The sequence below is a fragment of the Balaenoptera ricei genome, chromosome 8, assembly GCF_028023285.1.
Source record: "Balaenoptera ricei isolate mBalRic1 chromosome 8, mBalRic1.hap2, whole genome shotgun sequence".
Lineage (NCBI taxonomy): Eukaryota > Metazoa > Chordata > Mammalia > Artiodactyla > Balaenopteridae > Balaenoptera > Balaenoptera ricei.
This window is the reverse complement of record NC_082646.1, coordinates 103255212-103327300: the sequence shown is the minus strand read 5'-3', so window position 1 is coordinate 103327300 and position 72089 is coordinate 103255212. Positions and strand designations below refer to the sequence as shown.

The following is a 72089-nucleotide window of genomic DNA, read 5'->3' as shown; positions in this document are numbered from 1 at the left end:
GAGATTAGATGAGGTGTTATCAGTAGAAAGATGAGAAAATGTCAAACTCAGATATACCTTGAACGTAGGGCCAACAGGATTGGCTGACAAACTGGATTCAAGATTGTCAAAGAAAGAAGAACCTAAGCCAGTTCTAAGGTTTGAGGCCTGGCAATGTGGAAGGATGGGGTTCCCATCAACTGACATGAGGAGGACAGGATGGAGATGGTTTGAGGAGGAAGATTAGGGGTTGAGTTTTGAACTTTTTAGGACTCTAAGCAATTAGGTGTGCCAGTCTGATGTTCAGCAGAGAGATGTAGGCTGGAAGTGTTTATTTCAGGGTTGTGGGCATAGAGATGCCAATCACAGCCATGAGAATGGATGACATCACCAGAGGAGTGAAGAGAGTAGGTGACAAAGAACGGAGCTCTGGGGTGCCCCTACATTAAAGTGTTGGAGAGAAGAAAAGGATCTAGGAAAGGAGATTGAGAAGGAGGAAAGAAGAAGACAGGAGGAAAAGCGGCCAATCAAGTTGTCCTGGAATCCAAGTGAAGAAATTATTGGAAGGAGGAGCTAGAGACCAGTGCTGCTAATGGGTCAATTAGATGGAGACTGAGACTTGAGCTCTGTGTTACCAACGTGGAAGTGTTCAATGATCTTAAAGGGAGCAGTTACAGAAGTGTGATGGGGAAGAAAATGAAGCCTTATCGCAGTGGGTTTAGTTGAAACTGGGTAGATAGGAAATGGAGACAGAGTGTAGAGCATTCCTTTAAGGAGTTTAGCTACAGGAGGGAAAATGAATTGTGACTGTAGCTTGCAGCAGAAAATAAGGTCAGGATTGTTTTTTTCTTAGCAATTATTGGATGCTTATGGGCTGATTAAAAAGATCTACTAGGAAGAGAATTGGAGTGATGCACTTGCATGGAGGAAAAGAAACAGAATCTAGTATTCCAGAAGGGGTGCTGGTTTGAAGAAAATCATAGAGGAATCACCTATGGTAAGAGGTTAGAATGAAAAAAATATATCGGTACAGATCTGGTCCGTGAAGTAGTTATACTGGGGGTCTGAAATATCTCCTCCAAAGGCTTGAGTTTCTCGGAATAGGAAGCAAGGGAATCAACAGAGACTAGAGATGAGAAAAAAGGCATTGGCATTTGAGGATAGAGTATAAATGTGAATGGGCTAGAAAAGTAGTGTAAATGGGCAGGTGGTTGAGTGGGAACACATAATAGAGACTTACTAAGTGTTTAATGAGCAGTAAAAATATAGACTATTTAGCTTTCAGCTGTGAAACTAATGGTGGGAGAGTGTCCCCTCAAAATAATTAGAATTAGTTAAAATTAAGAACACACAAATATCAAAAAGCCTTTTTCTAAGTTTCAGATTCATCAAATAGTCGTAGTAATCATCCCAGTAATCATATTCACAATCTATATGATTTTCTGACGATCTACCACCTGAATGCCTTAAGAAAAGAAAATTAATTTTCTTGCACATTAAATGGCACTCAGGGTCTCGGCTGGATTCACCAACCTCAACTCTCTTACTGTTAATGGATGATTTATTTCTACTCCTATGACCATGAAAAAAGAAGAAGAACTTCCGCTTACCAGTGTTTTTATGGGTTTTTTTCCCAACTATGACAGATAAGATTCCTGAAACAATAAACTACTTGAAAATAGGAAGTAAAGCAGATAAAGGAATATTAAGTCTCAACCATCTTTTCTTGATCTTTCCTTGGTTAGCAGATATCTAGTGGTACTTGTACAAAACTTCCTTTTCAAATTCACATTCTAGAACACAAAATTATACTTGATTTTGCTCATTGTTTTATACAAATAAAATTTTAAATGAGTTTAAATTTTGAATAAATGTATAAGATTTTCATTTTGTTTTCTTCCTGGCCTTTTACAGGTTTATACGAGTGTGCATACTTTATCATATAATAAGTACACATATTCAATGTAATATAATTATCTTTATGCTTATGTTTATATTAAATGTAAATAATATTTATTTACATACATATACATATTTAATATCATTCTCATATTCTCACCCAAGCTCCAGATATGGGTTTGATTTATTGGACTAGGTGTTCTAAAAGACCTTTTATACATCTAAGTATCTCTAGGGACATATCCACTAATTTTTTTTTGCAAGTTATTTAAAACTTCTTTTTTTTTTAAATTTAATTTAATTTTATTTATTTTTTTAAACAGCAGGTTCTTATTAGTCATCAATTTTATACACATCAGTGTATACATGTCAATCCCAATCACCCAATTCATCACACCACCACCACCACCACCCCTGCCACTTTTCCCCCTTGGTGTCCATACATTAGTTCTCTACATCTGTGTCTCACTTTCTTCCCTGCAAACTGGTTCATCTGTACCATTTTTCTAGGTTCCACATATATGTGTTAATATACGATATTTGTTTTTCTCTTTCTGACTTACTTCACTCTGTATGACAGTCTCTAGATCCATCCACGTCTCAACAAATGACCCAATTTCGTTCCTTTTTATGGCTGAGTAATATTCCATTGTATATATGTACTACATCTTCTTTATACATTCGTCTGTTGATGGGCATGTAGGGTGCTTTCATGACCTGGCTATTGTAAATAGTGCTGCAATGAACATTGGGGTGCATGTGTCTTTTTGAATTACAGTTTTCTCTGGGTATATGCCCAGTAGTGGGATTGCTGGGTCATATGGTAATTCTATTTTTAGTTTTTTAAGGAACCTCCATATTGTTTTCCATAGTGGCTGTATCAGTTGACATTCCCACCAACAGTGCAAGAGGGTTCCCTTTTCTCCACACCCTCTCCAGCATTTGTTGTTTGTAGATTTTCTGATGACACCTATTCTAACTGCTGTAAGGTGGTACCTCATTGTAGTTTTGATTTGCATTTCTCTAATAATTAGTGATGTTGAGCAGCTTTTCATGGGCTTCTTGGCCATCTGTATGTCTTCTTTGGAGAAATGTCTATTTAGGTCTTCTGCCCATTTTTGGATTGGGGTGTTTGTTTCTTTAATATTGAGCTAAATGAGCTGTTTATATATTTTGGAGATTAATCCTTTGTCCGTTGATCCGTTTGCAAATATTTTCTCCCATTCTGAGGGCTGTCTTTTCGTCTTGTTTATGGTTTCCTTTGCTGTGCAAAAGCTTTGAAGTTTCATTAGGTCCCATTTGTTTATTTTTGTTTTTATTTCCATTACTCTAGGAGGTGGATCAAAAAAGATCTTGCTGTGATTTATGGCAAAGAGTGTTCTTCCTATGTTTTCCTCTAAGAGTTTTATAGTGTCCGGTCTTATATTTAGGTCTCTAATCCATCTTGAGTTTATTTTTGTGTATGGTGTTAGGGAGTGTTCTAATTTCATTCTTTGACATGTAGCTGTCCAGTTTTCCCAGCACCACTTATTGAAGAGACTGTCTTTTCTCCATTGTATATCCTTGGCTTCTTTGTCATAGATTAGTTGACCATATGTGCGTGGGTTTATCTCTGGGCTTTCTATCTTGTTCAATTGATCTATGTTTCTGTTTTTGTGCCAGTACCGTATTGTCTTGATTACTGTAGCTTTGTAGTATAGTCTGAAGTAAGGGAGTCTGATTCCTCCAGCTCCGTTTTTTTCCCTCAAGACTGCTTTGGCTATTCAGGGTTTTTTGTGTCTCCATACAAATTTTAAGATTTTTTGTTCTAGTTCCGTAAAAAATGCTATTGGTAATTTGATAGGGATTGCATTGAATCTGTAGATTGCTTTAGGTAGTATAGTCATGTTCACAATATTGATTCTTCCAATCCAAGAACATGGTGTATCTCTCCATCTGGTGGCATCATCTTTAATTTCTTTCAGCAGTGTCTTACAGTTTTCTGTATGTAGGTCTTTTGTCTCCCTAGGTAGGTTTATTCCTAGGTATTTTATTCTTTTTGTTGCAGTGGTAAATGGGAGTGTTTCCTTAATTTCTCTTTCAGATTTTTCATCATTAGTATATAGGAATGCAAGAGATTTCCGTGCATTAATTTTGCATCCTACAACTTTACCAAATTCATTGATTAGCTCTACTAGTTTTCTGGTGACATCTTTAGGATTCTCTATGTATAGTATCATGTCATCTGCAAACAGTGACAGTTTTACTTCTTCTTTTCTGATTTGGATTCCTTTTATTTCTTTTTCTTCTCTGATTGCCGTGGCTAGGACTTCCAAAACTATGTTGAATAATAGTGGTGAGAGTGGACATCCTTGTCTTGTTCCTGATCTTAGAGGAAATGCTTTCAGTTTTTCCCCATTGAGAATGATGTTTGCTGTGGGTTTGTCGTATATGGCCTTTATTATGTTGAGGTAGGTTCCCTCTATGCCCACTTTCTGGAGAGTTTTTATCAGAAATGGGTGTTGAATTTTGTCAAAAGCCTTTTCTGCATCTATTGAGATGATCATATGGTTTTTATTCTTCTATTTGTTAATATGGTGTATCACATTGATTGATTTGCATATATTGAAGAATCCTTGCATCCCCGGGATAAATCCCACTTGATCATAGTGTATGATCCTTTTAATGTGTTGTTGGATTCTGCTTGCTAGTATTTTGTTGAGGATTTTTGCATCTATATTCATCACTGATATTGGTCTGTAATTTTGTTTTTTGTAGTATCTTTGTCTGGTTTTGGTATCAGGGTGATTGTGGCCTCATAGAATGAGTTTGGGAGTGTTCCTTCCTCTGCAAGTTTTTGGAAGAGTTTGAGAAGGATGGGTGTTAGCTCTTCTCTAAATGTTTGATAGAATTCACCTGTGAAGCCATCTGGTCCTGGACTTTTGTTTGTTGGAAGATTTTTAATCACAGTTTCAATTTCATTACTTGTGATTGGTCTGTTCATATTTTCTGTTTCTTCCTGGTTCAGTCTTGGAAGGTTATACCTTTCTAAGAATTTGTCCATTTCTTCCAGGTTGTCCATTTAATTGGCATAGAGTTGCTTGTGGTAGTCTCTTAGGACGCTTTGTATTTCTACGGTGTCTGTTGTAACTACTACTTTTTCATTTCTAATTTTATCGATTTGGGTCCTCTCCGTCTTTTTCTTGATGAGTCTGGCTAATGGTTTTTCAATTTTGTTTATCTTCTCAAAGAACCAGCTTTTAGTTTTATTGATCTTTGCTATTGTTTTCTTTGTTTCTATTTCATTTATTTCTGCCCTGATGTTTATGATTTCTTTTCTTCTGCTAACTTTGGGTTTTGTTTGTTCTTCTTTCGCTAGTTCCTTTAGGTGTAAGGTTAGATTGTTTATTTGAGATTTTTCTTATTTCTTGAGGTAGGCTTGTATAGCTATAAGCTTCCCTCTTAGAACTGCTTTTGCTGCATCCCATAGGTTTTGGATCATCGTGTTTTCATTGTCATTTGTCTCTAGGTATTTTTTGATTTCCTGTTTGATTTCTTCAGTGATCTCTTGGTTATTTAGTAACTTATTGTTTAGCCTCTGTGTGTTTGTGTTTTTTATGTCTTTTTCCCTGTAATTGATTTCTAATCTCATAGCACTGTGGTCAGAAAAGATGCTTGATATGATTTCAATTTTCTTAAATTTATTGAGGCTTGATTTGTGACCCAAGATGTGATCTATCCTGAAGAATGTTCCGTGCACACTTGAGAAGAAAGTGTAATCTGCTGTTTTTGGATGGAATGTCCTATAAATATCAATTAAATCTGTCTGGTCTATTGTGTCATTTAAAGCTTCTGTTTCATTATTTATTTTCATTTAGGGTGATCTGTCCATTGGTGTAAGTGAGGTGTTAAAGTCCCCCACTATTATTGTGTTACTGTCGATTTCCTCTTTTATAGCTGTTAGCAGTTGCCTTATGTATTGAGGTGCTTCTATGTTAGGTGCATATATATTTATAATTGTTATATCTTCTTCTTGGATTGATCCCTTGATCATTATGTAGTGTCCTCCTTGTCTCTTGTAACATTCTTTATTGTAAAGTCTATTTTATCTGTTAGGAATATAGCTACTCCAGCTTTCTTTTGATTTCCATTTGCATGGAATATCTTTTTCCATCCCCTCGCTTTCAGTCTGTATGTGTCCCTAGGTCTGAAGTGGGTCTCTTGTGGACAGCATATACATGGGTCTTGTTTTTGTATCCATTCAGCGAGCCTGTGTCTTTTGTCTGGAGCATTTAATCCATTGACATTTAAGGTAATTATCGATATGTATGTTCCTATGACTGTTTTCTTAATTGTTTTGGGTTTGTTTTTGTAGGTCCCTTTCTTTTCTTGTGTTTCCCACTTAGAGAAGTTCCTTTAGCATTTGTTGTAGAGCTGGTTTGGTGGTGCTGAATTCTCTTAGCTTTTGCTTGTCTGTAAAGCTTTTGATTTCTCCATCGAATCTGAATGAGATCCTTGCTGGGTTAGAGTAATCTTGGTTGTAGGTTCTTCCCTTTCAGCACTTTAAGTATATCATGCCACTCCCTTCTGGCTTGTAGAGTTTCTGCTGAGAAGTCAGCTGTTAACCTTATGGGAGTTCCCTTATATGTTATTTGTCGTTTTTCCCTTGCTGCTTTCAATAATTTTTCTTTGTCTTTAATTTTTGCCAATTTGATTACTATGTGTCTCGGCGTGCTTCTCCTTGGGTTTATACTGTATGGGACTTGCTGCGCTTCCTGGACTTGGGTGGCTATTTCCTTTCCCATGTTAAGGAAATTTTCGACTATAATCTCTTCAAATATTTTCTCAGGACCTTTCTCTCTCTCTTCTCCTTCTGGGACCCCTATAATGCGGATGTTGTTGCGTTTTATGTTGTCCCAGAGATCTCTTAGGCTGTCTTCCTTTTTTTTCATTCTTTTTCTTTATTCTGTTCTGCAGCCGTGGATTCCACCATTCTGTCTTCCAGGTCACTTATCCGTTCTTCTGCCTCAGTTATTCTGCTATTGATTCCTTCTAGTGTAGTTTTCATTTCAGTTATTGTATTATTCATCTCTGTTTGTTTGTTCTTTAATTCTTCTAGGTCTTTGTTCAACATTTCTTGCATCTTCTCGATCTTTGCCTCCATTCGTTTTCCGAGGTCCTGCATCACCTTCACTATCATTATTCTGAATTCTTTTTCTGGAAGGTTGCCTATCTCCACTTCATTTAGTTGTTTTTCTGGGGTTTTATCTTCTTCCTTCATCTGGTACATAGCCCTCTGTCTTTTCATCTTGTCTATCTTTCTGTGAATGTGGATTTTGTTCCACAGGCTGCAGGATTGTAGTTCTTCTTGCTTCTGCTGTCTGCCCTCTGGTGGATGCAGCTATCTAAGAGGTTTGTGCAAGTTTCCTGATGGGAGGGACTGGTGGTGGGTAGAGTTGACTGTTGCTCTGGTGGGCAGAGCTCAGTAAAACTTTAATCCACTTGACTGCTTATGGGTGGGGCTGGGTTCCCTCCCTGTTGGTTGTTTGGCCCGAGGCAACCCAACACTGGAGCCTACCTGGGCTCTTTGGTGGGGCTAATGGCAGACTCTGGGAGGGCTCACGCCAAGGAGTACTTCCCAGAACTTCTGTTGCCAGTGTCCTTGTCCCACGGTGAGCCACAGCCACCCCCTGCCTCTGCAGGAGACCCTCCAACTCTAGCAGGTAGGTCTGGTTCAGTCTCCCCTGGGGTCACTGCTCCTTCCCCTGGGTTCCAATGCACACACTACTTTGTGTGTGCCCTCCAAGAGTGGAGTCTCTCTTTCCCCCAGGCCTGTCAAAGTCCTGCAATCAAATCCCAGTAGCCTTCAAAGTCTGATTCTCTATGAATTCCTCCTCTCGTTGCTGGACCCCCAGGTTGGGAAGCCTGACGTGGGGCTCAGAACCTTCACTCCAGTGGGTGGACTTCTGTGGTATAAATGTTCTCCAGTCTGTGAGTCACCCACCCAGCAGTTATGGGATTTGATTTTACTGTGATTGCGCCCCTCCTACTGTCTCATTGTGGCTTCTCCTTTCTCTTTGGATGTGGGGTATCTTTTTTGGTGAGTTCCAGTGTCCTCCTATCGATGATTGTCCAGCAGCTAGTTGTGATTCTGGTGTTCTCGCAAGAGGGAGTGGGAGCACGTCCTTCTTGTCCACCATCTTGGTTCAGTATCCATACCCACTAATTTTTAAATTATTATTTTGACCTGCTATTAGTTCCATGACTCAATTTTGATAAATGGAATTCTCTACATGTTCATGGCTCTCTCAAAACTTCATTCTATTTTTTAATTCATAAGTCTCGTAATCGTTTACCAAGCCACTCCTAAAATTTGAGGGAAAAGTTGCCAAAATACATTTCTAACAGTGGTATATAAGAAATTATCTACGGTCAGTGAAATTTGAATACTCACAGATATAGCGCTCCATATCTGATAGCCTATATAAACGATCAAGAAAAATATGTAATTGGATGGATGGGGCAAGTTTTGTAAGGAACCCATAAAAACACCCAGAGACAGAATTATTGCTCCATTCAGGATCTGGATAGCCTGTAAGAAGCGAAAAAAGAGGAAGCATAAATGGTCAGATACTAGTGTACATTGAGAAGAGACCATTTTATTTATTCATTTATTTTTCTTTGCCTTTATGGTTTTATTACAGGATATTGAATATAGTTCCCTGTGTTATACAGTGGGACCTTGTTGTTTATCCATTCTATATATAATAGTTTGCATCTGCTAATCCCAAACTCCCAACCCAACCCTCCCCTACTCCCGTCCCCTTTGGCAACCACAAATCTGTTCTCTCTGTCTGTGAGTCTGTTCCTCTTTCGTAGATAAGATCATTCGTGTCATGTTTTAGATTCTACATATAAGCGATATCATATGGTATTTGGAGAAGAGATCATTTTAATTTTCCTCAGAAAGGAGATATCAGTGCTTGAAATGGTCAGAAAAATGAAGCCTAAATTAACTGGGCAAAAGCCTACTCCGGGAGGTTTCTGTTCCCTGCGATTCCCACCGATTCCAGTGGCAACATTTCATCCTCCCCTTTCCCCCCTACTTCTGCTCATTCTCACAAACTCCTTTCAGAAAGTGGCAGAAGAGTGAAGGAGATATGGCTGATAACGTAGACTGGGTGGAACTGTCTTCCCAGCATACTTTGGGGCCATAATATGATGAAGACCATTCTCCAGTGTTGATAGGATGTCTCCCACCATGAGATTATGCCTCTGCATTTCTACTCCTCAGGTCTAAAATATTCCCCGGTCTTTTCTTAAAGGAACAACATTATTGATTCAGTGATGAGTAACTCAGAAATTCCCCCTTATGGGCATAAACAAGGTTTTCCACATGATATTTATTTTCTTCCATCTTAAGCCAATTTTTTAACTGAGGCTGACTTACCCCAAGGGCTTGTAGTTCCTCTTGGTAATTTTATGATCAATTAATGGGCCAGTAGGCAGAATTATTCACCACCTCTGGTTCCACCTGGCTTCCTGGGACACTACCTGCTGAGGCTGCCTCCAGCTCTGCACTATCAACTTCTTGGGAGGCCATGTGGGGTTGTTGATGGCTGTCATAGAAAAGAAATCCAAGATTTTGATGTTTTCCCTTTTACTACTAACTAATAATGTTTTTTGAGTGCAACAGAAGGGTTCCATTTTGTCTATACATCAAAATGACTCTCCACCAATGGGGCAGAGGTGCAGAGTTTTTACATTGTTCAATTCCATTTTATCTTGGAGTAGCAGGCATCATCAGATCATTATAATAGGCCGGGGCATGGCGCTTAACTTTGGAACAGTAAAAAGCCATTCCTTTTTCATTTTTACATGCATGGATATATTATGTAGTCCCTGCCTCTCTTCAATCCTGGACATCCACATATATGGTTTCACTGAGCAGTGATCTCTTATGTGATGAAGATAGCTTTAGTCACATTCTAGTAATAATAATAGGTATCATTTATTGAATACTCACTCACTGCTATGTGCCAAGCACTGTCTAGTTTCTGTGACTGTATTAACATATTTAATCCCTCCAACAACTTTATGTCACAATATTATTATTATTATTATTTTTTAAAGAAATTCACGTTCTTTTATTTATTTATTTATGACTGTGTCGAGTCTTCGTTTCTGTGTGAGGGCTTTCTCTATTTGCGGCAAGTGGGGACCACTCTTCATCGCGGTGCGCGGGCCTCTCACCATCGCGGCCTCTCTTGTTGCGGAGCACAGGCTCCAGACGCGCAGGCTCAGTAATTGTGGCTCACGGGCCCAGTTGCTCCGTGGCATGTGGGATCTTCCCAGACCAGGGCTCGAACCCGTGTCCCCTGCATTGGCAGGCAGATTCTCAACCACTGCGCCACCAGGGAAGCCCTATGTCACAATATTATTATTCCCATTTTAAAACTGAGAAAATTGAGGCATGGACAGCTTCAGCAACTTTCCCAAACTTATACAGCTCATGAGTTCAGATTCTACTTGAGACATCTTCTTTAAGGTCCAAAATTTTTTAAGTCATTATATTATATAGTACTATATGGAAGATACCTTTCTGGATAGCAATACAGCACAATGGAAAAAGTTTAAGAACCATGGAGGAGCCAGTTGCAAATCCAAATCTGACCAGTTACTAGTTGTATGACCTAATAGTGGGGCTCTCAGTTTTCACATCTGTAAAATGGAAATAATTTTAATTTCATATTAACATTGCAAAGTCCAGGCTCAAAAATTATCCCTTGGGAAATAGGTATATATTTTAGATAGAATATCTAATATGCTAAAATGTATGTAATGTGGGGAACGTTGCTCCTTCATCATCAGAGAATTACTTGGTTCTATCTCCAGCTTCTTTCCTCACCAGTCCCTAGCTCAAAGCTCAGTCCAGCCTTTTCTTTCTTTCAATCCTCCCAAACTCTCAAAAGTCTTGAACCTTCATCAGTACTATTCCCATCTCCCTGAAACACATTTCCCCTCAAGCTCCACCTGAATAATTTCTGCTCTTCTTCCAGCCTGAATCTCAGCCCACATGTCATACTTTGATAAAGGAAGACTTTTTTGGTCCTGGCCAAGCCTGGATGAAGCACCCCTTTTAGATACTCTCAGAATTTTCCCTTGTCATACGCTTATCAGTCTGAGCCTCAATTGACTGGATACTTAACTGTATCTCTCTGTCTTCTCAGCGTTGAAATTACCAGTCTGTCATGTGGTGGGCACTCAGTTAGTACAGGTCAAATAAATAAATAAACTTTTGGTCCAGCCTGATGTAGTCACGTCTTATGGATGATAATACAAAATATGTTTGCAAGGATTGGAACCCCTTATACACAGAAACTCCAGAGCAGTTCTGGAGGGAGAAAATCTATTCTAAGCACTGTTTTTTTTTTAATTGAAGTATAGTTGATTTACAATGTTATGTTAGTTTCATGTGAATAGCAAAGTGAGTCAGTTATATACACATATATAACTATTTTTTTCAGATTCTTTTCCCTTATAGGTTATTACAAAATATTCAGTAGAGTTCCCTGCGCTATACAATAGGTCCTTGTTGGTTATCTATTTATTCTAACCACATTATATAGTCTGACTTTCTAAAATAACCATAAATATCAGGGAGAATTTTCAGCCTCCAGGTAAAATCAACTGTGTTCTATAATTTGGTCAATTTAGCTTTCTTTTTTTTTTTTTTTAAATGAGAGAAGTGTGGGTTTCCTAAGAACCCCTCAGCCAAGTTCACCCATCTAGCTTTTAGTGTGTTTCAGACATTGTTCTAAGTGTGTTACTCATGTTCACCAATTTACCTCTCACAATATCCATATGAAAGGGACTACTGTTATGATCCTTTCCATTTTACAGACAAGGAAGCTGAACATCAGAGGAGTTAAGTACCTTGCCCAAGGCCACACAGCCAGAAATTTGAGGAGCTAGGGATCAGAAACTGTAATCTGGCTCAAGTATCATTTCTGTCCCTCTGAGCTTGTGCAGAAATTCACTCACCAAATCCCACATGTCAAGTATATGAAGACCATCCCTCATTACTAGAGCTGGCGGCCAAATTTTGGTGCAGCCATTTGGATTTAATATATCTAAGGGGTGTGTGTCTGTGTGTATGTGTATCCATGCCCACATTCTCCAAAGCAATAACTACATAATTATGTCTAGCATTTTTTTTACCATGGCATCAGAGTAACAATCAAATTCTAAGGGGAAGCCATCCTCATAGCTAAATGTTCCAAATCTCTAGTCGGCAACCAAACAAAAAAGTCTGCAGACATTCTCAGTGGCCCACTGGGTGACACCTTTGACAGACAATAAGGAAAGGGGGCTTTCTGTGGAGAGGGAATCTCTAGGATTTATCTTGGAGGCTTCAGGCATTCGCCAAATTCTTTCCTCTCAAACCCATTTCTTTGCAAGCAGGAGCCACTCAGTAAGGATCACTTATGGTGTCTTTTCTGGAAGACAGCAGCCTCTTTTGGCTCAGGCTTGATGTATCTTCGCCTTAGAGGAGTCAGTGAAAATGTTTTCTTGGTGGCCTGCAGAGTGTGCTAATCACATCTGGGTCTGCGGCCTCTCGATTTCACTGTGCGCTCCCGAAGGGTGAGTGTTGATTAGGAAACTGGTGTCAGGACTAACTGTCTTCTGGCTTTGAGATGTTGCTTAATACATTGTTAGGACAAGAAATACAAGCAGAAATATGGGGAGATGGGTGGGAAAGGGTTGAGGAATGGAGGTAGTTATTTGCACGGTAAGAAGAGACAAAGTCGGATTATAAGAGTAGTGTCTGGAGGAGGGAGGGTGGTTACGTTCATTATCACATTCAATTCACACAGTATTAGAAAGGCTAATTAATTCGCCAACAACATAAAGATGATGCAAATTGTAGTTTAAATGCATTTAATGATTACTATGTACCAGTCACCATTCTAAATGCTTCCCATGTATTCACTCCTTTCTTTCTCATAATACCTAGCTCTTCTAGGTATAACCATTCACCCAATTTTATATAGAAAAGTATGGCATAGAAATGTTAACCAGCTTTCCCGACATCACACGGTAACGAGTCAAGCTGTATGCAAAACTGAGGTTCTGGGTCAGGTAAAGTCAGAGTCAGGCCTGTTCCCCCAGTGGGACTTTAATTACGCCTCCTTTCGCTTTCAGAAGTGTCGCTGTTTAGAAGATAAATGGTACAGTCATCCTAAATAAATAAGGTCCTGAAATAGGTGACGGAAAAATCAGAGGAAAGAGGCAGGGAGTAAGGAGAGAGATAACAGGTGAAGATTCAAACCGCAATCCTTAGAGAGGTCCCAGGCAGGACCTGAGGGGGAGGCCTAGAACTGGGGCACAGTCCCTGATCCGCATGTCAGGTTGGGAAAGTCTACGAGAAAAAGAAGAATGTTCACAGCAAACTAGGCAAAGTCCTAGTTCTACAAACTGGAGCATAAATGGGGACTTGGTCACAGGAAAGAGAAAGAGGGCCAGATGCCATAACCGAGAGACAGCTTGGGAAGGGGGATTGTGAACTCTGGGACACCGAATATAAAGTGAGCAGGGGCCCAGCAACCAGGAAAACATAACGTACAGGAGCTCTGCGAACAGGGCTAGGAACGGAGCCTGGAAGCAGGGGCTCTGAAGGAACTATCTGGGAGTGAAGGAAGGGACTGAATACAGAGAAGACCAAATGGAAATCATAAAGAAATAGCTAAAACGATGGCAGGAAAACTATGACCCTCCCTGCCTCATGTTAGCCAGAGCCATTACAAATAGAATATTGAAGAAGAAAGTAAGGGCAAAAAGTGCTGAAAGGGAAGGAAAGGAAGAAATATGAGGAAGTAAACCCCCCAAAAGCAGTTCCTTTCAACATACTTGTTTAAATTTAGGGCTGTAGAAAGAAAGAGCTTAGAAAGGAAGTTGCTTAAATAAGACTTCAGTTATCTCATTTGTAAATTTCAGATCCGAGTACCCACCTCAGGGAACAGTATCAAGATTAAAGACAGAATGCACCTTGAGGTCTTAGCAACTAAGGTCTTCACATGAACTCAAAATAAATAAACGAAAATGAGAAGCTTCTTCAATTCTTTAGAGAGAGAATGATTATGAGAAAGTGCTTCCAAAAGATGATTCGTAGGGATTTCTTCCACTTGTGTGCAATATCCCCTAATTACAAGAGGAAATGTTTTCAAGGAGGCGGGCTAGCTTTTGGCGCTGAAATATCATAATAAATAATCAAGTTCAAAATTCAAGTTGCTGATTTCCAAAAGGAAAAAATAAATCTTTATGTGAGTGGAGTCAACGTTCTAGCTGTTCATTCACAAGGGACCCATCAGACTATTTGAAAACTGATGTATTTCTCAAGACTTACTTGTCTTAATCCAGTTACTAAATAGCAATGCTTGCATTGTTGGTTTTATCCCTATACCCACGCACGCTGATGTATACACATACTTACTAAAATTATGCTCTTCTGGAGGTAATACCTTTATATGTCTTAATAAGTATATAAACTCTAGTTGAGAAAAACCATCAGTTAACCATATAAAGTTTCTGACTTTGGAATATGTTAAATGTGTTTGATTCATTGCTTATTAGCTTATAACTTTGCAAGTTTTTCAGTCACTGCTTTGAAACCATGCCCTGCTGGAAATGACACTATTCAGTATAATTGTAAGACAATAAAAAGTTATGATAGATAAGGACTGTTGTAATTAGAGGCGGGAAACAGTGAGCCATCAAATAAAAAGAAACCAACGATCAGAAATTAGCCTTGATTGTTTCCTGTTTTGACCTCATGTTGTTTTTGGATAAAGGGGAAAATACACTTGGTAGAGGTATAGTCTTAGAATTTGAAGAAAGACATTGCATTTTTAGAGTGCCTCAGGAAACTAGGAGAATTTATCATGATATTTGTTAGAAGAAAGAGAAATAGCCTAGATAAGAAAATGTTAGTGCAGTGGTTCTCAACTTTCAACTGCCCAGTGAAATTTTCTGGGGAGTTTATAAGGCATTAAATCAGTATCACTGGAGTAGACCATCCCACATGGACACTTTTTAAAATGGTCCCAAGGTTATTCTAATGTGAAGCCAGATTGGGGTACCACCGGGTAAATTTGAAAGATCATTAAAATCAGATGGTTAGAAGATGAGATAGGAAAGAAAAAATTAATTTCTCCAAAAAAGATTGTCCCTTCTACCAAGGTGGCTCACATACTTTATTTTAGGAGAAAAAAATGAATCTTAGCTTGGAGTTAAGTAGATTTCACTCATTGACAGCTATTTTTGTAGAACTTCATACTGATAAGTGTGTTCTCTGTGATGCAAGATGGACATTAAGTGAAGAATTACAGTTTATTCTCTCTCTCTCTTATCTATTGCTTTTTGTCTGCATTCTCCTCCGCATCAAAGGCAGCAATTATAATAAGCTTAATGTATATTATTTTATTTGTGTCCTTATGAAACGCATATTTCTGTTTTACATACATACATTTTTTTTTTTTTTCTGGGTATATGCCCAGTAGTGGGATTGCTGGGTCATATGGTAGTTCTTTTCTTTTTTTTTTTTTCTTTTGACATCTTTATTGAAGTATAATTGCTCTACAATGGTGTGTTAGTTTCTGCTTTATAACAAAGTGAATCATACATTTTTAATGTACATAAATGCCACTGTGTTATAGATTTCATTTATCTCCTTTTTCTACTGAGCTCTGCCATGACTCTACAGGCATATTTATTTTACGTGTTTACTCTGCTGCCTTCAGCTGCTGCATCATCCTGCTTAGTGCACATTGACCACTTTTCACCTGACCAGCAATCTAGAGATGAACACCTAAATGAATCCCAACTCTCACCACTCTAATGATTTAAAGATTCTTCTCATATCCATCTTCCCTAAACCTGTGTGAAAATTTTTTTGAGATATACAATTAAAACTATGGTTGCTACACCATAGGATATGCACATAATTAATTTTGTTGATGACTGTTACCTTGTATGCTCTAGAATGCCTGCACATACAATGTACAGTAAGTCCCCTACATAAGAACGAGTTCTGTTCCGAGAGCGCATTCGTAAGTCCAATTTGCTCGTTAAGTCCAACAAAGTTAGCCTAGGCACCCAACTAACACAATCAGCTATATAGTGTACTGTAATAGGTTTATAATACTTTTCACACAAATAATACATAAAAAACAAACACAAAAAATAGAGAAAACAGACGGAGGGCAAGCTGCAATTTCACTCACGCCTGACGTTGAGGGCACAGGTTCTGGTTCCTTGCTGGATTCAGTTCTATCTACCCTCTTGAAAAAACCATCCAGTGATGTCTGGGTAGTAGCTCTTTTTTTCTCGTCTTAGATGACACGGTAGCACTGGATTGCCTTCTGAACCGCTGCTGCAGCCTTCGCATACCATTCTATGTTCTGGTCCTGTGCCTCAAAAACTAACAGTGCCTCCTCAAAGAAAGAAAGTCCCCTTGCCATTTCCTGCATCGTGAATCTCTTCCCTTCTTCAGTTATTTTTTCTTCCTCTTGTTTCTCCTCATCCTTTCTCTGGGCCTCCAATTCCATCAAGTCTTCATTCGTAAGCTCCTCGTGTTGCACAGCAAGTTCCATCGTTACTGCTTGGCACTTCTTAGCAGTACCAGCTACATCACTGCTGCTTTTACACTTGCTTCCGGACATCCTGGGCTTGAAATAAAGATACTGTACTACTGTACTCTATACAGTATTGTACAGTAAAGTACACAAAAGCACAGCTACTTGTAGAGGATGCACTCATGTGACAATGTACGCCAGACATGTGAACTAACTCACGTGATTGAACATGCGAACGCACATTTGCATCTTTGAAAGTTCATAACTTGAGGGTTCGTATGTAGGGGACTTACTGTATGCAGTTTCCTGTCGTCCTTTCCAATGCGGGAGAGACTAGAATTAAAACAGTTCCATATTTTAAAGGAACTTGAGTTCCTTTTCCTGCATATGCAAAACCATATAATGTGCGCTTCTACCACCTGTACAGTCCCAGGATCAACGAAGGAAATCTCCCAAGAGGGACTCGGGTGGTGTTCTCAGCCCACCATGGTATTAGACTTCCAGTTTGCAAGTAGCCGTAGATTCCTCAGGAAAAACAGCATTTAGTTTGCAGGGAGCCATAGGTGATACACTCTATAGCGATCCCACCCTGATCAGTCTGCCCCAATTTATGGACCAGGTGGACCTTCTGAGCATCTTCCAGTTGCTTCTTGGTAACTCATTCTCTGAGACTAAATGGGTCGCTTTTTTTTGTCTCCTTCTCAGAGTCAGCCTGCAGATTTCCACTAGGGAGTTTTCTGAGCCCTTTGGTGGGCTACGCTCAAGATCCTACCTGGGTCTGTCCCTGGAGTGTGGTTGAGCCCCTCACATGGAAGTTGCCTAGGTGCCTCAATCCAAATGTTCTTAGATCCTTGATACTTTTTCCCCTCCTCATTTTTCCATCTTCTTTCCATCTTTCCACAAAAATCCCTATTGGCCTCTCAATACATTTAAGAGCATACGCTTCATAGAACAATTCTAATATTCTGATAGAACAATACATCTCAGCCTAAAAGTCTAACTGATGTACTATTAAATGTATCTCCATGCAGTTAGATTCCTATGGGCTGTAGATCATTGTGTCTTGTAGCCAGGCTAGCATATATATATATTTTTTTTAAATGAGGATCTTGAATCAGATGCGTATGTTTGATTTATTTATTTATTTATTTATTTTGGCTGTGTTGGGTCTTCGTTTCCGTGCGAGGGCTTTCTCTAGTTGTGGCAAGCGGGGGCCACTCTTCATCGCGATGCGCGGGCCTCCCACTATCGCGGCCTCTCTTGTTGCGGAGCACAGGCTCCAGACGCGCAGGCTCAGTAGCTGTGGCTCACCAGGCTAGCATATTTTTTATGTCAGGTTCATAGAAATATAATTTACATGCAATAGATTTTCTCCTTTTTCAAGTGTACAGTCCTGTGAGTTTTGACTAATGTATAAAGAAATGTAAACAGAACCATAATCAAGCTAAGAGCCACTACCAATTCTTGGAATGTTGAACTTTTCTTTTCTTTTTTTTTTTTTTTTGCTTTATAATTGAACTCTAACTCCATGATGTCACTAAAACTTACTTCCTTCTGAAGAAAAAAAATTCCTACTCTCACCTGCCTCCCTCTCCACTTCTCAAGGAAAACAGAAATGTGTTTTCGAGAAGAAAATAAATCAGCATTTAAGCATATGACTTAATACTAACTCTTTGATGAGTTTTAATTATACCAAGACAGGCTTTGCCTCTAGCAAAACTGCAAACAATGTGTTGATCACTTGTGTGATTATATTGGGTTTTGTAAGTGTTCTTGGTGTTTCTTCCTCAGTCACTTATGTATAATGAAACAGACAATGAACATATACACAAAATCTGATACTTCTATGGAGAGTCTGGCCAGGCTACCAGCTACAAACTTACAAACACAAAATATTTAACAACAGAGACATTCTTGCAATTTTATTCATTGTTTATTTCCAATAAGGACTGGAAATGATTTAAGTGACACCTTAACCAAAATAATTATGTTGAAGCTCTGAAATCTTTGCATATTTGATTTTTAACCCTACCAGCTCTCATCATTTATTGCCCAACTCACAGGAGCCAACAATACATTTTATACGAAGGTTTCATAAAATATCTGTAGATTGAAATTTTGAGCTCCTACTGCCTGGGAGGTTGTTAAGACTCATGGCTGACTTTACCTGAGTGAGAAATAAACTTTTGTCCTTTTAAGCCACTGATATTTGAGGCAGTATTATTGTAGCAGAACCTAATCAACACTGTTTGATGCAGGTGAAGAAACAAGTTTATGCTGCTTTATACAACTGGCACAGTGAGACTCAAATCTGAGCTCATTTACTCCTAGATTCCAGCTGTTCCAACACAGTCAAGTTACCCTAAACTATTATTCAAGAACAAGCCACGGACCATCATTTCCTCAACTTAAAAAAAAAAGCAAACAAGTTTCCGTGAGCAAATAGGAAAAGAAAACAGCAGTGTGTGGAAGGGAGAGGAACAAAGGGCATACTCATATATTTTTGAATTAATTATAAAACTGAAGACTTAATTTAAATTCTTATATATTTTCCATACATTTGAATAAGAGAGTGAAAAACATTAAATTGAATTCAGTCAAAAAGTAGATCCCAAAAAAAAAAAAAAAAAGTAGATCCCTTAGTCATATTCCACCCCTTGCTTTCATTTTCTCAAATGCTATTTAAGGTGGTCTTTGATTAATTATCTAGTTACCGTGACATCTCAGCTTATCATGGGCAATGTCCTAGCCTCAATCTTCTCAATTTTAGTAAAATTGTTATTATCCACACAATTGCCTGAGCCAGACACCAAGTTGTCATGCTTGATCGTGATTTATTTCTTACCCTACTTTAAATCCATTTGGAAATTCTTTCTTCCATCTCCAAAGCATATAGAAAATTGGTCTACATATTTTCTGTCTTCTCTACCACAAGCTCAGGCCATGATAACATCATCACTTGCCTTAATGCCGAATTAAATTCTTACAATGCCTCCTAATTACTGCTCTCATCCATGTTCGTAGGGTAATGAGTGATTTTTAAATATAAATCAAATCATGTCACTCCCTGCTTACAACGCCTGCAATAGCTTCTCATTTCACTGAGATAAAAACTATATGTTCCTACTGGTGGCCTTAAGAGGTTCCCCGTAATGATATAAGTTTTTGTGGACATGGACATTCTCGTTCTTCTTTTGGTAAATGATTAAGTAATAAATTCGTTAAAAGATAATGCATAAAGCCCAGTCACAAATGATGGATACTTTCTTTTAGTTTTTGTGAAGGTAAAGTTAGAAGTTGTATAATTAAAAGTTAACAAAATTTAAGAGTAATTAATTTATATGTTTAACCACTGATGTGTTTTCCTCTTAAATATATAATATTCCCTGTTGTACTCTCTGAGGAAGAAAGGGAAACTAAACTGAACTCTGATTGAACCCCATGAAATTGACATTTTTATCCATCAAAATAAGCACTTCCAAATGTTTTAAAGTAATAAATACAAATAATACAGAGAAAAGATAAATAACTGAATTCATGATATTTAAGGAAGATGAGAGAGTTTGTGAAATGAACTCCTGGGACTTGACTTGTTCTAGCTTCTATTATTAAATGTTCATATGAATTTAAGACAAACGGCTTCCCCTTTCTAAGCCTTCCTGACATTGCCTACATAATGAAGTGGCAGGATGAGAGGGCTAAGGGCCACCCTGCACACTCCTCATATTTTAGCACAAGAATATTGAAGAAACTTGTTACCTCACGCCCAATAATTTCCTTTGCCTTGAGCAATCACTCATCCTACTCTATACCCTCCCAAATCTGTTGGCATAAAGTAATTTTAGTTCCAGATTCAGAAAAAAGCACTCTCTGTCCATAGCTAAACTTCTTAAGTTTTATTGAGGGCTGTGGAACTGCTTTAATGGCAATTGTTTTCTAGAAACTAAAGTTCAGCAACTTAAAGTGATGAAGGCAGTAGAGTGTAGTGGTTAATGGCAGACAGATCTGGATCCAGATCACCCAGTTTTGTCTTTATTTTTTTCCAGCTTTTTTAGAGGTATAATTGACAAATACAAATTATATATATTTAAGGTATACAATGTGATGTTTTGATATACTTATCCATTGGGAAATGATTACCATTATCAAGCTAATTATATCTATCATCTCACATAGTTAACATTTTGTGTGTGTATGTGTTGAGAATATATAAGATCTACTCTCTTAGCAAATTTCAAGTGTACATTATTATTTATTATAGTCACCATGCTGTACATTAGGTCTCCAGGCTTTACTTATAACTGAAAATCACACTTTGACCAACATCTCTCCATTTCTTCCACTCCCCCCCCCAACCCTGACCACCACCCTTCTACTCTGTTTCCATGAGTTCAACTATTTTAGAGTCCATATCTAAGTGAGATCATGCCGCACTTTTGTGACTCTGTCTGGCTTTTTTCACTTAGCATATTGTGCTTCAGGTTCATCCATGTCGTCACAAATGGCAGGATTTCCTTCTTTTTATGGCTGAATAATATTCCACTTTCTAAAGATGTAGATATATAGATCTATCACATCTTTATCCATTCATCCACTGATGGACAGTTAGGTTGTTTCCATATCTTGACTCTTGTGAATAATGCTGCAATAAACTTGGAAGTGCAGATATGTCTTTGATATCCTGTTTTCATTTCCTTTGGATATATATCTGGAAGTGGGATTGTTGGCTCATATGGTAATTCTATTTTTAATTATTTGAGGAACATTCATACTGTTTTCCATAGTGGCTGAAGCAATTTACATTCCTTCCAATATTGTACTAGGGTTCCCTTTTCTCCACAGCCTACTCAACACTTGTCTTCTTGAGGATAGCCATTCTAACAGGTGTAAGGTTATATCTCATTATGATTTTGATTTGCATTTCCCTGATGATTAGCGATGTTGAACACCTTTTCATGAACCTGTTGGCCATTTGTATGTCTTCTTTTGAGAAAAGTCTGTTCAGATTCTTTGCCCATTTTTATATCTGGTTATTTGGGTTTTTTTGCCATTGAGTTGCAGGAGTTCCTTAGATCTTTTGGATGTTAATCCCTTATCAGATGTATGGTTTTTGCAAATACAGTCTCGCATTCTGTAGTTTGCCTTTTCATTTTGTTGTTTCCTTTACTGTGCAGAAGCTTTTTAGTTTGATATAGTCTCACTTGTTTACTTTTACTTTTGTTGCTTGTACATACAGTGCTATAAGCAAAAAATCATTGCCAAAACCAATGTCATGGAGCTTTCTGCCTGTTTTCTTCTAGAGTTTTAAAGTTTCAGGTCTTCTGTTTAAGTCTTTAATCCATTTGGAGTTGATTTTTGTATATAGTGTAAGGTAAAAATCCAATTTCTTTCTTTTTTTTTTTTTTTTGTATGTGGGAATCCAGTTTTCCCAGCATCATTTACTGAAGAGACAATTCTTTCCCCATTGTATATTTTTGGCATCTTTATTGAATATTAGTTAAAGGTATATATGTGGGTTTATACCTGGACTCTCCATTCTGTTCCATTGTTCTATGTATCCATTTTTATTCTAGTACCATAATGTGTTGATTACTTTAGCTTTGTAATAAAATTTGAAATCAGGACGTGTGATGCCTCCAGCTTTGTTTTTCTTTCTCAAGATTAGCTTAGGCTCTGCAGTCTTTTGTTGTTCCATACAAATTTTGGATTTTTTTTTAGGATTGTTTTTTCTTCTTTCTGTGAAAAATACCATTGGAATTTTGATAGGGATTGCATTGAATCTATAGATCACTTTAGGGGTAGGGACATTTTGACAATTCCAATACATGAACATGAGATATTGCTTCATTTATTTGTATCTTCTTCAATTTCTTTCAGCAATGTCCTATACTTTTCAGTATACAGATCTTTTCCCTCCTTGGTTAAATTTATTCCTAAGTATTTTATTTTGCTGCTATTGTAAATGCGATTTTCTTAATTTCTTTTTCAGATAGTTCATTTTTAGTGTACAGAAACAACTAGTTTTTGTGTGTTGATTTTGTATTCTGCAACTCTACTGAATTTGTTTATTAGTTCTAACAGTTCTTTGATGGAATCTTTAGGGTTTTATGTATGTTACGTCATGTCATCTGCAAACAGAGACAATTTTACTTCTTCCTTTCTGATGGATGCCTTTTGTTTTTCTTGCCTAATTGCTCTGGCTAGGACTCTCAGTATTATATTGGATAGAAGTGGTTAGATCTGACAAAATTCAACAATCTTTCAAGATAAAAACTCAACAATTAGGTATAGAAGGAATGCACCTTAACACAAGCGACAAGCCCACAGTGAACATCATACACAACGGTTGAAAAGCTGAAAGCTTTCTCTCTAAGATTAGGAACTGATCACTAATAGAGGCCAGTGTGCAATGCAGGCAAATTATTTAATCTATGTTTGTTTTCTTCTCTGTGAAATTGGAATAGTAATACATAAGTCTTTTGGTTATTAGGATTAAATAAATTGTTGCAACATGCTTGAAACATTGCCTGACACACATTAAGCCTTACATAACGATTACCTCTTAGTTGTATATACATATATACCAAAGATAGATACCCGTTATGACAATTTAAATTCATGTAGACGTAAGCAGCATTTTATTGGCAATAAGATAGCAGCACTTTAAATTTAAAAAAAACTAAACAGGGCTTCCCTGGTGGCTCAGTGGTTGAGAATCTGCCTGCCAATGCAGGGGACATGGGTTCGAGCCCTGGTCTGGGAGGATCCCACATGCCGCGGAGCAACTGGGGCCGTGAGCCACAACTACTGAGCCTGCGCATCTGGAGCCTGTGCTCCCCAACAAGAGAGGCTGCGACAGTGAGAGGCCCGCGCACCGCGATGAAGAGTGGCCCCCGCTTGCCGCAACTAGAGAAAGCCCTCGCACAGAAATGAAGACCCAACACAGCCAAATAAATAAATAAATAAATAAAATAAATTTTAAAAACTTGCTATCACTACACGTTAAAAAAAAAAAAAACCACTACGTTGGCAAAATTTATTTCCAAAAGGATATAGCATCCAAAATGTACATTCGATAAGCAATTGACACACAGGGAACTTTACTCAATACTCTGTAATGACCTATATGGGAAAAGAATCTAGAAAAGAGTGGATATATGTATATGTATAACTGATTCACTTTGCTGTACAGCAGAAAGTAACAAAACATTGTAAATCAACTCTACTCCAATAAAAAGTAAATAAAAATTTAAAAATAAAAAAAATTTAAAAATTTAAAAGTTTTTATTGAATAACAGATGGCACACTTCAATTTTCATAATTGATATAAGAACTCTCCCCCAAATCAGGGTGCTCTTTGGTGTATTACATGGGTAGACTCCCTGTTTAGGGGAAAGAGGATAGCATAATAGCTGGTGATAAATGACCATCCAGTAAATTGCTCCAAAGTGGCAGGATGATTCCATGTCGACCTCTTCAGTCAATTATTTCAAGTGTGGAAGAATAATATCAGAGATAAAGGAAAACCTGACCTCTAATTCCAGTTAAGGAAGTGGTTACTTAGATTCTAGACTATAAATCTGATTTCCTTCTTTAATAAGCAAATATGAAGTATATTCAATTACTTTTAAGACTCAACTTTACTAATTAATTAGGAAAGCCCACACAAGTTAAACTATCTTCATATAAAAGGACTTTGGGGCTTCCCTGGTGGCGCAGTGGTTGAAGGTCTGCCTGCCAATGCGGGGGACACGGGTTCGAGCCCTGGTCTGGGAGGATCCCACGTGGCGCGGAGCAGCTGGGCCCGTGAGCCGCGATTGCTGAGCCTGCGCGTCTGGAGCCTGTGCCCCGCAACAAGAGAGGCCGCGATAGTGGGAGGCCCGCGCACTGCGATGAAGAGTGGCCAAGACTTGCCGCAGCTGGAGAGGGCCCTCGCGCAGGAACGAAGACCCAACACAGCCTTAGATAAATAAATAAATAAATTTTAAAAATAATAATAATAATACCAAATAGGAAATTTTAGTTTACAACAGATAGCAGCTGTAAGTTGTTGTGTTTAAGATACAAACCAAAAAACAAAACAAAACAAAAAAAAAAAAAAGGACTTTGGCTTCCCTGGGAGTTAGTATGTTAAATTTTAGTCTCTGGCACATTTTCATACCTATCTCTATTTTTTTATTCTTCAAAAAAATGTATTTAGAAAATATTTATTGGAGGTTTATATCAATTAAATCCTGTTGTCATTGAAGACCTATTTCTGAATCTACTCTACAGAACTAAAAATAAAATTTAATGGGTAATAGGATTATCTGATAGTCAACATTAAATTAATAAGACATATCCCTAATAAATAAAAGTATCTAAAAATTCACCTTCACTGAATCAGGAACTTCACTGAATTAGGGGTTTTAAGGATCAGATACCTAAGGAAAGGTTTATAGCAATTATTTTTGTATAAAAGCATTGTTTTTCCAACAAAATTCATGAGCCCAATTTCCAAGTTTCAATTTCTCCTTAAGTATGGAGTCAGTTTGACTAGAATTTAATAATCCTAACTCTTCTGGTGTTGTCTCAAAATCAGCAATAAAGGGACTGGGATCCAATTTTATTTCATTATCTGTAGAAACTGGTGTAAGCCACACTGATTTCCTAAAGAGAAGAGAAACAAAAAGCAGATAGGGTTGGCATACTTGGTACCAGGTCTTTCTGAATCTAAATTTGGGGCCAAGCTATTTTTTTTTTTTTTTTACCACTGTTTAACATCATGATCATTTTCAATATGGTTATTTAGGGGTACCTGCACCCTCTGGATAATAGATGATTTGTAATACTTGTCTTAGTAGAGTACCAAAGCACCCAGTAAAACAGACTTAGACAAATGGATCCTAAGAACAGTAAAAGTTGTCAAAAGCTTAATGTGACCCAGTATACTGGTGACAGAGGTGTGTTGTGTGTGTGTGTTGTGTGTGTGTGTGTACAGCAGTAAAGCTCATGCACCAAAAACCTAATCATATACCTTTGTTGGCCTAGTCTTCATTTTTAAGAAAGATAACTGCAAACAATATAATAATTTTACAATCAAAATAGAAATGCCTTAGTCATCACTATTAATCTGGTAGCCTATGGAGAAGCAATAGCCCGAGGGGATTAGGTTAGAACTTTTTACATTACTCTAAGCACTGGCCAATATATAGGAATGAAAGTGTACGTGTGAGTGAGTGAGTGAGTGAGTATGTGTGTGTATGTGTGTGTGTGTGTGTATCTCTGTATGTGTATGTGTTTGTGTGTGTGTATGAGTGTGTGTGTGAGTGTGTGAGTATGTCTGTATGTGTGTGTGTGTGTGTGTGTACACAGAATCAACTGTTAATTTCTATTCAGGTGTCAGCTACTCCCCAGAATATCACTGAATCTCTCAGCCTTGGTCTTTCCTTAAAATAAGTTAAAGGGAAGATCAAGAGTATTCAACAATGTGGTTGTACTTAATGCCACTGAATTATTCCCTTAAAAATGGTAAATTTTATCTTATGTATATTTTACGACAATTAAAAATACCAATTCTCCCTCACCCCCCAAAAAGGGACTCTGATGATGTTAAAAGATATTGCACATTTGCTCTGAGCTCAAAATTCTTTTTTCATGTCAGCTATTTCCATATATTAAACAAGGATAAAATTTTTCCTTGTGGTTTTCAGGTGGTTTCTCAGATTTTTCACTCAGATTTATAACACTCAGGGTAAATATTTCAGTGGCATGGTAAAAGTGTATTGGGATATACTATTCCACTTGGTCTTAAAGTTCATGTGGAGTCCTTTTGGGATTCAGCCTCTCGGTTCCACAGAACTGCAAACAAACTGCATTTAATGATAGGCTGATAAGCCTTTCCTTTCATGTATGTCCATGAGTTAGTATTAAAATGAAGAATTGGTTTTCTCTTAACTTTTTAGTCATTTACTCTCCTAACATGGAACTGAACCATAAAATATGTTAGAAGAAGAGTATTACGAAGGAGAAAACACTGAAAGATAATATCATGTTTGATTCTTCCACTTACTAAGGTGACTGAGGATTTGCTTTAAAGTTCAGTTACTGTAAAATAACCTAGTTACACAAGATTATATAATGTTTTTATTCTAAAATGAATATTTTAAAATTTAAAATTTAAAATAAAAAAGTACTCAAAATATTTTTAAATGCTAATTTGGTGTTCATTTGGACATATGCTTATGAGCGAGTCATGTTATAGTCTCTAAAATCTACGCTTCTGCAGAAGCACATGGTAAGTAAAGGTGAAACTAACATATTCAAAAGGAGTATGGTCTATTGGACTCACCTAGGGGCAGAACATTCCAAAGGGATTTTCTGATGGTCACAATGTATATTCCTAGGGTTAAAGTACACCTCTGTTTGAAAAAGGAGAGTATCCTCCGAAACAACCTAGGAGAGCAAAAAGGTTAAGTATAAGATATTTCTAGTAACAAAGGGGCCCATGTACACATTTGAATAGGAAGTAGAAAACGTTCAAGGTCTCAGAAATGGCTACTGTCAGTTTCAGGTACATACGAAGGTCTGACAACCCACTGGGACACAAGAGGAGTATTACCTGTAAGAGTGAACTTAAAGTACCCGGAAAAAAATCTTAACAGTACATAGGAGCAAACTGAAACTGTTACTCAGAGCTATCTTTATGATGCATTAACAAAAGGTTTTCAATAGTTCTTCTGAGAAAGATGATTTGGAGATCAAATAACAGAGTGGTTTAAAACATAAGCTTTGGAGGGGAATCCTCCTGTTTTGGCATCTAAACTACCACCAACTGGCTGTGCGTCCCTGGGCAAATTATTAAAGCACCTTCTGAAGTTCTAGCTCCCTCATTTCTAAATTAAAGACAACATCTAATTCATAGGTGACAGTTTTAAATAGGCATTGACCCCAAATACTTTTATAGTATGACTATAAATTGTTTAAATTTGGGAATCTATGAAAAGATAACACCCCAAGATAACAACACAGGTTTAAGATTTGTGCCTGGCAAAATAACTGACAGAGACTTTATTCCAGTAAAAATCTAGTCCCCATAGAGACACACATCCTCAAAGAGCATGGGTAAATTCAAATGATCTATTGTTGAATATGAAATACTTTCCCAGAATTGGTGACCTCTCACATTAGGAACATTGAATGGAATTTAAAACTATCTCCTGAGATTTAGTGAAATACAATAGAAGCCTAAAGACAACTTCAAATCAGTTCACTAACCAGTCTGGAAATCCGTGCTTTAAGTCTTATGCACAAAGAGGACTCAATATTCAGTGACCAAGTACGGAACTGTATTGCCGTCTATCCATAAATTACTCTAACTAGAAGCAAAATTTGTTCTTAAACAACAACAAAAAACAGGACAATAATTTTAGCACCAGGCATAAAATTGTGAAAAAAATATCTAGGTGTGTTTTTTGTTTTTGTTTTTTTTAAACAGATAATCATTATTCTTACCTTTGTCCTGATCCCACAGTCATGCACAGGGTATATAAAATCATAGGCATATGTTTGTATCCGAGTCACAGGGCAACCCGATCCCAGGTATAATTCATCAGCAAATATATACAAATTGCTGCTGTATGCACATGGGCTTACAGAGACCATCAACCAGTCCATAGAACAACTTATTTTCACTGCAGAAAGAATCATATGAGAAAATGTCAGATGTGTATTTATCTTAAGGGGGAGCGCAAAGAACATCCAGCTATGCCCTTTGTGATAAATAAAAGATGTTCCTTTCTCTGGCAAAGGTTATCATAGCTTAAAGAACAGCATGTAGAGGGTTTTCATATTACCACTACTTTCCAAAATATCTGCATAATTATAGCCTCAAATAAGTAAATTTCAGTTATTTCACAGGGAAAAAATTCAATACACAAGAACAGCATTATCTTTTAGCCCCCTTAAAGAAATTAGATTCCAAAGAGGATGATACAGTTAGGACTACACATAAGGAACAGAAGTAAACTGCAGTACATTAGAAGAGGAGTGATGTATTCTCTGTAATACTTTTCAAAGAGGGAAAAGGAGGAAGGTTGGTATGGTAGAATCCACATCTAGAGCAACCAGAACCAGAAACAATCATAGCCACAAGAGGAAATAGTCTGAAGAGAGAAAATCTACTGTCTGGGATGGAAGTTTTATGAAAATTTTAATGTGAAACCCATTCTATCCTCTACGTTGAGATCTTCAGTAAGTCATAATAATCACTATTTCTAATTGAGTCATTTTCCCTTTGGAAATGAAGTAAAAGTGTACTGGATTCTGACTTAGTGTGCTAGACAATCATTAACCAGAGGTTCTTAGGGGATGACCAGAGTTAAATTTCATAGGTCCTTCTATTGTTCAGAAGGAAAGTAAAGATTTATTAGCTTTAGTATTTAAAGATGCATGATAAGTAGTCGGGGGGCAGGGCGGGGGGGTAGAACCTAATAAACTAGATGGTAAAACTTCCAAATAGGAGAAGAACAAAATAGAATGAAGGACAAAAATAAGCAAATTTCAAACAACATAGAAGGAGGCAAAAAAGGAAAAGATAAAAAGACAAAACAACAAAAAACAAACCAAAAAAGACAAAAGCAGTAAGATGGTTGCAATAAATTACAAAGTAAAGGACTTCCCTGGTTACGCAGTGGTTAAGAATCTGCTGCCAATGAAGGGGACACGGGTTCGAGTCCTAGTCCGGGAGGATCCCACATGCGGCAGAGCAACTAAGCCCGTGCGCCACAGCTACTGAGCCAGCGCTCTAGAGCCAGCGAGCCACAACTACTGAAGCCCGCGTGCCTAGAGCCCGTGCTCCGCAACAAGAGACGCGACAGCAATGAGAAGCCCGTGCACCGCAACGAAAAGTAGCCCCCGCTCCCCGCAGCTAGAGAGGGCCCGCGCACAGCAATGAAGACCCAACGCAGCCAAAAATAAATAAAATTTAAATAAATAAATTACAAGTATACTAGCAACAATAATGTAAATGAACAAATGTTCAAATGTAAATGAAACATATTGTTAAAAAAAAAATGAATGAACAAAATACTCCAGGCCAAATCACCAACAGAATGACGAAATAAATTGTAATGCATTTATATAATCAAATTCCATAGAACATGGAAAATAAATTATAGTTACACCTATAAACATATAAATCTAAAAACAATTGTGAGAAAGAAGCAAGTCACAATGCACACCTTATATATCTATTGACACAAATGAGAAATAAACACTTAAAAGTGTTTTTTTCCAAGCAAACAGACTATTCTTAGATATCCAGTATATATCCTATATTTATTAAGGTATTGGAATCATAACCTGAAACATGACTCGACCTCATCTGATACAGCCTCCTCGTGTTTTACAAAAGCTAGAGTAACAGGGTTTAAATCTTATCTTATTTTGACATTAATATAAGCAACTGTAATACAACCTATCATCAAAGCTAGAATAAATACTTCGAACATGGATTTTATTTCTTAGTTTTCTTTATATTCCCAGTAAAACAGAACACAGATACATATATATATTTGAATCACAGCCCTTGCCGATAGTAGTACCTGCACGCAGGACTTCTAGATGAACAGAAATTGCAGAATTTCTATTTTAAGAAAGGAAGGGCAGGAAAGTGAAAGCCTGACTGGTAAGCCCACCTTTAGGAAGACAGAGTTCTTGCTGCTGGCCGGAGGGGTTTGAATTCTGCAGACACACCTTTATTAGCTTAACAGAAGCTGGTAGACTGCAATACAATATATTCATGAGTCAGTGAAGGCCACCAAAAGCGAAGATTTACAGTCAGCTTGAATATAAGTTCTGCCAATTAGACTGATTGTACTTGGAGCCTCAGACCAAGATGTAAACCGGGCTGAAATGGTTAAGTTCACTCCAGGGGGCAATTCTACCTGGTAACTGGAACTTAAGCTACAATGGGTTGGGGTGACGTTTAAGACAAATTTCCTAGACTCTCGTTGGTCTCCTTAGTTACTACATATGTTCTGAATATAGCCACAACCAAAGCATTTGCACATCAATTCTCTTTGGAACCTAACAAAACCCAGAAAGTAAACGAAGGTAGTATCCTCTTGTTCCACAAATAAGTAATTCAGTCACTGCCGAAGTCTGATCAATGCCTCCAGTCCCCCACCAGCATGTCTTTAAAGGCAGAAGGAAAAAATGAAACAGCAAAGCAGCAATAGGAGTTTGACTCAGGTATGATAACTAGCTATTATCTCCTACAGGAAGAATATAAGGTGATGAGTAAATTGGTAAGGGGTTCCAAGTCTAAAGCCTTACTTAACAGCTGCATTTAGAGGATATCTGGTGAATGAGTATGTGGTCAGAAAAATTATTAGGAGGCAAGATTTTCTTCCTAATGCAATTTAGATGACTTGTCACTGATGCCAATCTTGATAATACATTATGTGCCAAACATTATAATTGGAGTTTATATATCATCTAAAAATTAATTATTGGTACATGTGCTGTAAGACACAAATCATAATCATAATTGACCTCGACCGCATACTCTTCACAGATTTACTTAGTAAACTCTTCCTCTATGGTAACTATAGAAATGCTAAGAATCAGGTAATTTTTCCACAGCAAGAACTCATTAAATTCTTTCCCTGTAGATGAATCTTAGTTTAGGAATTGACAACAGTTGGTCATTGGAAGAAATAAACAAGTGTCTTTAAAAATGACCATCTGATATATGTAGCTGAAAAAAACAAAGACACGAATATGAAAAGCTACATGCACCTCAATGTTCACGGTAGCATTATTTACAATTGCCAAGATATGGAAGCAACCTAAGCATCCATCAGCAGATGAATGGATATAGAAGATGTGGTATAGATATATATACAATAGAACACCACTCAGCCAGAAAAAAGAATGAAATCTTGCCATTTGCAGCAACATGGATGGACCTCGAGGGCACTATGCTAAGTGAGATAAGTCAGACAGAGAAAGACAAACACTGTGTGATGTCACTTACGTGGAAGCTAAAAAATACAATGAACTAGTGAGTATAACAAAAAAGAAGCAGACCCACAGATATAGAGAACAAGTTAGTGGTTACTGGTGGGGAGGGGGCATATAGGGGTGAGCAAGTGGAAGGTACAAACTATTGGGTGTAAGATAGGCTACAAGGATGTATTGTACAATATGGGGAATATAGCCAACATTTTGTAATAACTATAAATGGAGTGTAACCTTTTAAAATTATTTTTTAAAAAACTTAAAAAAAATGACCATCTGCCATCAATATTTTAGTATCTCATACTTCTCACAAATAAGCCTAACATGACTCTGAGTAAGCTAGTCATGTGTCAGAGGGGCTAATTGTCATTTACTATCTTCTTTTCTATGTGGCAGTGCTCATTTACATAGCCATTGCAAAGTAATAAAATAAGATCACACAACGAAAATAGCTAGTCATCCAAATCTTGATGAGGAAAGTTCCCAAACCAGTCATAGAGACCTAGTAGGCCTTGGAGGACATCCAGGATTCTCTTAAACACTTTGGAAAATCTGAATCTTCCCAGCATGAAGAAATATTTCTACGATTAATGAGCGAGATACCTCTAGCACCATTTGAGCCTGGAAGTTCTTGGTTTTTAAGGATAAATCATCAAGAAAGTAAGAAAATATAGGGAGATGTTTAAGAAAAAAGTAGGCTTTGGAGAAGGCAGGTGTTCTACATCAGTGATTGTAACCTCCAAATCACCTCTCTCCACGTGTTCGAAATATTGTTCTAACATCAGCTAGAGAAGATTACCAGGGAAATCCTTCCTAAATGAAAAAAGGTTCCAACAATTGGATTAAGATAGATTCAAAAGGGTAAGTGGATATGGACATATAGGAAGTCCATGCTTCTGGCTTCACTACTTATTTTTCATACTAGTTTTAGGGTCAAGTTTGAGTTTGACATTCTGAGCTTGTGTCTCAAGTAGCTGAGAAATTGTTTGAGCAAAAGCCTGAGGAACATGCATAGCTGTGCATACACTGAGGTAGGATCTTCCTTGCACCCAAGCATCACGTACCATAGCCAGGCCTGAACACCCTACTCACCCCTCCCAGATAACTGGAATTCTTCTCCGACTCATAGGTCACTGCTCTTTCTCCACATGTGTGGAACTAAATGATTGAAATTACTGAAATTCCAATAATTTACTGCCACAGGGTGAGCTGCAGTAACCTAGGCATTCTGAAAGAGTCATCTTAGGTAAAATGGAAAGATCAGAAACTAAATGTGGTCCTTGTTCAGAAAGGGCTTATAGGCCAAATGGGAAAGAAATTCACTTATCATTTCCCCAAAAAAGACCCCACTTCAAGCAGAAGGAAACAGGAATATCCAAGTGACTTTTTAAAAAACTTAGAGAACACAAAAAGTAATATTGAAATGCTGCCTTAGAGTAGTTGAAATTTAGTCTGGCCTTGAAGCTGGGAAGCATCTGGATAACACAAAATATGGAGAATACTCCAGGTATAATAGAAAAGATATTTGAATCAATTTATAGACAGACCAGACACTGATGTAGCTTTATCCTATTGGCTTTGCAGAACTGCTGATGCATTTAACACGAGTGAAGGTCAGATAGAATTTTAAAAAGAACAAAAGAGCAGTATCATCATCAAGGGGAAATACGAAGGGTCTGGAAGCAGGAAGGTCAGTAAAGATACAATCAAATACCGTACAATACCACCAAGTACTGGTAATTGGCAGTGAGTTCAAAAGGGCAGCCTAAAACATAGAGCCGAGGACTATTTCCGAAGAATCTCTGCAAATGAGGATTCAGATAGAAGATCATAACACAGAAGAAAGAAACATCTCAGACATTTAGGCAGAAAGTTAAAATGTGTCCTCAATATAAAGACTCAAGTCCAGTTGGCCTGAAAGTATTTCTCTTCTAGCAAATGGTAAGATCAGATCTCTATAGGGAGTAGAGCGCCTGCTTGGAGAGATGGAAAGCAGTCATTCTGAGTAACCCTCCAAGGAAGCATTCTCTAATTCATTTACCGTTGATGTTCTCAGCGCAGGGCCAAATCAAGGCAGCAAGGAGAATCAAGATTTCTAAAGCCATTGAGACCTCCATGTGAGCAGACCCCCAGCACAGGACTTCTTGGGAAATAGGAAGTGGTAACAGCTTAAGTGATTTTATATGGCATCCCATGCTCAGCTGCCTTCATTTTGCTACTTAGTTAGATCACCCATGGGGTGGTTTCCACAGTGTCAACCAACTAAAAGCTGAGACTCTCCTGATTACCCAAACCCTGATGCTCAAAGAGGCCCATCAGGTGAAAAGTGCTAATTGGTAACTGTGTGTGCCTGAGGCCTGTTAAAATCATCTGAGAAGCTGGCAAGGCACCCACTTCCAAAAAAACCTAAAGCATAGAACACTGTTCTCACTAGGTAATTTTCAGGTGTCATCTAATATGCTGAATAACCTAAATCATACATATTTGAAATCAAAAGACTATTATTTCTTAATTTCTATGGGTTTGGCTGTGGAAGAATCAGCAGCAGAGATGATAAAGTGACTTTAATCCCTGAGACAGAGACCTAAAGAAAAACCGTCTTTCTTGACCTCAAGAAAATCCACAAATTCATCTCTGTTAATTCTTCCATAAATTGTTCTAGTTCATCTAGTCGGGTCAAGCCTTAAAATTATTTCCTTATAACACAAGATATACACACACACAATATCATAAGGGTAAATATATATATATATATATATATATATATATATATATATATATATATATATATTTGTCCTCGTGTTTTATATACATATGTATATATAATTTTATATATAATAAACATAAATTCATTTTAATAGTTGGAATAAAAGTTCCAGCTAAAGGTTTTTCTTGTATTTTCTAAAATGTCAATCATGACATTTTTAGTTTTAAGGTGAACTTGGAAATCAAGGCTCACAGTAAATAAACTACAAAGAATCTGAGTTGAAGGCCTGTCATTGTTTTTAGTGACATCTGAATTATATTTTCAATGTTACAATCTGCTTTCAAATAAGCACGTGCACAGGGCTTCCCTACATGTCACAAAAAGGACTTTCGTTTCCAACATCACGTCCTCTAACGGAGAGTGAAACCCCAGAGCGGGGACTCACACAGTTCCTGCATCTGGAAGGCCTGGAGAACCCAGTCACCAATTACAAAGACAAAAGAGAGCTGAAGAAAGACAAAGATAAGTCCCCATTATTATTTTGTCTTTCATTTTCTTTTTTTTAAAAAACTTTCTCCTGATGCTATTAACATTTCTTTCATCTAAAATTCATAAACTTTACATTTATCTTCCAAATCATTCCAATATAGGCATCTAATATTTTTTTCCTAAAGGCACCTGTGTCTACTAGTTAAGAGCTTAATTAGAATCATAGACTAATTTCTCCACTCTCAGTTTATGTAAATTTGGGAAAGTTAAACAAGTTAAGGCTCACGTTCATACTCTGTAAAAAGGAGATAATGATACTACCTACCTTATAAGTTTGTTTTGAATATTAAAAGAGATAAAGGTAAACAGTCTAGCCAAAATTAATAATGTACAAAAAAAACATATAACACATGACTATTTTCCTCAAACTTGAGCACAGTTAATTCCAGGGTTTTATACAATGTTCCTGGGACTACTCAAAGCCACAGAATGAACAAAGTCCATTTTTCTGAAATTCCAATTTTAATTCCAAATTTTGTTGTGAAAGGATAATGGAATTTCAATATAACTTTAATGTAAAATGGATAGAGATAAGGGAGAGATAATATATAAATCTTATTTTTAAGCAATTTCTAACTTAGAGAAATGTTGCAAATATACATAACTTATTTTTTCCTGAACATTTTTGGGAGTAATTTGCTAATATGATACTCCCTCATTCCTAAATATTTTAGAGTATATTTCCTGCAAATACGGACATTCTCCCACTGCAATGATTCTCAATATGTTGTCCTTGGATGCTGTGGGCCCACAGGATCAAAACTCTTTTCATAATAATGCTAAGACATAATATGCCCTTTTCACCATGTTGACCTTTGCACAGACGTATAAAAACAATGGGGGTCAACACCACTGCCTAAGCAAGAAAGGCAGTGCCACCAAGCTGTGTTAGTCATCATTGTATTCTTCACCACCACACACTCACAATAGAAGCCAGTTTCACTTAAGGATCAAAGCAGTAAAAATTATTCATTTTATTAAATGTTGATTGACTCTTGAGTATATGTCTTTTTAATATTCTGCATGATAAAATGGAAAGTATGAATGAAGCGCTTCTGCTGTGTATCAAAGCGTGGAGATTATGCAATTTATTGTTTGATTTGTGAGCTGAACACAACCTTTTTTCATAGAACATCATACTTACCTGCAAGAACGACTGTCAGACAAACATTGACTATTTGCACTTGGGTTTTTGACAGATATTTTTAGAAACAGAATGAAATATTGGCTGGCACTTCAAAGAAAACAACTGACAGTTTTTGTATCCAATAATAAAATTCAAGTTTACAAGCAAAATTTAGAATTTTAGAAAACTTGCATTCCCCACATTCAGAGTGCAACTGTGATTTTTTTTTTGTATTGCATAATGAAACATGTTAACATTTGGAAGTTCTGCATAACTGAGTGAACCAATATTTTCCAAATAACCAATGCATACTGTGATACAAGCATGCATGTGTAAACATTTCATTCAAAATACAAGAGAGATCAATGGATTTTAATATAACTGAGTATGAAATGTTCATTGATATATTTTCTGTTTCCACACTGCAACTAACCTTGAAGAACTACCTTTTGTAGAGAATTAGTGGTATCAAACAATAGCCACAATTATCTGAAGAGTATTAAAATACTCCTCCCTTTTCCAAATACATATTTGTGTGAGGCAAAGTTTTTTCCACATACTTTAACCAAAGTAACATATCACAAAGTCTTAATGTAGAAGGACATATGAGAATCTAGTGGTCTTCTATTAAACTGGACTGGAGACTTGCAAACATGTAAAACAATGTTACTCTTCCATTATTTTGGAAAATAATTATTTTTTATAAAATGCTTATTATGTGAACACATGACAGGTTTATTGCAGCTATTTAAATTATTTAATAAAGATTTTTAAATTTTACTTTAATTTTTAATATGGTAATTTGCATAGAGTAAACCCACATAAACAAATTTCTTTGGAATTCTCAATATCTTAAAGACTATTTGGTGTCAGAGGTCCTGACACCAAAAGTTTGAGTATCATCAAAATCAAAAACTTAATATTAACATATTACTGGCCCTAATCTTCACACCTCTTTCAAATTTCCCCAATTGTCTCATTAATGGCCTTTATAGCAAAAAATAATAATAAAATAAAATCCAGTTCAGACTCACATGTTGTGGTGCATGTAGCTGTCATATCTCTTTATTCTCCAACATTTCTTCAATCTTTCCTTGACTTTTCATGACCTCGTCATTTGTATGTTGTACATTGCACTCAATTTGTGTTTGATATTTCTTCAACATTAGGTTTGCAGGATTATCACAGCAGTGGTGTCCGGTTCTTATGGCATCCTATCAAGTGGTGCTCAACTTCAATTTTTCCCATTACTGATGATGCAAATTTGGTCGCTTGATTAAGGTACTGTCTTCCAGGCTTCTTCACTGTAAAGTTCCTCTTTCTCACTTTGTAATTGATTTATATTTTATGGGGAGATACTCTGAAACTGTAAATATCCTGTTCCTCATTAATCTTTCAACTTACTTGCTTATATTAGTATACACTTGTGATTTCCTATTTTATTATGTAGATTATAACTCTTTACTATCATTATTTATATTTATGCTCAAATTATTTCAGATTTGACCAGGAGGAGCCCCTTGAAATAGTTCCTATATAATTTTGACATTTCTGCAGCATTCTTTGAGCACTTTCCCAATTTTTGGCACCAAAAGTTGTTCCCGGTTTAACTTGTACTTCTCCTGCCCCAGCCCTGGTGTTGGCTGTTACTCCATGGAGCCCTGGTTTAAGTAGAACATGGTATTTAGGAACTGAGATGTGGGTCTAGATGTGATCATTGTTATGGAGGGTCACTATTCCCATGGCCTGTCTGTGGATAAAACTACAAAAACAGACGTATGTTTATATGCATGCTTAGGGAGACACCTGCTCAGGTGGGGATGATTGGCGTCTCTGGCGTTTGAAGCCAACGCTCACAACACTCGAGCTCCACGCAGTAGCAACAGGAGGTGGCTATGAAGTTATCACACTAGGGGAAATCATCTTTGGGGATCTTATGAAGAACTTCTTATGCCGTGTGGCTGACAGGGTCTTGGTGCTCCGGCCGGGTGTCAGGCCTGAGCCTCTGGGGTGGGAGAGGCGAGTTCAGGACATTGGACCACCAGAGACTTCCCGGCTCCACGTAATATCAATCGGCGAGAGTTCTCCCAGAGATCTCCATCTCAACGCTAAGACCCAGCTCCACCCAAAGGCCAACAGACTCCAGCGCTGGTTGCCCAGTGCCAAACAACTAGCAAGATAGGAACATAGCCCCACCCATTAGCAGAGAGGCTGCCTAAAATCATACTAAATTCACAGACACCCCAAAACACGCCACCGGACGCAGCCCTGCCCACCAGAAAGACAAGATCCAGCCTCATCCACCAGAACACAGGCACTAGTCCCCTCCACCAGGAAGCCTACACAGCCCACTGAACCAACCTCACCCACTGGGGGCAGACACCAAAAACAACAGGAACTACGAACCTGCAGCCTGCGAAAAGGAGACCCCAAACACAGTAAGTTAAACAAAATAAGAAGACAGAGAAATATGCAGCAGATGAAGGAGCAAGGTATGTGCATGCTTAGATTTACATAATTTCTATATCTGTTTCTATAACTTGAAAACCGTGAGTTCAAATTCAAATGTCCAATTTGAATTCAAACCTATATGGTTCATTTCAGGTTTTTTTCTATATTTTTTTCTATATTTTTAATTCCCTTCTCTAATAGTGAGAAGTTTGGCTTCCATTATCTTTAATAAATGAGCTTTTCAGAATGTTTGAATGTGTGTAGATAGATAGATAGATAGATAGATAGATAGATAGATAGATGCATTTGTAGAATTCACACCAAACTGTTGAGAGAGTTTTATCTAGGGGAGAAAAAAAGAGGGATTTGAAGGTAAAGAGTAATTTTTTACCATATGTTATCACTTACATGTGGAACCTAAAACATGACACAAATGAACTCCTTTACGAAACAGAAATGGACTTGCAGACACAGAAAACAAAGTCACATAGCAAGTGGGCTGGGAATACTAACAAGCTTGGCACATCAATTCATGGCAACATCATGTAATTCCAAAGCTCACCTTGAAGTTTGCTTTGCATTTTGTCATTCCTTTTATTTTGTTTTAATTAAAAACTTTTTTAAATTGAAGTATAGTTGATTTTCAATGTTGTGTTAGCTTATTCCCAGCCCAGTTGCTATATAAACAATGTTACCTCCTGTCTTGTGATTCTGGTATTATTAATTGAAAATGGGTGGGCTGTCTTGAATGGATTATAATAAAGGAAAAAATGACCTATAAAAAAAAAAGAAAACAAACTTATGGGTACCAAAGGGGAAAGGGGGTTTGAGGGAGGGATAAATTAGGAGTTTGGGATTAGCAGATACAAACTACTATATATAATATAGATAAACAATAAGGTCCTACTGTAGAGCATAGGGAACTAGATTCAATATCTTCTAATAATTCATAAGGGGAGAGAATATGAAAAAGAATATGTACATACATGTATAACTGAATCACTTTGCTGTACACCAGAAACTAACACAACACTGTAAATCAACTATACTTCCATAAAAAAAAGAGTGATTTTTATATTTTGTTCTGTATATTTCTTCATTGTTTGCATGTTTTACAATAAGGATGTAGTCATGTAATATATGTGAAAAGATATTTTTATTTCAAAAAAAGACAAAAACATTTTAGGCAATAAAGATAGTTTTAACAAACCCCCCCCCCAAAATAAATGAAATTTTCAGATCAAAATCTCTGTATGAAACAATCTACTATCACCCCCCATCCCCACCATGTATAAACCATACTCCCCTCCCTCAGGCCCCAGCACTGCCCCCCATGCTGTGACCATCCTTCCCCACGTGGGTAACCTCTTCATATCCCACCAGTGCTCTGAAACCCAAGGTTATGTTGCTCCTCCAAGCAAATGTCTTTCTCACTCAACTAGGAAGTGGCTTGAGTTTTAAAACCCTGAACCAAGCCCCTTCACCTATACCCTTGTGTGAACACTATCCTAATACCAGTGGAGCTTCAACCTCCAATTTGGGGTCTTCAAACCCCCGGCACAGAGGCCTACCTTGCTCAAACCTATCTATTGGCATTTGGACTAATTGTGAGGAAGGAAAGAGAAGAGAAAGGAATCACCTAGGACTTGGTGTTAGGTCTCATAGAGTAATAGTAAAGAAGCTGGTCTATGTATTAGGGGCCAGGGGGAGAAGGCATATAATAGAGCAGTTAAAACCTGAATAGGAGAAAAATATGAAATAAACACAAATATGACAGATAGGGTTGGGAGCATATTATTGATATATTGACTCACCCTCTGGAGCAGCTAAATTTGCTTATGGAAAATGAGCACACATGATTTAAGATTTGTTCAAGTGTATCCACAGTTATGCAGCTCTGAGGATTATCAGAAGGAGGAAGTCCTTAGCTTTCAGTTGTAATCAGTCAAGATGATGTGAAAGCCTGGGGAATGAGGCTATAGCACTGGTTTTAACAATGTCAAAGGTGCAATCTCTCTATAGATTCCTAGGGGGAAAAAAAGGCATCTTGAACACATTCACTGATGTTCTTTGCAGAATTAAAACATTCTATTGAGTTGGCCAAAAAGTTCATTAGGCTTACGGAAAAACCCAAACAAACTTTTTGGCCAACCCAGGTGGAGAAAATGCACCAATGGTGATATTAATCAATATTAACTCCAATAGTAGAAGGTTGGCATACTGGAGCAAACTAAGGTTTCTTCTTAAATAGGTAAAAATAATTGTGAAAACAACTTACTTTGGAGGGTGTTCAGTAGACTGGCACTGTTCAAATGCTTTAAATGAATTATCTTATTCCAGCCTCACTGTATCCCTGTGAGAGAGGGATGTTAGCAGTTGGTTCAGCCAGTTGGTTCAGCTTAGGCACAGAAACCTCAAGTATCTCACTCAAAGAAATTCGGCAAATAAATGGCAGAGAAATCACAATCTGTACAGAGCCTGAGTGTGTGTGGAGGCAAAGTCATCAGAATCCAATCAAACGCAGCTGTTCATTCCCTTTACTACTTGTTCCAACCTTCAATCACCATAACCAGAGTTAAGAAAGCCAATGTCTTCTCAGTCCTGTAGCCCAGAAATCTCTCCCACCTAAGCAACTAATTCCTAGTTTGGTTAAATTCAGTAACATACATCGTATGACAAGCATGGGACTGAGTATTAGGAGAAAGATGATGACAAAAGAGAATCTACCAAAATTTAAGATGCCTCTGACTTGTTCATAAAATATGAAAATAATATATTGGGATCAGCATGTTAGGTGGTCAGAAGGGAAGGTCAAGATGGCATCCACACAATGATAAAACCATCAATCTGATTGGAAACACGTAGAACTAGCTACCAGTTTACGATCAGGGTAAAGCCCATTTCGGAAAGCCATAAAGGGAACTACTTACACGATTTTTTAAAAGGCCATCATACCACTTAAATCACAACTGCTCTTCTGTATTCTCTCTTATTCATACCTGGTAATAGACCCCATGCAGACCAAATCAAAGAAATAAGGAGGAACGTTTGCTAACAGCACAGAGGGCCTCATCTCCTCTGATGCAGAGTAAGGCCCATTAAGTAAACAGGAAAATGCAATAGACTTGCCACACGCAGCTGAGACATCATTTAATGCAGCTTGAATGGTTCTTTCCTCGAGAGTGCTGTATTTTCTCCTAATCATTGTATTACTGGAGATCGCAGGTTCTGATTAAATGAAAAGTGCAGGTAAACAATGTCCAAAGAACCAAGTCTTCTCTGCATCTATGGAGGCATCTGTGGGCATATTTGATAACACAGGTGTCTGTATATCCACTTTTATTTATATTAAACAATTTATAGAATAATTACTTTCCCATTTGTTTCAAAGTATCAGTTGTATGTACCCATTTTCCTAAACTTTTGTGATGTCATTCACTGCTACCAATCACTTCCATGTCTGCACATGTGCCAAGTTTCTGTTTGATTTGTTCCAAATGAGATTGTTTTCTAAGAAGCCTATCTTGGTTTTGTTATGTAAATGAAGACTGACAAATGTGACTATGCCTTGTAACCTTTCTGGTAACTCCTTGAATGAACTCACAGGGTGCTTACTTGGCAGTGAATTCAGATTTTATTTGTTAGGGTGGTGATTAACCTGCTTTTCTGAGGAGAGGAGGGCCTCTGTGCTGTTAACACTTCCCCCACCATTTTTTTTCAAGTTTCAAACCTGCAGAAAAGTTGAAAGCATTTACAATGAATACGAATATACCATTTACTTAGATTCACCAATTGTTAATATTTTGCTGTATTTGCTCTCTTATATCCTGTGTGTATGATTTTGTATATTTACATATATAATTCTTCTGAACATTTGCAAGTATGGTGCAGATACCATGACATTCATTCTTAAATACTTGAGCCTGAATCTCCTGAGAACAAGGATACTCAGCTACATAACACAACATAATTATTACAGTCAAGAAATTAAATATTGATACTACTGTCTAATATGCATTCCACACTCACATTTCCCCAACTTTCCACTGTCCTTTATAGTTTTTTTCTAGCCAAGATCCAATCAAGCATCAAACAGTGCAGTCAGTTGTCATTTCTCTTTAGTCTCCTTTAATCTGTTTCCCTAAGGGCTATTTTGCATAATGTATTCAGTTTGGATCTGGATGATTGTTTCCTTATGATTACATACAGGTTAAACACTTTTTTGCAAGAAAACTATATTGGTTCTCCTCCTTAATGCAGCTTATGTAACAGAAGGTCCATGATGCAAGTTTGTCCCATTATACTAATGGATGTTAAGTTTGAGCCTTTGCTTAAGGTACCAGTTTCTACCCAATCTCTGCATTGTAAAAATGTGTTTTACATTTTGTAATTAATAAATAATTAGGAGGTGACTCTGAAGTTGCGTGTATACCTATTTCCCCCAAACTTGCACCCAATATTTTTAGAATCCATTGATGATCTTTCCCAGAATCAATTATCACAATGGTGGCTGGAAAACTGAGTTTTCACATGTAAATGAAAATCATCAACATATATCAATGTTCCTTTGTAAGGAAGAGTATTCCCTTAGCTATAGCCATCTTATCATTTTGTTTCACATGTACCATTATGGACTTACAGATTTTTTTTTTAATTCAATGCATTATCATCCATTACCATTATTATTCTTTCTCCCAAATTTGGCAGAGACATTTCTTCATAATCAGACATTTCTCCAATAAACTTTGGCTAAAAGTGAAATAATATTTAGAAAACAAAAGCTGGGCACTAGATGCGTCACTGCTAATGAGGTGGTATCATTGTTTCTAGGAAATTTCCTGTGGAAATATGCCACATCTTCCTTATCCATTCATCTGTTGATAGACACTTAGGTTGCTTCCATATCTTGGCTATATCATTTTCTTTGGAAATACACCCAGGAGTGGAATTGCTGTATCTCAGGGAAAATGCAAACCAAAACTACAATGAGATATCACCTCACACTCACCAGAATGGCTATTATCGAAAAGACCACAAATAACAAATGTTAGCAAGGATGTGGAGAAAATGAAACCCTAGTGCACTGTTGGTGGGAATGTAAATTGGTGCAGCCACTGTGGAAAACAGTATGGAGGTTCCTCAAAAAACTAAAAATAGAACTACCATATGATGCTACATTTTAAAATAATTCCACTGCTCTGATTTCTAATAAGTAAGTTTTTAAACAGGTATCACTCATCTATGTGAACTGTCTATATACATAATTTTCCAATATTTCTATTTAATGTTTATCTTTTCTTTTTTAAAAAAATTTTTATTTATTTATTTATTTATGGCTGTGTTGGGTCTTCGTTTCTGTGCGAGGGCTTTCTCTAGTTGTGGCAAGTGGGGACCACTCTTCATCGCGGTGCACGGGCCTCTCACTGTCGCGGCCTCTTGTTGTGGAGCACAAGCTCCAGACGCGCAGGCTCAGTAGTTGCGGCTCACGGGCCTAGTCGCTCCGCGGCATGTGGGATCTTCCCAGACCAGGGCTCGAACCCGTGTCCCCTGCATTGGCAGACAGACTCTCAACCACTGCGCCACCAGGGAAGTCCCTGTTTATTCTTATTATAATATGCCACTGGTATTGCTCATTGTTATGATAGCCTGAGCAGCAGCCCAGAAAGAACATGAAAAACCTTTTCTCTATTTTCATTCACCTACTATGTGTAGGACATGGAGAGTGAATAGGACACCCAAAGACCTTTCTCTTCTGAAGCTTACAGTCTATTAGGGTAGAACACCCACAATGTGTACAGCATATTATCCAGCATTTTCACACGTTTTCTAATCCTCATAATCCTATGAAGTAATGTCATCCCCATATATGCAGATTAAGGAATTGAGACACAAATGCCAGCGATGTAACCAAACTCAGAAGGTTAATACATAGCAGAGCTAGGTTTGCTTATGCCATTCTAATGAGCCCTTTGTCTTGTTTTGCTTTCCACTATGATTCTGGGACTAACAACTCTAATTATAGAATATATAACAATGTTTTTTTGTTTTTTTGTTTTTTTTATAAATTTATTTGAGTTTTTTATTTTTGGTTGCGTTGGGTCTTCGTTGCTGCATGGGGGCTTCTCATTGCGGTGGCTTCTCTTGTTGCAGAGCACGGGCTCTAGATCACGGGCTCAGTACTTGTGAAGCACGGGCTCAGTTGCTCCGTGGCATGTGGGATCTTCACGGCCCAGGGCTCGAACTCAAGTCACCTGCATTGGCAGGCGGATTCTTAACCACTGCGCCACCAGGGAAGTCCCTATAACAATGTTTTTTAAAAAAAAATTATCAGAGGAGTTTGGAGGAAAGATCTGAGAGGGTCTTGAACTAGAAATAGACTTTACTTGGCCTTTATCTCACAAAAGATTATTGAAAATGTACCCATGTTGTATCAACATCAGCGTAAGGAAAGTTCTAGGAAGATTTTGATATAGGAGGTTTCTATCACACCAAATGTAAGTATAATAGCATATCCAGTTTATCTCGATTTGCACTGCTTTAACCATGAGGCTAAATATTTTCTGCCAGGAACCTGGCCTGCAGGTCAATGGAAGGGATCATTTGGACAGGTTGGTGTGAAGTTCTTTCAATGTAGTCTCTTTACGGCCCATACGTATCGTGGTCTAAGAGCTCCGTTTATGCTTGTTCGGCAGACACCATTGCAGCAGCCCTTAATCCCTACTGTGAGATCTCGTGACTCAGATATGCTCTGCCACACCTGCCATGGAGAGAGCCAAAGGCAGTTGAGCCACTTTTAGTGGTTAAAAGCAGCTGTCACTCCTAGAGCCCTTGGCAACAGCCTAAACCAGCAGTTATCAAGCCAGGATGACTTTGCCTCCCCGTGGCCATTTGGCAATGTATGGAGACAATTTTAGTTGTCAAATTAGGCAGGATATAGAAATTGCTGCTGACATCTAGTGAGTAGGGGCCAGAGATGCCGCTGAACACCCTACGGTGCCTCCACAATGAGGATTACTCAGCCTAAAATGCCAGTAGGGTCAAGGTTGAGAAAATCGCCACACTAGACAAAATCATCACACTTCTCTCCCACCTTGGTGTTCTAAGCAGCCTTTCACTGAGGCACTTAGGAACATGACAGCTGAAACAGCCTAAGCTCTGGCTTCATTGCTCTACAATCCAAACGAGGGCTTTTCATATTTTTTAAATTACCTTTTTTCCATCTTACCCATTGATTTGAATCACTGAACCAGATAAATCATTTAGACCCCAGGAAACATATGATTCATTCATGTTATAGCATACTATGCAGCTAATAAATTTATACAATAATTTAAGGACTTGAGAACCTCATGTGGGAGGGAAGAAGTGGGAAAAAAGGTGGTAAAAAAGAAGATAGACATAAAATGTATAGTATAATCTCAATAGTATAAACAATGGAGGGCTAATTGGGTGGAAATAAAATAGTTATACAATTAAACTCAGGATGATATGATTATGGGTATTATACCTCATTTACTGATCACCAAACATATTTCACATGTTCCATGTGAGGAGTACCCATTTTATGTTCAGAAGACTCAGTTGGGTAGCACACATGCACAATTTCTAACTCGCTGTCTTCCTTTTGGGCTAATGTTTTCAAGGATTTGGTGAGCAGATCAAAGAGAAAATATATTTTAATTTAGAAATTATATAAATTATTTCAAAACCTCATGATAATTGTCTTTTTTAAAATCCTTTCCTTGTGGAACACTTTTTCTCCTAAGAGGCTGTGAAATTTTTTTCTTTCCTTCAAACTTTGATTTGAGGAGTCCAACGTAAGACTTTCAGTCATGTCCCTCAATTGCCAATTCTATTCAAAATCTTATGCCATGTGTTTTTGTTCTGTTTTCTCCTGAGGTTAAATGCCACTGCTTTGCCAAAGATCACTTTAATTACCTTAATTGGGGTAAATATCATGATCTCTAGAGGCACTGGAACAGCCAGTTTTAAATTTGAATATAATAAAATATGTTGTGACCAATGAACACAAATTTCAAAGGCCTTTTTTTCCCACCAGGTTTTCTATGATGGAGCTGTCATTCATTCCTGGCTTACCTATAAACCAAAGAATCAATTAATTTCTGCTGAACTTCATTTGGAGTGTATGGTTCCCAGGTTAGTCCAAAACATCGTTTGGCTCCTTCTTAAAATACTAATAGCTTTTTTGCTGAAATTTATCACCATTTATTCAGAGACTTTGACAATCATGATTGCTTTTATATAGCTTCTTAGCTCAACAGTGTGTCTACCAATGTTATTTAATCTTGGCAGCAGCTCACTGTTCAGAGGTCAAGACTCAGGACAAGTGAGTTACACATATTACAAAGCTAGAAATGAATCTTGCTTCTTTTTTTTTTTTTAAATAAATTTATTTATTTATTTATTTATTTTTGGCTGTCTTGGGTCTTCGTTTCTGTGCGAGGGCTTTCTCTAGTTGCGGTGAGCGGGGGCCACTCTTCATCACGGTGCGCGGGCCTCTCACTATCACGGCCTCTCTTGTTGCGGAGCACAGGCTCCAGACGCACAGGCTCAGTAGTTGTGGCTCACGGGCTCAGTTGCTACGCGGCATGTGGGATCCTCCCAGACCAGGGCTCGAACCCATGTCCCCTGCATTGGCAGGCAGATTCTCAACCACTGCGCCACCAGGGAAGCCCCTGAATCTTGCTTCTTAATTCTAGATCTTTGATTCTTTCTACCTTCTCTCCTGTAGATGATGAGGACATGCTGCTCAGCCTAATTCAGAACACCAACACTTGACACACAAAAGAAAAAGGAAGGTTTCTTAGGCATACAGATCGACAGGCTTTCACTCTTCTGTAATTCAAGAGGCTCTGAGCTGTGCAGAGGAGTTGGAATTTGGGAAGTCAGATAAATAATAATCTATTTCCCCTCTGAATTTGAAATCAATTAAGTAATAAGTCATAGGATATAGAAGATGTAGATCAGAATGTAGTTTTATTTCTAATAAAGCCAATTGGCAAATGAAGCTTTAGATCTGCAACTAGAAAACCTCCTACAAGTCCTACCCTGAAATGTTTGCTGACCCAGGGGAAAAAAGAACTGGAAAATTGTAGGTCTCCCCCTTGCCTGCAAAGATTCTTTCCGGTAAGCTGGCCTCCAGGCTGCAGAGCAGACCAGAATGTGACCCTCTGAAGACAGTCTAGCTCCACGAAGAAAACTACAATGGGCCTGAACTAAGCATGATCAGTTCTTTCTCCCAAATTTACCCTCAGATGCCTTTCTTCTCTGGAAACTTAAAAAATTGAAAGAAAAATAGCACCCAACAGCCCATTTTTAAAAAGAAAAAGAAAATTCTATAGTTTGAGCAGTAAGTATACAATTTCTTATAAGCCAATTGGAATTACACAGAAGTAGAAAGTTTGCTAAGCACAGATTCTTTCAGGCAACAGCTTTTGAGCAAAAAATGCTGTTTGGCCCTTGCTAATGACAATAATCTCATTTATTGAACATTTACTATGTGCCAACCACAAGTTTACAAGAAGTTCAGGCCTTTTAATCGTCATTATCAACCCTAGGCATGAGTCACTAATATCGCCCCTATTTAATCTTTGAGAAAATTGGTCACAGATACGTTAAATGAGTTGCTAATGTGACACAGCTGGAAAGCCCTAGATTTAATTGTAGGTAGAATGACTCGAAAACCGCTGTTTTACATCACTATCCTCTGCCATTCTTTGTTAGTAAGCTCTTGTCTCTCAGCTTTCCACCTGACTGATGTAGTCTTTTGAGTAAAAGGAATAGGACTTTATTAGCTCTTTGGAAACCTATTAATAAACTTTGAGAGATGCAAGGAAAATCTTGCCTTAGACCTATTACTGTTTTCAAGAAAAAATTCCTTTTCATATCTTCTTGAAATGGTTTTTCTTAATTTAACAGAGAACAGTCTCTGGGTCCATAATTTATTAGCCCACAGCGAGGATTTGGTGAGGGGCAGAGGGTGTTGAAAAGAACAGGATAATGTGTTTTTCTTTTTTAAATTTATTTTTTATTTTTTTATTTTATTTTATTTTATTTTTTAATTTTTGGCTGCCTTGGGTCTTCATTGCTGTGCGCGGGCTTTCTCTAGTTGCAGCGAGCGTTGCGGTGTGCAGGCTTCTCATTGCAGTGGCTTCTCTTGTTGCAGAGCACAGGCTCCAGGAGCGCGGGCTTCAGTAGTTGCAGCACATGGGCTCAGTAGTTGTGGCTCGCGGGCTCCAGAGCGCAGGCTCAGTTGTTGTGGTGCACAGGCTTAGTTGCTCCACGGCATGTGGGCTCTTCCCAGACCAGGGCTCGAACCCGTGTCCCCTGCATTGGCAGGTGGATTCTTAACCACTGCACCATGAGGGAAGCCCTAATGTGTTATTCTTAAAACAAAAAGTTATAGCTGTGAAAGCAAGGCCCATTTACACCTGGGCCCAAAGTTCAATCTCAGGAATGATATCTTAAGCCTCTGTATTACTTTTTAATTCTCTTCGTTTTTCCTTTCAAAGCTCCTGTGTCTCATGTGATGAGCCCTCTAGCAAGACTGAAAGGATTAGTAGCTTAACCACATCCCCACCTGCTCAACAGTGGTTCTTGATACAGTACAGATACTGCGTGAGGTGTGGCCATGCCCACTTGAGAGAACACTGGGTAAGGATGCCTACAAAGGCCAACATTTAATGTGCCCAGTCAGGGATTTTATGATCAAAAAAAGTATTCGGGGCAAGTAAGAACAGGTAAGGTCAAATCCCCACTGGGGTCTGAATGCCATACAATTCAGTGGTAGAGTTTTATAAAAGAAGGGTTATATTGAATTCTCTTTCTTGTACTTGTCTCACACCTTACTTGGTATTCATATGAGGAAGACCCTATACTTGCCAGTCTTATAAATCTCTACTCACCCTATGGTTTTTTTTCCTTGACAGTAAAGATTTCACTTTACTGTGTTCAGAACTGGATATTGGAGTCCGAAACCAGTGACTGCAATAGAAGGGAAGAGTTGATAAGTTCAGAGGTTGCCAGTTTTGAACATTTTTCTTATCTTTCATGAAGAGACTGACTGACTTAAGGTTGAAGGAAAACATATGAAACTGTCTTTGAAGGAAACATATGAGCTGAGTCATTTGGGTTTTCCCACTGGGTCCAGTTCAAACAAAATTTCAAACATGCACAAGACTCCCTTGAATTTTGTTTTCCTTTTTTCTATAATCTTTAAGAGACAGGATCTGTGTTGCTCCTGTTCTTAAAATCTGAACTATCCCAGACCATCTGGGATACAGTTCATATCTGGGAGTCATAAGAAAGTCATACCCTAAAGCTTACCTTATGTAGTCTTACTGGTTCCATTCCCATTGGTATGAGCTCAGAGAACCCTCCTGCTCATTTGAAGTATTTTTGAAACTTAAGTCTCATAATAAGTAGCTGATGTTTGGTATTCAACTTTGTCTTTCTACAGTCAACACCTTTTTATGGACCACACAATTACTCCCTTCCGAGGAACGTGACTCCTCCGTTCCTCTATGAACTGTAGAAGCTGTGCTCTTGGACATCCAGCAGCACCACAGAAGTAACCCAGTTTAACAATGTCATGTGGCATTTTATTTTTATATATTTACATATTTTTAATTCATTTTAATCGATTATAACCACGATGCCTTTGAGAAAGGCCATTTGTGTTTTTAACTTTCATAGTGGCCACAAGTCCATGAATAAAACTTGACATACTTTACGGTATATCTGTATTTATTGGATTTCTCATGTAGCATTCTAAGCTGCTGGGCTGAGTTACCAGAAAGGTGGGAGCTAGGGGAAAGGTTATTACCAACATTGTTCTCAATAGCTATTTAGCACCCAGGTGTTGAAAACTGGTTCTAGTTGCATGCAGGAATATGGCCACTAAGCTTGCTTGGAAGAGAGTGAAGAGAAATTGAAATCCACTAGAAGCAGAGAGAGCTCAGAAGCATGAGTGAACCGGATGTCTACTTAGATCCCCCCACCAAATTATTCTGTAATACAAGCTCAGAGGGTTGGATTTTGTCTCTGTCCGTGTGTTCCTCCAACAGTCACTTGGTCATACTATGACACATCCCCCAATACAAGCAATATCAACAACCCTCCCATTCGTGGTCCCAAAGATTCTGTGTCAAGTGGCTACTTGCACAGAAAATTCTGAAAATTATGACCATGTCTACCGATACCTTTTCAAAGTTTGCTTTTGTCAAGATGTATCACCTTTTAAAATTTCAAAGCCATGTTACCATCAGAAGAATCTCAATCATATGCTCTGTGGTAATGATCCAAACACAGTCACTTTCTTTGGTATAACATGGTGGAGAAGGGAAAATATCCCCAGATACAGGACAGAGTTTTTCCGAAGTCCAAACTGCCCATTGAGCTTCTGGTCATGGACCTGGATGAGCTCTTAACTGCTTAGTCAACCCTCCCCTTGTAAGCCCCACATATTTTCTGTGCAGACATTACTAATAATAGATATTTTCAATTTGCATGTCTAATTGGCCTGATTTCAAGCCAAGAAAACCCACTCTCTGAAGCTATAGTGGTCCAAGCCCAGGTCCTTTCCACTGTCATTTCTACAAGAAGCAGCTTAGTTTCTCGGTGAGGGTACAGGGCACCTTGATCTCAGTCTGCCTAGGGCAAGACCAAGACTCTGAAAACTTCCCTACATAGGGCTCAGGTATTAAGAAGCTGGCCGGCTGAGGCTGCATCCCCTTATTACTTTTTGTGACCATCTTTTTGCCCTGTAAGGAAAACTGCTTCCAATTCAAAAGTATTGCCTTGCTTTGTTTCTTTTACTTCCTCTGACCCATCAGTCTGGTTGCCTCGCTCAGGCTGTGCATTTATAGGAATGGGACCCACAGCCTCAGGGTCACATGCTTTCCTGAACTCTGTAACATTGGCAACACACCTAAAGAGACCCCCACCTAACCCTGCCTGTGTTCCCAGTGCCAGAGTTCCTGATACTTGACCAGCTAACTGTGCAACTCCCCTTTCCATTATTATAATTTTCCCACTCATAGAATTAACCTACCATCTCCTCCCCCTTACCACCTTACCACCTTTTCTTCTAATGATCTTTTATTTTTACTGCTCTTACCAATGTTTTAGTAAACAAAGCCATTCAGGGAGCAATCCAAACCCCCCGAAAGCTGCAGAAATCATGCATACAAGCCAAGATTCCAAAATAAACCTCCTCCCACCAAAAAATGTGTAGGGATGAATGAATAGACAGATAGATACAAAAATACATATTTTCTAGAACATGCACATTTGAAGAGGCCCACTGCAAGAGGTGCACTGCAAGACTATCCCACACTGTCAATTGACTTCAGCCTAGAAGTCAATTCTATACAAAATTATACTTGAAATAGAATCATCAGTGATTTGGTACTTTAGTTACACTGCCACAATACCATTCATTCAGTTAACCAGTATATACTGAGAGGTTACTATGAGCAAAATATTGTTTCATGCCTAAAGAATACATGAATTTTAAAAACAGAAATCTCTTCCCTTTTTGACCTTATACCCTAATAAGAAGAAACAAACAAAATAGAGAGGTAAAATACAGCGTATGTGTTTAGTGCTAAGAAGGAAAAATAAAAAAGAGGGATATGAAATTTTTTTTTTAATTTTTTTTAATTTTTATTTATTTATGGCTGTGTTGGGTCTTCGTTTCTGTGCGAGGGCTCTCTCCAGTTGCGGCAAGCGGGGGCCACTCTTCATCGCGGTGCGCGGGCCTCTCACTATCGCGGCCTCTCTTGTTGCGGAGCACAGGCTCCAGACGCGCAGGCTCAGTAATTGTGGCTCAAGGGCCCAGTTGCTCCGCGGCATGTGGGATCCTCCCAAACCAGGGCTCGAACCCGTGTCCCCTGCATCGGCAGGCAGACCCCCAACCACTGCGCCACCAGGGAAGCCCCTGAAATATTAATGTATGTGAAATTTTAGATGGGGTGGGGAGAAAAGCACACATTTCACATTGGACTCAAAAGGTAGTCATTAAATACATTAGAAGAGTCGCCTATGGTGGAGGAGGGATTGATGGATTAAATCAGTTAAATCAAGAGAGGTCTTGCATTGGCCAATGATAACAATGTGTGCTTAACTTGACGCTTGAAATCTCTTTTGGAAGTGTAACTCTACCTAGTTTGATTTTTGTCTAAAATGGGAAGTAGATGAAGCTACTCCTCTCGTCTGTCCCAGATGGATAGCAGACTTCAAACCTGAAAAATTAACTCTAACAGCGAATAATTAGTATCTCAGCATTTCAACCAGAAGGCTTGGCATTCCTGAAATCATCCCACATGGGTAGCCCCCGACAAAGTAAAGTGGCTCTTGAACTTTACCATGTGTCAGGATCACCTGAGGAGCCTGTTAAAAACACGGATTATTGGGCTTCCCCTCCCATGGTGGGACTAAGAATTTGCATTTCTAACAAGTTCCCAGGTGGTGCTGATGCTGCTACCCCGGGGACCCCACTTTGGGAACCACCCTATAATAGTACTGAAGGTTAGCCTGTGGACAACACCCTCCCTCCCTGGCACTTCAAAAGTCCTCAAGATGACTCACAAAATGCTTCCATTTGATTTGACACAATAACATCCTGCACTTCATACCTCAGGAGGGTGGAGTTATAAGTGTGTCAAGGGCTTTCTCTTTGTTCTCCAGAGTAATGGGTCATCATATGCATCTAAGTGTGTTATTAGGTATAAACCCACTTCAGGCTTCCCAGCTCCTCTCAACTTCTGATCACCCAAGGTGTTCTTAACCTGTGACCTAGCATAATGCAGGCCCTTGTGGAGTTACCTTCTACTCGTTTCTCTGACATAGACATGTTCTGGGAAAGTGCCAGGAATGAGTGGACTTTGGCTGATAGTAGTTTGAAAGGGTGGTGTCTTGATGACCATGAGACATTGGGCTTCCAGGCTAAGTTTGATTGTTCTTTCCTAAAAGCTGAGAATGGGTGGTTCCAATTAGCCCTAGATATTATCTTCTCGTTGGTTCCAGTCAACATTGTTGAATAACTGATGAGCTCACACTTACCTCCTCTCTCAAAAATATAGTCTGAGGCTCCTCACATTTAACTGGTCTCTCCTCTTACCTCCCATTTGCTCTCATTAAGTCATCCTTGTCCTGTCTGTCCTCCCTTCCTGCTCATGGTTCATCCATTCACCACTTCTCACAAAATTACATTAGTTCACACGTTATCAACTATTCTCCCTTATCTAACTGCCTCTTCTCCCATCTAGAACAATACTATGTAAGTTTTCTTAGCTCCTCCTTAGTCCAATCCTTCCTTTAAATCCAGAGTAACATTTGAATCTGTAAACTGAGTAAAGGAGATTGTCGGCCTAAGGTGGGTGGGCCTCATCCTGTCAGCTGAAGGCCTGAATAGAACAAAAAGGCTGAATAAGAGGGCGTGCCTTCTGCCTGATTGCCTTTGAGCTGGGATATTGGTTTTTCCTGCCTTTAGACTCAGGCTGAAACATTGGTTCTTTCTGGATCTTGAGCCTGCAGGCCTTTGGGCTAGAACTACATTATCAGTTCTCCTGTGTCTCCAGCTTGCCAGCTAAAGATCTTGGGGCTTTTCAGCCTCCATAATCACATGTTATGAATTTGAGCCAATTCCTTACAAAAAATACATACATACATCCTGTTGGTTCTGTTTTTCTGGAGAAACTCAGAGCTTTATAAACTTTGCTCAGTGCTAATATTCAAATGATACAAATTACTCACCTTATTAATCGTTAGTACCTATAATAATAAAATACTAAATTTTAGAAGGTTTTGCTTATAGAGAGTAAAGGCTCTCCCCAGGCTGCCCAAAGTGATGGATTATTGTAGACACCTGACGGGCTTCAGTTATATTAACACAAGGCAACTGGACCTCTCACAACTTCCTGTTCCCTGAACGGATGTTGCCTTGGGGTCTGGCCAGATGAAGGTTTTTCTGGTACTGCGTCTCCTTTCTTCTCTGATTTGGGCTTGCTCTGGAGAACAGCCAGGTATTTACAGAGTAATAGGAGATTTGGTGGGCAATTGATGATCAATAATGAGGCTGCGTCTTTGACTTTCCAGATCTGAACATTTCAATTAGCCGCCACATTGCTAATAGCTAAGGGCCTACACTAAATGATCTGCTTTGGATGGTTGAGGTGGGAATGCCCTCTTTCCCCACCTGCCTTCACCCCTGGCACCTTCCTTTTTCCCATAATATCCCTTTCCCCTTTCCCATAATATCCCTTTCCCCTTTCCCATAATATCCCTTTCCCCTTTCCCATAATATCCCTTTCCCCTTTCCCATAATATCCCTTTCCCCTTTCCCATAATATCCCTTTCCCCTTTCCCATAATATCCCTTTCCCCTTTCCCATAATATCCCTTTCCCCTTTCCCATAATATCCCTTTCCCCTTTCCCATAATATCCCTTTCCCCTTTCCCATAATATCCCTTTCCCCTTTCCCATAATATCCCTTTCCCCTTTCCCATAATATCCCTTTCCCCTTTCCCATAATATCCCTTTCCCCTTTCCCATAATATCCCTTTCCCCTTTCCCATAATATCCCTTTCCCCTTTCCCATAATATCCCTTTCCCCTTTCCCATAATATCCCTTTCCCCTTTCCCATAATATCCCTTTCCCCTTTCCCATAATGATGATGCTTGGGATAAACCTTGGAGAAATGCGTTCACAGTGTATGTGTATGTATCAAATATTTGCCTTTCTCTGTCTGACTGACTTCACTTTGTATGATAATCTCCGGGTCCATCTATGTTGCTGAAAATGGCATTATTTCACTCTCGGTTTGTTACGTTCTGACAACACTGTCCTTTCTGTTTCGGCAAGTCGCCAATCAGGGCCTTTGCACTAAATCTCACTGCCCAGGATAACAAGGGACTTAATGTTCAAGTCACCCTCTTCCTCTCTGTGTAAAGGGAGAATACCTAGTCTACCCACCATACACAAGCCGAAAAGAGAGAATGGACAGGTCAGTTGTGTTTTTTTGGTTTTTTTTTTAACATCTTTATTGGAGTATAATTGCTTTACAATGGTGTGTTGGTGTGCTTTATAACAAAGTGAGTCAGCTATACATATACATACATCCCCATGTCTCCTCCCTCTTGTGTCTCCCTCCCACCCTCCCTATCCCACCCCTCTAGGTGGTCACAAAGCACCGACTGATCTCCCTGTGCTCTGCAGTTGCTTCCCACTAGCTTTCTGTTTTACATTTGGTAGTGTATATATGTCCATGCCACTCTCTCACTTTGTCCCAGCTTACCCTTCCCCCTCCCCGTGTCCTCAAGTCCATTCTCTACGTTTGCGTCTTTATTCCTGTCCTGCCCCTAGGTTCTTCAGAACCATTTTTTTTTTTTAAGATTCCATATGTGTGTGTTAGCATACGGTATTTGTTTTTCTCTTTGTGACTTACTTCACTCTGTATGACAGACTCTAGGTCCATCCACCTCACTACAAATAACTCAGTTTCGTTTCTTTTTATAGGCCAGTTGTTTTATGTGGAGTCACTTTCACAACTGTAGGACTGAGAGTCTCTAGTGATTGGAAATTGCTAGCAGATGGCTTTGGGACTGTTAACAGTTTACCCTTAAAAGCTAGTCAGTCCCACCATAGGTAACCTTCCAGTAGTTCTATGCCTGACTATTTTTTTTAATTTTTAATTTTATTTTATTTTACATTTTGACCGTACTACGTGGCATGAGGGATCTTAGTTCCCCCACCAGGGATGGAACCCGTGCCCCCTGTGGTGGAAGCTCAGAGTCTTAACCACGGGACTGCCAGGGAAGTCCCTGACTGCCTATTTAAAAGAGCAGATAATTCCTTCTCAGATTTTCCAATTTATCCTCTAATTTACCAGCAGTCCCAAATTACTCTGGGATTTAACTGCCAGATCCTGTATTTCACCACCTTGTTTCTTGGCCTTTAGCAAACTTTAATGTTTCAATTATAAATATTATCTCTTTGATTGTCTTTTTTTTTTAAATTTTATTTATTTATTTATTTGTTTATTTATGGCTGTGTTAGATCTTTGTTTCTGTGCGAGGGCTTTCTCTAGTTGCGGCAAGCGGGGGCCACTCTTCATCGTGGTGCGCGGGCCTCTCACTATCGCGGCCTCTCTTGTTGCGGAGCACAGGCTCCAGACGCGCAGGCTCAGTAATTGTTGCTCACGGGCCCAGTTGCCCCGCGGCATGTGGGATCTTCCCGGACCGGGGCTCAAACCCGTGTCCCCTGCATTGGCAGGCAGACTCTCAACGACTGCGCCACCAGGGAAGCCCTCTTTGATTGTCTTTTGACTGGCAGGGTATAATATATCTCGAAACCACTGGTTCTCTTTGATCCTTTAGAAGCGTCATCTAGAAGACTTCATCTTTGGGCCCTCCTCTTCATCACAAGTCCAAGTTTTACTTCTGTTTAGTTCTCCTAAAACACAGAGCCCAGGGGGGCTCTGTGCCTGCTTCTCACTTTCTCAGCAACAGGCAGTATCGTTCATATATTCATTCAACAAATGCGTATTGAGCAGTTATTGTATTGGCTTATTCTTGGCCCTAAGCATTACAACAATGAACAAAACAGACCAAGTCTCCATTCTCATGGAGCTTATATTCTCATGCAAAGAGGACAAAATTTTAAAGAAAATAATTACTAGGTCACAATTAGTAGTAAGAGAAAATGAAGTATTGAAAAATTGCACTGGGTTAAGCTATGATCACTAGGTTTCTATCCTAGCTTTGTTAATTTTGGTCAAATGACTGTATTGCTTGAGAGAATACCAGGACTAAACAGGGATACCAAGATTAGAGCAAAGGTTTTGCTTTCCAGGAACTTAAATCAGGAATAAAGGTAGTAATTATATTAGTAATTGTCCGTAATTACTAATATAAATGTCCTAAGGGAGATGGTCTTCCACTTAGAACTGAAAAATAAGGCATCTAAGATCTTGTTTGGGTTAATTCTCATCCACACACAGGATCACTCGGATTCTTCTTGGAGATGGGAGGGCATGTGAGTGTTCTAAAGGTAGGACTAGGAAAATAACCTCGAAAATTTGTTCTTCTCTACCAATGGGGGTGTCTTTTATTGTTAACTGGCCCTGAGCTTCCCCGAAGTGGGACCACTGTATTACCTGACACTTTCTCTTTTCTTCCTCCCAATAGTATATGTACGATGCAGCCCCTCTTTGTTCTTGGCCAGGGTTAAGTCAACTGCATTTGATAATGGTCTACCTATGGCTCCTGATGAAGTGTTTCTGGGAGATTGATGGCCTGTAACCTCAGTGTATCAAAGATTTTATGAGTTTCAATACCATCCCACTGATTGCAACATCAGGATTGAGGTAATTAGGTATCCTCCTAATTAACTAAAAAATCTCAGAGACGTTCAGGCTCACCAATTGCATGCCATGGGGGTTTTATTAGTTTTTTTCCCTAATAACAAGCTAAACTGATTTTGCCAAATGTCATATCAAGGCCATGGGCAGTGAAGGAAGATAGGAATGAACAGTATCCACTTGTCAATCAGTTGTACCTCCCTCTAGAGAATGCAAACCTAAATAAGACATGGAACTTGTCCTAATTTTAGAAAAGAACAGGCTTATTTTTTTCTTCTCTATACCAGGGGTCAGCAAATTACAGGCTGCAGGCCTGATCTGGCCCACCATCTACGTTTATGTGGTCCATGAGCTAAGAAAAGATTTTTTAATGTTTAAATGATTAAAAAATAACAAAAGAAGAACAATGTTTTGTGATAGGTAAAAAGTATTTAAAATTCAAATTTCAGGGTGCCTAAATTTTGTTGTATTGGAACACAGCCATGTTCATTCATTCATGCATTTACTAATTGTCTGTGGCTACTTTGACATTATAAGGGCAGAGCTGAGTAGCTGGAACAGAGGACTCACGGCCCATAAGCCAAAAGGGTGTACTATCTAGCCCTTTCCAAAACGTTGCCCATCCCTGCTCTGTAGTGTAAAAGCTAACCAAGTAGCTTCACATCCCTCTAAATTTTTATAGTCTTAAGAAAAAGCCAGTCCCTCCTGGCTGTAGGCAAATGGAGGAAGAGTGGGAGTGGTTGACACATCTGATGCCTCAAATGACTGCCTGACCACTTCCTGACACCTTGGCTCCCACCAGAGCTTCTGGTGCCCCTCCCTGGTTTGGGAGTCAGGCTGGGTAGATCAAGGGCATCAGTCTGAGGAGGGATATGGATAGTTTGAAAGCCTCATAGGTAACTCCGATGCCTTGTGTTCACATGTCATCAATCTTATACCACCCAACCTCCCATGAGAAACCCCGAGGGAAGAGTCATTTCCTTTCACTTTTCTCCCCTCAAAAACTAAGAAACAAAGATTTAGTGTCTTTTTGAAACAAATTTTAATATTATCTTCAAGTTCCTGTAAAAAACATATATATTAGGATGTTGATGAGAATGAATGGCAGGGCCAGATAAGCTAATAAGAGAGTTTCAATTATGTTAAATAATATTGAGAATAAACAAAGAAAAGATGCCCAAATATTCACTGTGGCAGTCTCCGGTTGATGAGATGAAATCTTCATATGGTGTGTACTACATTTTTCACATTTCCTTAAAACACGTTATTTCGGAAGACCATATAAACCTATTTAAAGTATTCTTTATAATTAGACATATCTCTCACTCATCTAATATTCAAATGTTATGTTCAGTATTTTAAGGACTCCTAGAATCTAAAAAGTTTGTCAAGAGAAGTTATAAACTTTTTCCTGATAATAATAAATAACGACTTTGAAACAATATTATTCAAACTCAACCAGCAAGTACTCTCGCCTCGTATGAACCATACCCAAACCAGATGTTAATTCTTCTGACCACTTAGACAACGGTCCTCTGTCCCACTGGGAAGATAACTTTCAGTGTGGGTGTGCCCACTTTTAAGAGATGTTGACTGAACCACTAATTCCTAACAGATTCTTGAAGTCAACTTACACATTCCCTTTGTCTCATCAGGTCCTCCCAGAAGATCATCTCCTTTTTGTATCTAAAATCATCTTTAAGTCCAAGTTCTCAGATCTTGAAGCTTCAATCCCTGTGGCCTGTGCTGTCCCTCAGTGAGCCTGGGATGCCAAACTGATGCCATATCCTCTCAATTGCCTTAGGCTCTTGGAGGAGAGGAGAGCTGAGAGATTAAATTACTATGACAGGGTTAACCAAAGCTTCCTGAGACCCTTTCTCTCTCTTTTTTTTTTTTTTTTTTGTAGGTGAGTGTTTAATTTTTTTTGTTTGTTTTTTTTTTTTTCACACACACACACTGTATTTTATTTTTACAAGAGATAAGTAGACTGACACCAAGCATTGTACATGGATGACCACAACAAAAGCAACAATGATTGCAATTACCAAACATGAAACACACTCATACTATGTCATACTATTGACATTCAGTCCAGTAATCCTCCACTGTAACAGCTCCTTTACTTTGCAGTGAAAATTGATTTGTATATTCTTTGCCTTTGAGTCCTTGTGGGATTTTTTTTTTTTAATTCAGACAGAAAGTCACAAAAATTATACTCATCCTCATCAGTTCACTCAGTCCCATGTAATTAATTTTTTTTTTTATCTTGATCTTTTGTTAGCACTTTTATGAGTTCATCAGTTTTTCATTAGAGTTCTGAAAATGCTTATTCATTCAGTTCAGCAGTACAGTCAGTTACCAGAAACCTGTACTTGTCAGAGTCTTTTCCATGAATTTCTTGAAGATGAAAGCCTTTTATAGGAACATATTTGCAAAAGCATCAGAGTACACCCAGAACTGTCTGTAGATGACAAAAGACTTAAAAATGACCACTGTTAAAGATTTGATGAAAGTTCATAATAATGCAGTGGACAAGAAAATTAGTTATTACTGAAATATACATTTTAAAGTAATAACTAGGATTATTACTTATAACATTATACCAGAACATATAAGATTTTTAGAAATTTCATGTAATGTCTGAAACATTTATATTAACATATTTCCATACATATTTCCATACAAATACAAATATAAGATTTTTAGAAATTTCATGTAATGTCTGAAACATTTATATTAACATATTTCCATACAAATACAAATATAGGATTTTTAGAAATTTCATGTAATGTCTGAAACATTTATATTAACATATTTCCATACAAATAACCCAATGAAAGTTTAGTATTAGTTGTTTTGTTTGTTTGTTTATACTGCAGGTTCTTATTAGGCATCAATTTTATACACATCAGTGTATACATGTCAATCCAAATCGCCCAATTCAGCACACCACCATCCCCACCTCACCGCAGTTTTCCCCCCTTGGTGTCCATATGTCCATTCTCTACATCTGTGTCTCAACTTCTGCCCTGCAAACTGGCTCATCTGTACCATTTTTCTAGGTTCCACACACATGCATTAATATACGATATTTGTTTTTCTCTTTCTGACTTACTTCACTCTGTATGACAGTCTCTAGATCCATCCACGTCTCAACAAATGACCCAATTTCGTTCCTTTCTATGGCTGAGTAATATTCCATTGTATATATGTACCACATCTTCTTTATCCATTCATCTGTTGATGGGCGTTTATGTTGCTTCCATGACCTGGCTATTGTAAATAGTGCTGCAATGAACATTCGGGTGCATGTGTCTTTTTGAATTACGGTTTTCTCTGGGTATATGCCCAGTAGTGGGATTGCTGGGTCATATGGTAATTCTATTTTTAGTTTTTTAAGGAACCTCCATATTGTTCTCCATAGTGGCTGTATCAATTTACATTCCCACCAACAGTGCAAGAGGGTTCCCTTTCCTCCACACCCTCTCCAGCATTTGTTGTTTGTAGATTTTCTGATGATGCCCATTCTAACTGGTGTGAGGTGATACCTCATTGTAGTTTTGATTTGCATTTCTCTAATAATTAGTGATGTTGAGCATCTTTTCATGTGCTTCGTGGCCGTCTGTATGTCTTCTTTGGAGAAATGTCTATTTAGGTCTTCTGCCCATTTTTGGATTGGGGTGTTTGTTTCTTTGATATTGAGCTGAATGAGCTGTTTATATATTTTGGAGATTAATCCTTTGTCCGTTGATTCATTTGCAAATATTTTCTCCCATTCTGAGGGTTGTCTTTTCGTCTTGTTTATGGTTTCCTTTGCTGTGCAAAAGCTTTGACGTTTCATTAGGTCCCACTTATTTATTTTTGTTTTTATTTCCATTACTCTAGGAGGTGGATCAAAAAAGATCTTGCTGTGATTTATGTCAAAGAGTGTTCTTCCTATGTTTTCCTCTGAGAGTTTTATAGTGTCCAGACTTATATTTAGGTCTCTAATCCATTTTGAGTTTATTTTTGTGTATGGTGTTAGGGAGTATTCTAATTTCATTCTTTTACATGTAGCTGTCCAGTTTTCCCAGCACCACTTATTGAAGAGACTGTCTTTTCTCCATTGTATATCTTTGCCTCCTTTGTCATAGATTAGTTGACCATAGGTGCGTGGGTTAATCTCTGGGCTTTCTATCTTGTTCCATTGATCTATGTTTCTGTTTCTGTGCCAGTACCATATTGTCTTGATTACTGTAGCTTTGTAGTATACTCTGAAGTCAGGGAGTCTGATTCCTCCAGCTCCATTTTTCTGCCTCAAGACTGCTTTGGCTATTCGGGGTCTTTTGTGTCTCCAGACAAATTTTAAGATGATTTGTTCTAGCTCCGTAAAAAATGCCATTGGTAATTTGATAGGGATTGCATTGAATCTGTAGATTGCTTTGGGTAGTATACTCATTTTCACAATGTTGATTCTTCCAATCCAAGAACATGGTATACCTCTCCATCTGTTGGTATCATCTTTAATTTCTTTCATCAGTGTCTTATAGTTTTCTGCATACAGGTCTTTTGTCTCCCTAGGTAGGTTTATTCCTAGGTATTTTATTCTTTTTGTTGCAATGGTAAATGGGAGTGTTTCCATAATTTTTCTTTCAGATTTTTCATCATTAGTGTATAGGAATGCAAGAGATTTCTGTGCATTAATTTTGTATCCTGCAACTTTACCATATTCATTAATTAGCTCTAGCAGTTTTCTGGTGGCAGTTTTAGGATTCTCTATGTATAGTATCATGTCATCCGCAAACAATGACAGTTTTACTTCTTTTCCAATTTGTATTCCTTTTATTTCTTTTTCTTCTCTGATTGCCGTGGCTAGGACTTCCAGAACTATGTTGAATAATAGTGGTGAGAGTGGACATCCTTGTCTTCTTCCTGATCTTAGAGGAAATGCTTTCAGTTTTTCACCATTGAGAATGATGTTTGCTGTGGGTTTGTCATATATGGCCTTTATTATGTTGAGGTAGGTTCCCTCTATGCCCACATTCTGGAGAGTTTTTATCAGAAATGGGTGTTGAATTTTGTCAAAAGCTTTTTCTGCATCTATTGAGATGATCATATGGTTTTTTTTTTTTTTTTTTATTCCTTTTATTTCTTTTTCTTCTCTGATTGCCGTGGCTAGGACTTCCAAAACTATGTTGAATAATAGTGGTGAGAGTGGACATCCTTGTCTTCTTCCTGATCTTAGAGGAAATGCTTTCAGTTTTTCACCATTGAGAATGATGTTTGCTGTGGGTTTGTCATATATGGCCTTTATTATGTTGAGGTAGGTTCCCTCTATGCCCACTTTCTGGAGAGTTTTTATCAGAAATGGGTGTTGAATTTTGTCAAAAGCTTTTTCTGCATCTATTGAGATGATCATATGGTTTTTATTCTTCAATTTGTTAATATGGTGTATCACATTGATTGATTTGCGTATATTGAAGAATCCTTGCATCCCTGGGATAAATCCCACTTGATCGTGGTGTATGATCCTTTTAATGTGTTGTTGGATCCTGTTTGCTAGTATTTTGTTGAGGATTTTTGCATCTATATTCATCAGTGATATTGGTCTGTAATTTTCTTTTTTTGTAGTGTCTTTGTCTGGTTTTGGTATCAGGGTGATGGTGGCCTCATAGAATGAGTTTGGGAGTGTTCCTTCCTCTGCAATTTTTTGGAAGAGTTTGAGAAGGATGGGTGTTAGCTCTTCTCTAAATGTTTGATAGAATTCACCTGTGAAGCCATCTGGTCCTGGACTTTTGTTTGTTGGAAGATTTTTAATCACAGTTTCAATTTCATTACTTGTGATTGGTCTGTTCATATTTTCTGTTTCTTCCTGGTTCAGTCTTGGAAGGTTATACCTTTCTAAGAATTTGTCCATTTCTTCCAGGTTGTCCATTTTATTGGCATAAAGTTGCTTGTAGTAGTCTCTTAGGATGCTTTGTATTTCTGCGGTGTCTGTTGTAACTTCTCCTTTTTCATTTCTGATTTTATTGATTTGAGTCCTCTCCCTCTTTTTCTTGATGAGTCTGGCTAATGGCTTATCAATTTTGCTTATCTTCTCAAAGAACCAACTTTTAGTTTTATTGATCTTTGCTATTGTTTTCTTTGTTTCCATTTCATTTATTTCTGCTCTGATCTTTAATATTTCTTTCCTTCTGCTAACTTTGGGTTTTGTTTGTTCTTCTTTCTCTAGTTTCTTTAGGTGTAAGGTTAGATTGTTTACTTGAGATTTTTCTTGTTTCTTTAGGTAGGCTTGTATAGCTATAAACTTCCCTCCTAGAACCGCTTTTGCTGCATCCCATAGGTTTTGGGTCGTCGTGTTTTCATTGTCATTTGTCTCTAGGTATTTTTATATTTCCTCTTTGATTTCTTCAGTGATCTCTTGGTTATTTAGTAACGTATTGTTTAGCCTCCATGTGTTTGTCTTTTTTATGTTTTTTTCCCTGTAATTCATTTCTAATCTCATAGCGTTGTGGTCAGAAAAGATGCTTGATATGATTTCAATTTTCTTAAATTTACTGAGGCTTGATTTGTGACCCAAGATGTGATCTATCCTGAAGAATGTTCCGTGCGCACTTGAGAAGAACGTGTAATCTGCTGTTTATGGATGGAATGTCCTATATATATCAATTAAATCTATCTGGTCTATTGTGTCATTTAAAGCTTCTGTTTCCTTATTTATTTTCATTTAGGGTGATCTGTCCATTGGTGTAAGTGAGGTGTTAAAGTCCCCCACTATGATTGTGTTACTGTCGATTTCCCCTTTTATAGCTGTTAGCAGTTGCCTTATGTATTGAGGTGCTCCTATGTTGGGTGCATATATATTTATAATTGTTATATCTTCTTCTTGGATTGATCCCTGGATCATTATGTAGTGTCCTTCCTTGTCTCTTGTAACATTCTTTATCTTAAAGTCTATTTTATCTGATATGAGTATAGCTACTCCAGCTTTCTTTTGATTTCCATTCGCATGGAATATCTTTTTCCATCCCCTCACTTTCAGCCTGTATGTGTCCCTAGGTCTAAAGTGGGTCTCTTGTAGACAGCATATATATGGGTCTTGTTTTTGTATCCATTCAGCCAGTCTATGTCTTTTGGTTGGGGCATTTAATCCATTCACGTTTAAGGTAATTATCGATATGTATGTTCCTATGACCATTTTCTTAATTGTTTTGGGTTTGTTTTTGTAGGTCCTTTTCTTCTCTTGTGTTTCCCACTTAGAGAAGTTCCTTTAGCGTTTGTTGTAGAGCTGGTTTGGTGGTGCTGAATTCTCTTAGCTTTTGCTTGTCTGTAAAGCTTTTGATTTCTCCATCAAATCTAAATGAGATCCTTGCCGGGTAGAGTAATCTTGGTTGTAGGTTCTTCCCTTTCAGCACTTTAAGTATATCATGCCACTCCCTTCTGGCTTGCAGACTTTCTGCTGAGAAATCAGCTGTTAACCTTATGGGAGTTCCCTTGTATGTTATTTGTCGTTTTTCCCTTGCTGCTTTCAATAATTTTTCTTTGTCTTTAATTTTTGCCACTTTGATTACTATGTGTCTCGGCGTGTTTCTCCTTGGGTTTATCCTGTATGGGACTCGCTGCGCTTCCTGGACTTGGGTGGCTATTTCCTTTCCCATGTTAGGGAAGTTTTCGACTATAATCTCTTCAAATATTTTCTCTGGTCCTTTCTCTCTCTCTTCACCTTCTGGGACCCCTATAATGCGAATGTTGTTGCGTTTAATGTTGTCCCAGAGGTCTCTTATGCTGTCTTCATTTCTTTTCATTCTTTTTTCTTTAGTCTGTTCCGCAGCAGTGAATTCCACCATTCTGTCTTCCAGGTCACTTATCCGTTCTTCTGCCTCAGTTATTCTGCTATTGATTCCTTCTAGTGTAGTTTTCATTTCAGTTATTGTATTGGTCATCTCTGTTTGTTTGTTCTTTAATTCTTCTAGGTCTTTGTTAATCATTTCTTGCATCTTCTCAATCTTTGCCTCCATTCTTATTCCGAGGTCCTGGATCATCTTCACTATCATTATTCTGAATTCTTTTTCTGGAAGGTTGCCTATCTCCACTTCATTTAGTTGTTTTTCTGGGGTTTTTTCTTGTTCCTTCATCTGGTACATAGCCCTCTGCCTTTTCATCTTCTCTATCTTTCTGTAACTGTGGTTTTTGGTCCACAGGCTGCAGGATTGTAGTTTTTCTTGCTTCTGTTGTCTGCCCTCTGGTGGTTGAGGCTATCTAAGAGGCTTGATGGGAGGCTCTGGTGGTGGGTAGAGCTGACTGTTGCTGTGGCGGTCAGAGCTCAGTAAAACTTTAATCCACTTGACTGTTGATGGGTGGGGCTGGGTTCCCTCCCTGTTGGTTGTTTGGCCTGAGGCAACCCAACACTGGAGCCTACCCGTGATCTTTGGTGGGGTTAATGGCAGACTCTGGGAGGGCTCATGCCAAGGAGCACTTCCCAGAACCTCCGCTGCCAGAGTCCTTGTCCCCACAGTGAAACAGAGCCACCCCCCACCTCTGCAGGAGACCCCCCAACTCCAGCAGGTAGGTCTGGTTCAGTCTCCCCCAGGGTCACTGCTCCTTCCCCTGGGTCCCGATGCGCACACTACTTTGTGTGTGCCCTCCAAGAGTGGGGTCTCTGTTTCCCCCAGTCCTGTCAAAGTCCTGCAATCAATTCCCACTAGGCTTCAAAGTCTGATTCTCTAGGAATTCCTCCTCCCGTTGCCGGACCCCCAGGTTGGGAAGCCTGACGTGGGGCTCAGAACCTTCACTCCAGTGGGTGGACTTCTGTGGTATAAGTGTTCGCCAGTCTGTGAGTCACCCACCCAGCAGTTATGGGATTTGATTTTACTCTGATTGCGCCCCTCCTACCGTCTCACTGTGGCTTCTCCTCTGTCCTTGGACGTGGGGTATCCTCCTTGGTGAAGTCCAGGGTCTTCCTGTCAATGATTGTCCAGCAGCCAGTTGTGATTCTGGTGCTCTCCCAAGAGGGAGTGAGAGCACGTCCTTCTACTCCACCATCTTGGTTAATCCCCCCTAGGTGAGTCGACCCTTTCTCTCTTGATGCCAAATTCTTCTGTGTTCTTCATCTCCCAGTCTGCTAATTATGACCAGCGTGACTTTGAGGAAGTTACTTAATAACTCTAGCCCTCAGTCTCCCCAGCTTTAAAGTGGAAATAATACTATCTATTTCACAGAGTTGTCGTGAGGATTAAATGAGAGAATGCACATAAAGAGATTAGAACAGTGCTTGGCTCATAAAACACGTGAAGGACATAGTAGCTGGTGTATCATTCCATCAGTTAATTCTCTTCAATGTGGTAGAAAGCTGTGTGTAATACTAGCAGGTCTAACTTCACCATATATCTAGTAGCTCTTAGACTAAGAAATCACTTTGTTCCAATTATATGCAGTGTCCGTATTACAAATTATACTTCTTATCTCTTAGCCATATTAGATGTTCTGATTAAATCAACAAGGGGCTGAGGGTAGACTGATTACTATGAATTTATAGGCAAAGTAGAGTTTACTAGAATACTAGATTTAACTAGTTAAATGTGAAATATTTTAACTTCATTATCCATGGAATGGGGCTCTTATTGGCTCATTTAGACATTACCTTTTACAGATGGTCTAAGATCATCGAATTTTAAGCTAATGACTTCGATCAGCTAATTGTAAATCTGGTGGTATATTTGGGAAGGAATTCTTTTATATAAAGCTTACTAGGTTCAGTTGTTAAACCAATAACTCAGTTTCTAGAATAAAGACAGGATGACAACATATCGTAATGGTGCGAAAGCAGGGAAAATGAGAAGTAAGGGCTTGGCTTCAGGTTCTGAACCTCAGTCACCAGGACTTGCCAAGATCTTAATCCCATTCCTCTTTCTTTGTCTTCTTTTCTCTTTCTGTAGCCATCCAGCTCCTATAAGAATAATTATAGGAAATGATGCAAATAAACAAGGTGGCCCCTCAAAAAGATCAGGAATAGCAAATTTATACTTTGGAAATACAATCAACTGCCAAGTTAAGGTGAGGTTAGTTAAAGTACATAGATTAATGCTGTTCAAGGATATTTTATAACAGAAAACAAGCTTTTTACAAGGAAACTGTGTAAACACCTGTGCTTCCAGTTTGGGAAAGGCTGGTTAGGGCACCCCTAGATTACTAGAGGTGTAGATCTTATGGGCAACCCCTTGTCTGTCTGGCATTAATTGGCATATTAACTGGTATTAACCACATGACTCAGATTATCCCTCAGGCACCATGGAGGGTGAGGCAATGAGTGAAACATTTTTACCAAAATCAGTATCAATAGAATATTAAAGAGAAACATTTTAAAATACCAAAACCATAGAACATGGACTTGGGTAAGGTAGATAATCCATGAGAATGTGCACTCAGAAATATCATAAACTCAGACTCTGTCCTGAAAGGATTAAACGCCTATCATCTGCCAAGGAGTATATTTCCTAAATTGTATGGATTTTCCTTCCTACACAGCTGAGAAGGAAAATTCTGAATACATACAGATATATTTATTATAAACTTCGGATGTTTATATACTAGAGAGATGGTAAGCACTTTTAAAAATTGGAGATGTGTTATAGATGCTATATTAAACATGTTACATATCTCTGATATATTTCATAGTTAAGAGAAGCAAAAATATTTGTATCCCTAGATATAACTCCTATATTAATTTTCTTAGGACATGATCCCAAACACTACCTCTTTCTTACCTGCCCTCTCCATCCCTCCCTGTGACTTAGGGAGGGACACTAGGTCCTCTGAGACAGAAGGTAGAGAACTACACTAGCAGATGCTGATTCCTTTCTTCTGTTTGCAGAACAACTACCTTAATGTGCAGTTTCACCCCTTGAAAAAATCACACAGCTCATCTTTCTCCACCTGAGACTGTTGAAGCTGACTCAACCCTCTGTAGCACCACTGCACATTAGAAGCTGAATTTCTGTCTAAGGATCCCGTTTGTTATCTTACATTTTTAAATGTTTTAGATGATTTGATTTTAAATGGAATGCCCCTTTGTTGTTTTATGATCCCTTATTAAATAGGGTCTGCCTCTCTCTTTAACCTCATAAGGAATTATAATAAAATGCATTTTCTCCTAATAGGTTATCTATTATTTCTTTACGAACTGTGCTAGGGTGCCTCATCATATGTAAAACTTGTTATATGCAGGCTTATGTTTTCATTGGTTGTTTAGTACTTGTAGTTAAAGGTTAATCCTAGTTATGCTGAATAACATAGCCTAGAAATCCAGCTAATTTATTTAGGACTGGTTAGAATAAATTAAAGAACTGCTGGAAATAAATGAAGTTAGTGCTGTGGGTAAAAATGTTCTCTTTCAGCCCACACTATTTATTTCCAAGATGATAAAGGAAATGGAAGACACCTAGAAATATTCTCATTTTACTGACAGGGCTTCTGATAGGCAATATGGAGAAGGGCTTAGTCCTAGATTAGCAAAGCAGGTGGTAATTGTTAGGTCAAAAATGAGGGTGCTTTGATTACTAGTCCAACACCACCACCAAGTCCAAAATTAAATTAAAACCTTTTCAGTGTCCTCTGAACAGAACTTGTCCTGAATCAGGGGTATGCCTCTTCTTAGGTAATATTTGTAACTATTTCTAGAAGTGACCTGTTAATGATACCATATACATTTCATCACACCCATTCTCCAGGTGCCACCAAATATTTTCACTACCTACGATCTGTAAAAATGTATTAAACAGAAACCTCAATTAAATAGAGTTGGGAGACCCAGAAGGGGGAGCTCTCACGCCCTGGGATGATAAAAGCACAACAGGAAGAAGAAACAATCCTCTTCCTTCCTGGCAGGGACTCAGCCAGTGAAAAGCCATGGAGCCTTTTTCCTCCCTATTAAAGTGTTCTCCTGCCCTTGCTGTGCCAGGACTTGCACGTGGCTCTCCATGGTTCCAGACCCCAGATTACAACTCTCTGCTAGTCCCAAATAAACCCAGCTTTGCTGGAGGAATAGCTAGCAGTCTATTTGTTTTGGGTCAACATATCTAAATACTATAGACCAGCATAGAAGAAAAAAAAGATTTTTTTAGGCAGTGAACATAATAACAGAGTCAAATATCCCAGAGCAGAACAAATATTAGTCTCATACTACATTGGTTAGCTAGGGCTTTCATGACAAAGCACCATAGACTGGGTGGCTTAAAAACAGAAATTTATTTTCTCACAATTCTAAGAAGCTAGAAGCCTGAGATCAAGGTGTGGGCAGGGTTGGTTTCTCCTGAGGCCTCTCTCCTTGGCTTGTAGATGGCCATCTTCTCTCTGTGTCTTCACACGTGGACCTCTGTGCGTATGTGTCCCTGTCCTAATCTTCTCTTCTTATAAGGACACCAGACATAAAGGATTAGGGCCCATCCTAACAACCTCAGATAACCTTAATCAGCTCTTTAAAGACTCTATTTCCAAATACAGTCACATTCTGATCTACTGGGGGTTAGGACTTCAATATGCAATTTTGGAGGGACACCATTCAGGCCATAACAGTTCACCCTCTGGCCCCCCAAAACCATGTCCTTCTCACCTGCAAAATACAGTCACCCCATCCCAACATCCTCCCAAATCTTAACCCATTCCAACATCAATTCTTAAGGCCAAAATATTAACTAAACATCATCTAAATCAAGTATAGGTGAGACTTGAGGTATGATTCATCCTGGGGCAAAATTCCTCTCCAGATGTGATCCTGTGAAACCAGACAGGTTATCTGCTTCCAAAATACAAGGTAGAACAAGCATAGGATAGACATTCCCATCCCAAAAGGGAGAAATTGGAAAAGAGAAATTGGAAAGCAAGTCCAAAACCCGGCAGGGCAAATTCCATTAGATTTTAAGGCTCAAGAATAATCCTCTTTGGCTTCATGCTCTTCACTCCAGGCCCACAGGGGCAGCAGCCCCAGCCCATTGGCCCTGAGCCCTGTGGGCCTGTGGTGGCAGTGTCAGCCCTGCCAAACTCCAAACCACCTTCAGAGTTATTCTTTCCCTTTCCTTGAAGGAAAATGCATGTTCAGAGCTTATAGCTCTATTGCCCTATCCTGTAGAATCCCAGAATTCTGACATCAAAGTGTCAGAAAGATTGATTTTTCCTGGAAGCCTCTTCCCTTGGCTTGTAGATGATCATCTTCTCTGTGTCTCCTTACGTGGTCTTCTCTCTGTGCATGTCTACACCCTAATCTCCTTTTCTTTACAGATGCCAGTCATACTGGATTAAGACCAATTCACATGACCTCATTTTATATTAATTATCTCTTTAAAGACCCTATCTCCATAAAATCACACTTTGAGATACTAGGGGTTAGGACTTCAATACATGAATTTGGGGGGTGGCAGAATTCAGCCCATAACACATACTTAGGTTTGTCACATAACTCCAAGACAACTGCAGGAAAGACTAGGAAATGCAGCTTTCCTGTATGCCCAACGAGAACAAATGAGATTAATAAGTATATGACTAGTCTCTATCAAAGTAGGAGAGATAAAATGTTAAATATTTTATAAGACAAAACAAGATAAGCATTGACTATCTTTTGAATTATCCATAATATGATTCGACAAAGTAGGTTTTAACTATCTATTAGCACACCAATTTGAAAAGACAATCACATGGGTATACACACACACACACACACACACACACACACACACACACACACAATGGAATATTACTCAGCCATAAAAAAGAATGAAATAGTGCTATTTGCAGCAACATGGATGGACCTAGAGATTATCATACTAAATAAGCCAGACAGAGAAGGACAAATATCATATGATATCACTTATATGTGGAATTTTTTTAAAAAGATAACATGAACTTATTTACAAAACAGAATAGACCCATAGACATGGAAAACAAACTTATGGTTACCAAAGAGGAAAAGGAGGGAGGAGGGATAAATTAGGAGTTTGGGATTAACATATATACACCACTATATATAAAACAGATAACCAACAAGGACCTACTGTATAGCACAGGGAACTATACTCAATATTTTGTAATAACCTATAAGGGAAAAGAATCTGAAAAAGAATATATATATATATATATATATATATATATATATATATATATATACACACATATACATATATATATATATATCTGAATCACTGTGCTGTACACCTAAAACTAACACAACATAAATCAGCTATACTTCATTAAAAAAAAAGATCACATCCAATTTTATCCATGGGTTTGATATAATGTGTCTTAAATTTTTTAAATATTTTTCAATTAAAACATTAAATAAAAATAATCAGCATCAGAAACCGATAGTTTTTTGACCGTTTGAATTCAGAGCATTCTATCCTGGTCAAATTTCT

General features: G+C 38.4%; 2 protein-coding genes across 2 annotated transcripts in view; both read right to left on the bottom strand.

The window, feature by feature from the left end:
* The window catches only part of MS4A3 (membrane spanning 4-domains A3), a 10357-nt gene extending 897 nt beyond the window's left edge, over positions 1-9460 (bottom strand). The window contains 2 exon segments of the mRNA XM_059929960.1: positions 8312-8449; positions 9308-9460. Coding sequence (XP_059785943.1) covers positions 8312-8449; positions 9308-9460 — 291 coding nt within the window.
* A 15474-nt stretch (positions 9461-24934) lies between these two features.
* OOSP2 (oocyte secreted protein 2) lies at positions 24935-33598 on the bottom strand. Its single transcript, XM_059929959.1, has 4 exons — positions 33535-33598; positions 27984-28162; positions 26821-26924; positions 24935-25139 (listed from the first exon to the last, which is right to left on the bottom strand). The coding sequence occupies exons 1-4, from the start codon at positions 33596-33598 to the stop codon at positions 24935-24937; spliced, it is 552 nt and encodes a 183-aa protein (XP_059785942.1).
* Positions 33599-72089: the final 38491 nt, after the last annotated feature.

Bases quoted from the DNA above. Each gene is read 5' to 3' on its own strand.
- OOSP2 (XM_059929959.1), bottom strand. From the start codon at position 33,598: ATGGCTTTAGAAATCTTGATTCTCCTTGCTGCCTTGATTTGGCCCTGC. The intron at 28,163-33,534 runs GTAAATGAATTA...TTCTTTCTGCAG, and splicing joins CTGCGCTGAGAACATCAACG to TGAAAATAAGTTGTTCTATG. The intron at 25,140-26,820 runs GTGAGTCCAATA...TCTTCTCTTTAG, and splicing joins TTGGAATGTTCTGCCCCTAG to GAAATCAGTGTGGCTTACAC.